At 53.3% G+C, this 70,916-nt stretch overlaps 2 long non-coding RNA genes across 2 annotated transcripts; one reads left to right on the top strand and one right to left on the bottom strand.

The window, feature by feature from the left end:
- Positions 1–12,854: 12,854 nt before the first annotated feature.
- LOC125089423 (uncharacterized) lies at positions 12,855–52,955 on the bottom strand. The gene is made up of 3 exons (XR_007123946.1): positions 52,706–52,955; positions 51,328–51,456; positions 12,855–12,950 (listed from the first exon to the last, which is right to left on the bottom strand). It is a non-coding gene; the product is annotated as an uncharacterized LOC125089423 (long non-coding RNA).
- Positions 48,842–62,654, top strand: LOC125089424 (uncharacterized). The gene is made up of 3 exons (XR_007123947.1): positions 48,842–48,967; positions 62,326–62,400; positions 62,503–62,654. It is a non-coding gene; the product is annotated as an uncharacterized LOC125089424 (long non-coding RNA).
- The last annotated feature ends 8,262 nt before the right edge of the window (positions 62,655–70,916 follow it).

Below are 70,916 nucleotides of genomic sequence, written 5' to 3'. Positions count from 1 at the left end.
CTCAAGTGCCTTCCAGGCCCAGCCGGGCGGCCCGAGGGCCCGTTAGACTGCATCTGGATCTAATTAGCAGCAGGGCCTCCGAGAGCCGAGGGCTGCCTTTATCATCCCCGGAGCAGAGTCCAGACGGGAGAGAAACAGCTTCCTGCGGGGCGGGGAGGTGCCCCGGGGTGTTGTTGGTGGAATCCGTGATGGTTCACGGTAGGAGGGAGAGCCGGCCTGGCATCCCCCTGCCAGCTGGCCTCACGTCCTTCCCCGGCCCCACGGGGTGGGCGTGATGATGGGGTGCGCCACGACACCTTGCCGTGCTCCAAAACACATGCTGTGAAAACAGTTACTAGTTGAACCTGAAAAAGGCTGTGTTTTCTTCTTCTTAGAACCTTCTAGATCAGCAGATCTGAGACTCTCGTGCTATCAGAATCTCGGGGGCGTGGGGGGGGATGTGTTAATGGGCAGACGACTGGGCCCCACTCTGAGAGTTTCTGATTCAGAATCTGTACTTTTAGCAGACTCCCAGGTGATGCTGATGTGGCCAGTCCTGGGGACCCACCTGAGAGCCTCTGTGCTCCATCTCCCCAGGCTCCCCCAGTGGGCCACACACAGGGATCACCCGTGGCCTGGATCCCGTACCCTGGCGTCTAGCTGGCAGCGGGTGTGCGCCGGCTGGAGCACTGGGCATGTCCAAGGTCACGAGGTGATTCTAATGCAAGATGGAGCGTGAGGCCGAGGGAGTCATTCCTCGTAGGTGTGTCCTGATCCGTGGAGCTGCACCGGGTCCTCCCGCTCCGGACCGGGGTGATGACGAGGAGAGATAACAGTTACTGTGCATTTCTGCCCTGGGGCCGCTGATGGGACACGGGCCGCTCATTCACCCCCTCCGCGCTCCCACGAAGCACAGGCTATAGCTACCCCCTCCTTAGTGATGGGGACACTCAGGTGGAAAGAGAGGACAGTAGCTTGCCGAGGCCACTCAGTGACTGTGACCCCCGCATGGGCCACCTGCTGAAGCATGGGGTGAGGGGCTCCCCTGGGAGCTGCAGCGGGGCGGGACAGCCTGCTCCGGGCCCCCGTGCACCCTGGGGCCTTAGCACCCGCTGTCAGTTCTGCGGAGCCTGGCGGCCAGTGGTCAGAGGAGGGGCAGGACAGACTCACAGACTGTGCTCATTTCACCACGAAAGCCCTCCTAGTCGCCGCCATCCACCTAGTTTTTGAGGTTCCTTGTTAATGCAGCAGAGCTCGTCAAAGTCAGAAGTCCGTGGACCCTGTCGCAGCCGGCATCCCGCAGAAAGAGAGCTGCACCCGAACAGACAGGACCTTCTCTTCTCGATTCTAACCAAGTGTCAAAAGTAAATCGACTGGGTGGCTCAGTGGGTTGGAGCCTCTGCCTTAGGCTCAGGTCATGATCTCAGGGTCCTGGGATCGAGCCCCGCATCGGGCTCTCTGCTCAGTGGGGAGCCTGCTTCCAACTCTCTCTCTCTGCCTGCCTCTCTGCCTACTTGTGGTCTCTTTCTCTGTCAAATAAATAAAATCTTAAAAAAAAAAAAGTAAATTGAAAAATTTCTGGAGCTGTCACCATGGGTTCAAAACCCAACCTGTGAGGCCTAATGCTGGCTGTCAGCACTGGTCCCACAGCTCTGTGCTTCCAGCTTCCGGAGACACTGACATGGACGGACAGACGGATAGACAGACGGGGCAGCCGGAGAGGCCAGAAGCCCGCGGTGAGGGCCTGGGGGCCAGTTAGCAGTCAGCACTGGGGCCTTTGTTTGCTCAGAAATTCCTATTCAAGGATGAGCACAGGAGAAGGAAAACTATTACCTCAAGGGGACAGCAGGCTGGACCACTTCGTACAGAGGCAAAGCCCCAGAGACTGGGAGGACAGCGGCCGATCTTGAGTGGTTCCGCACCTGCTTCTCCGTCCTGCCTCTAAGCACCTCACTCCTCCTAACACTGGCACCACGGGGTTTTTTTGGTTTTGTTTTCCTGCTGTGTCTTTTCTCCAGAGCGTCTGTGCCTTGCGGGCAGGGATCTCGTCTGTTTTGCTCCCAGTGGGATGAGTGACGAGTGGCCGTGGAAGCCAGCGCACTGACCCACGCTCACAGCCGTGGCATCTGGAGAAATTCAAAGTATGTCCCAAGCCCTCTGAGAAATGTGCAAGTCATTTTGGAAAAAAAAAAATTTCCATAAAAATGGTTGCAACAAAAAAAATTTTTGTTGATTAAAGCGGCACAAAAAATGTGGGGGCCTGATTAATTGGCTGTAGGAGCACGGTGTGGTCACCGCTGGTTCTGTTACCCAGGAAACCGACCACCAGGCTTGGTGGCCAGGTTACACCCTGTTCCTAAGTCAGACGCTGAACCTGGCATGTGTTTTCTGATAGAAAACAACACACGGCATCCCCCTGGTTCAGGCTGAGAGTTGCCCACGGGCTCAGCTCTCGTCTCTGCCTCCTACCCCGCTCCCTCCCTCCCCTTCCTAACGGAACCGGAACCGAAGGTGCGTCTGGTGTGACCGTGACCGTGTCCGCCCCAGCGAGGCTCTCACCACAGCAGCAACGTCAGCCAGGCCCCTCCTCTAATGTTAAATGCAGAGTGTCAAGGTAGCATGGCTTTTTGGCTTAAGGTCACACACCAGATTTTAGCGAGGGGAAAGAACAAAAAACACGACCCATCCAGCGGCATCAAATTGGGAATTTCCTCTGTGTATTTAAAAACATATTCTGAGGTCATGACCCTCTTGGGGGTTCAAATTTTTCTTTGCAAGCCCCATATGTGTCATTAAAGCCCACATTTGCAATGAGGACTGGAGACCCTAGGCCACTTTCTCACACACTCGAACCAGCGTCTTCCTTCTCGGCCCCCTCCTCCCCCTCTCCTTCCTCCTGTTCCCCTCCTCTCTACCGCCTCCTCCTCCACTTAGATCTGGAGAGCTGGGGGCCCCGGCTCAGGTTCAGGGTTTCTTCTGGTGACCGAACGATGGTGACGAAAGCTGGCACTGGTCGAGCCCGTGACGCTGGGCGCACGGAAGGCTCGAAGTTCCTGCAGGAGCTGGCTGCATCCGTCATCCGCGTTTTTCGAAGAAGGGAAAGGAGACTCATCAGGTCAGGAAGTTGTGCAGCTCGGAGGCGACCTTGGACCCCAGAACTGGCGCTTGTGGGGCATCAGGGGGAGGCGAGGCGAGCGCGTTCCCACGCAGTGTCCTTCAGAGCTGGAGATGTTCTTAGACAGCCTCCTGGCCGGCCACCTCCCGTAACAGGTGACAAGGCTGAGGTGTGAGAGGTCTGCCTGGGACCAAGAGGTGGCAGAGGGGGGGCCACGCTGGGTTCCCTGACCCCGTTTGAATCTTAGCTCCTTGGCCGGGCTTCCTCCACCACCTTCCCTGGTCCTTTGTCTCTCTGCGCTCTCCCAGGCCCGGCCATCAGCTTTCTCCTCTTCTCTTGTCCTCAGGGTGAGCTGCTGGAGTGGACAAGCTTGTGCTGAGGCCCCGGGGGAGGCCGCTCACCATCGACACGTCGTCCTGGCACAGCCCACCATGTGTCCCTGGTCTCCAACTCCTCTTCTGCAAGACGAGGCTGGATGGGACAGGCTGGGGACAATTCTCAGGGCCTGACAGGGAGAAGGAGAGGAGGAGCTTCCTGCCAATCGTGGCAGATCTGCCCAGGCCAGGAGCCCGGTGATGTCCCCAGACGGGCAAGCTGAGGATTCGGGGGAGCCTTGCGGGTGCTTCTGTGCCTTGTGGTCTTCTGTGCCTTGCACATTGGCGGGCGTCCCCTTTCCCCTCTTCTCCACTCTGCAGACCACCCACAGTTTCAGGCCCTGTCCAAACTGACCCAAGCTGGTACCATGTTTCCAGAAGTTTCTCTAACCCCCATTCTACCACACTTGTCCTATGTCTGCCTGGACGTCGGCTCCCCTACCTTCTCCCGCCTGGTGTAGGCCCTCGGAAGCTGCTCTCTCCCCTCTCCATCAACAGCAACCCTGCTCCTGTGGACAGAGGCAGGCAAGAAGTCAGCGTGAGGGTAGAGGGTGAGGTGTGGAGTGTCCGCAGGGGCTCCCCAGGCTGCCTGTGGCCCTCCCTGCCCTGTGCCTCGTGGGCCGTCCCTGTGGGCAAGCCGGGAGTTCCTGGACACCAGCTTCCCAGGGTCACTTAGGATTAAATCAGGGGGAACAAGGAAGGGTCTAGAAACTGCCCCGTACATGGTACCTCCTCAAAAACCAGTGTTAGCTGTGAGTGTCGCTGTTGAAGGAACGTGAGTTTGGTCTGTGCTAGGAGTGGAATTCTGGGTCACGGGGTTCCTCCTGGTACCTGCCCAAGAGAAACGCAAACCCACGCCCACACGGACACTTGTACACAGACACTCACGGCATCGCCCACAGCAGCCCGAAGGTGGAGACAACCCACATGTGCATCAGTGCATACATGGAGAAGTGACACGTGGTCTGCGCACACGGTGGAGTATCACTGAGCTGGAGCAGGAACGAGGCTCCGACCCTGCTGGACGTGGGTGAACCTGGGAAACATCAGCCGAGAGACACAGGGCAGCCGTGGACGCCGACGTACCATGTCTTCCACCCACAGGAAAGTCCAAACCAGGTACGTGTGCAGAGACGGGAAGGAGGCTGGCAGTTGCCGGGGGCCGGGAGGGCAGTGATGGGATTTGTTGCTAGTGGGGACAGGTTTCCTTCTGGGGTGATGGGAATGTTCTGGAATCAGATACTGGTGACAGTTACACCAGGCTGTAAATGCACTAAATGCCCCTGAATCTTTCACTTGAAAACAGTTAATTTTTAGTTACATGCATTTTTCCTCAATGACACCATATGGCTTTGGGTCACCGTCAGGCTCACGCCGTCTCCACCGCCGGATTTGGGCCCCCAGAGTCCCCGCTGCTGCCCAAGATGCCAGCCCCCCCCCCCTTTATGTTCAAACGCACCTTCCCAACAAGCTGTGCAAGAGCCTCGTGGTCTTTCTGCCACACGGAGCCCTCGCTCTGCACCTGCACTAGGAGAGCACTGTGCACAGGTCAGCTGGGACCCTGCGTCCTCCTGACCCGGGCTGAGCGCCCGGCAATTCTGCTTGTGATGTGGGGCCCCGGCACTGAGCATCCAGAAAGCCCCCCCCCCCCCCCCCGGGCACTAGAGCACACCCAGGGCGGAGAATCCCGCTCTGGAATCTGCGAGTGTCCGTGAGGACGTCGGGTACCACTAGGCCACTATTTCCACATCTACAAAATCCTGCTCCCATGTTTCTCCAAACAGAAAACCCTTTGAACAGCAACATCTCGGTTAAGATAGTGTCATCTTTCTGTAAGCAGAGACACCGCCCTCTTGGCTAGGACTCCCGGAGCGTGCGTGGGCACCATTCTCCCCGGAGGCACGAGACTCGGGCAGCAGCCCACTGAGCTGGGTCACCAGGGCTGCGGGGCAAGTGCGGCAGGGGCCCGAGGCCACAGGGCCACCAGGACCGCCAGGGCAGGGGTGGGCTGGGACCCAGGTGTGCGGCGACCGACCCCAGCCAGCCCGCGCGGCCCGGTTAGCCTCGCCTGAGCTGTGGGAGAAGCTCCTGCCTGCTTATGCCTGCCCGACCCACGTTAGGGGAGACCTGCAACTGTGGACACAAAGATGTGCTCTCTACGCACCCCCAAAATCTCCGGCCTGCCACGCCCCCGGGAGCAGACCCCCTGCATCCGCGAAGTTCTGGGACAGAGAAGTGCACTTGCTCTGGCATCTGCTTTATGTTTAAATCCCAGCTGTGGGATGTCGGCGAAGACTGTTGCCTCCTGAGCTCCAGAGCATCTGTAAATGGGGACACTGCCCACTGCAGTGACAGGTGGACATGGCGGGGTGGGGATGGGGTGCGGGGGCAGGGCAGTGAAAGGCAGAGACGTGACAGCTCTCAGCACGGGGGTGGGGGCGGGGCTCCCACCAGAGTCCAGTCTCATCCGTCGGCCTGGACCCAAGAACGGTAGGACCTGGCCATCCCGAGCCCCCGTCACAGAGCGGCTTGCAGGGCGGGTTAGGATGCACCAAAGGAGACCTAACAGAATCTGATGGAACCGGAACCTTCTCTCCACCAAATAATCTCCAAGGCAATAGCTTGGGCTGCAGACCCAGGGTTCTCGGTGTTGTTTGATGAGCAGACACCCTCTCGGGCCAGTTCGGGCAGGTCCCCCATGGCCTCCAGGCCCCAACTGGAGTCTGTGTCTGTCACAGGACGGCGCTGGCCATGCCGGCATCCATCGGTGGTCACCCCAGACCGACAGGACGCACCTTAAAGGGGTCTGAGGCTTTACAATTAAAACACAAAATAATTCTTTTCTCCCTGACAAATGCACCATTGAGAAGATGGCGGTGGGGAGGGGGGAGCCCGTAGAGCCACCAACTAGACTGGAAGGAGGTGTTCCCATCCTCCCTGATGGCTCCCATCACATGGCCACCTATAGCAGCTGTCCTGCCCGCGAGTGCTCCTGTGGCCTGCAGGAGCACGGCGTTTGTCAGTATTGCGATCCTATAGGTTTGTAAAAGCTTTTAAAACAAATGCATACATTGGAGGAAGACCTAACAGAGAAGCAGGCAAGGGAACGCACGGGCGGTTCACAGAGGATGCAACCAGACGTTAATACCCTGCTGAAAGGTGTGCGTTCTCCCAGGCAGATAGGAGACAAGTAACGGAGTCACCAGTCACCCCCTCAGGCTCATCTGCTGTGGGACAATGCTGTGGTGAGACTGTCGCTCCCAGCACGCTTGCGACATGCAACTCGGCCAGAGCTAGTAACCCTGCAGACGGGCAGCTTCAGGACACGCTTTCCGCTCCTGGGGAAATGCCAGCAGATGCACGCTCCCTGTGTGTGAGGGTGCGGAGAGAAGGCCCACGGTCACGGTCTGCCTGTTGGTACCACTGGCCACCTGTGCCCCGGACAGCTCCTCACCCTGCCCACCTCTGGGAACTCACAACAGCTTATCCACAGGAGACTTTGTGTGTGTATCCACAAACCCCCCCAAACAGACTTTGGCGTAAAACAGAGAAGTCCCAAAAGGAAATGTCAACCGGACGCTATTAACCCCTTTTTGAAAACACAAAATAGAGCTCCATGTTGTTCTTGGATGCCCGTGAAAGGAATGGTGAGGTGCCCAGTGAGAAACAAAAGAGCTTCTGGGAATGACAGTGGGACTTTGTTGTGGGGGGAGCAGAATCCAAAGCTGCTGGGAGCAGACTGTGGGGTTCAGCCCACAGCACGTGGGGACCGGTGCCCGGCGCTCGGGCCCACGAAGAGAGCGCTCCCTCATCTTTCCCCCATGGGCAGGGCTGCAGCGCGTGTCCTCGGGCTGGATGGAAGCTGTTCCAGGGCCCTGGCCGGGCTTTTGTGCCCAAACCAGTGCCGGTGTGGCCCCTCCTCGCTCAGACTTCGCCAAGCCCTGGTGGTCAAGGTGGGTGCGGGTGGCCCGGCGGGCGGCCACCAACCTGGAAAAGGGCCGTGTTCTCCCAGAAATGGTCTCCAATGGAGCGTAAATAGCCAAATATTAGCCTGCCACATAACAGGGGATGAGAAAATGTCGGTCTGTTTCTTGTATTTGATGCAGAAAAACTATTTAAATCTATGAAACTTGAAAAAAAAAGCCTGTGTGTGTTAGCGGGGAGGGAGGGCGCATGTGTCTGACGGCCAGACTTCTGTGCGTTGCCTTATTGTGGCTGCTTGAATTCTTTCCAAATGGGCCTTTCTTTCCTTTTTCCCCCATCCCACACCACCCCCCCACGCCCCCACGGAAAAGGGCCCCCTTTTCATATTTTACATGTTGTGATTTCACTGAGCCCTTCCAATTGGTCGTCAACAGTTCATTTGTGCCAGGACCTTCTGTAAACTCTGCACGCGGGTCTCCCGGCCTGACCACCCACCGAAACAGGCTGTCTAAACAGCGTGTGTCTGGGCCTCAGACACAGCAAGTGAGTTAAAGATGGATCCTGTCCAAGCGTTTTTTTTTTTTTCCTCCAAGCAGAGGTGGGGGTTGGGTGGGAGACCCTGGTAGCACCAGGCCCTACTCAGAGGCGGCCTTTTGAAGTTGGAGGGAAATGGCCCCTGTCTTTTGTCATTTTTCTTCGTGGAAGTCCTTGAACTCAGAATGATCTCTCTCACCTTCTTTAATTTGGGGAGTGGGAGCCATCTCTGTGTCAGGAAAAACATAGGGACTGTAGCTCTTTCAACCTCATCCCAAATACCGTAGGATCAGGGTATTCCCTCCACCCAACTCCTGACTTTCCAGGCTATAACCTTCAGAATACACTTCCCTTTGGGTCCTGAGTGGACTTTGCCTTCTGGTTGGCAGCATCAGGAGTCACCAGGGGACACGGAGGCAGCCCTGGCATGTGTCAAGGCCCTGTGGCCGGTGCTTACGCTTGATCACGTTTGACCTTCACAGCAGCCGTAGGAGCGAGGCACTGTCAGCGTCTATTTTATAAAAGAGGAGAAGGGAAGAGCAGAGAAGCAAAGCTGCTCACGTAGGCTGACGTGACTCATACCCAGAGGAGGGATTAGGGTCCGGGTGTGTCTGAGTTGGAGAGGTGCTCTATACTTGTCACTCAGTTCTCCTGACCAACCCTGTTCTCCAGTCTGCTGGAAGAATAGGAAACGTGCTCCATGAACATTTCCGATGTGATTGCTGCGTGTGTGCGTCTGTGGGAACATCTTTATGGAGGTATCATTTACGCACCATACGATTTGTTCATTTCAAGTGCACAACTCAGTGGTTTTTAGTATATTCGCAGAATTCTGGAGTCCTCACCACCACTGGTTTTAGAATATTTGTAGCACCCCAAAAAGAAGCCCTGCGCCCACGCACGGCCACCCTCCCTTCTTGCCCTTGCCCCATCCCTGCATCGCCACGAGTCCGCCTCCGTCTGCCTGGGTTTGCCTGGTTGAGCATTCCCTGCCCACGGAACACTCCGACACGTGGCCTTTGTAACTGGCTCCTTGACTCAGCGAACAGTGTTTTCAGAGGTCGTCTATCCCGTAGCAAGTATCCGTACTTTATCCCTTTTTACAGCTGAGTGGTACTCCCTGGTGTGGACGTGTGGCGTTCCGTCTGTCCGTCCGTCGGCTGGTGGACATTTGGGCTGTTTCCACTCTGGGCTACAGATATGAGCCATGAAAGGCATAAATTATGCTGCTGTGAACATCTGTGGACAGGCTCTCTTGTGAACATGTGTTTTCATTTCTCTCGGGTAGACACACTGGAGGGTAGGATTGCCGAGTCAGACGGGAACGTGGTGTGTCACTGAAGAGCTTCCGGATTGTTCTCCAGAGTGGCCGCCCCATTCTGCACTCTCACCAACAGTGTGCGGGGTTCCGACTTCTCCCCGTCTTCTCTGACACCTGTTACTACCTGTCTTTCTGATGCCTGATACTCTAGTGGGCATCCGGGGTTAGTGACTTCACTGTGATGTGGTTGGCAGTTCCCCTAGCAACTAATGATGTGGAGCATCTTCTCCTGTGCTGATTGGCCATTCCTGTGTCTTCTTTGGGGAGAGATCTATTCAGATCATTTGCCCATTTTTGTGTGTGTGTGTTTTTGGGGGGTGGGTATTTTTAAATTTTACTTAAATTCAATTAGTTAACATAGAGTGTATTGTTAGTTTCAGAGGTATTCAGTGGCTCGTCAGTTGCACAGAACCCCCCAGTGCTCATTCCATCACGTGCCTCCTCAATGCCCATCCCCCGGTCACCCCATCCCCATGCCCACGTCCCCTCCCGTAACCCTTAGTTTGCTTCCTGTAGTTAAGAGTTGGGCTGTCTGTGACTTTCCGTTGCCGTCCTCCCCCCCATGTCATGGTGTACAAAACAGCTGGCTCCTTGAAGAGAGGTTTAGTTTCTGCTTCTCGACAGGATGCTTCTTGATGTCAGATCTGGGCCACAAATTCTGTCCTGAGGTCTGGTCGCAGCCCAGTTTGTAGGCTTTTCTAACCTGTTTCTGGAACCAAAGTTTCCTGACTTTGAAAGTCCCTGACAAGTCTGAACTGATTTCCACAGGAAAGATGGGGAGTGGGAAGAGAGCTCGGAATTATTGGCAGGCTGGTTGCCAGGGGAGGGTGGCTCGGGGTGAAGGTCCCTGGGGTCGGCAGCTCCGGTGTGGGGGAAGACACAGGTCTGCCAGCGCTCTAGGGCAGCCAGCTCAGTGGGCTCATCTCGCCAAGCAACAAGCACGAGGCGGGGTATAGGCAGTGAATGCTGAGCACCTAGGCCTGGGCACTAGGGCTTCCGATCCACCACAAGGAACTGGAAATAGAAAGATCTGGTCCCTCCCCAGAGATAGTCTGGGTACGGCGGGTGGCACGGGCAGGTCACATTGCCGTAAACATGTCTAAGCAGACCAGCGCTGGTGCCCTAGACACTGGCCGTGTAACCTTGGTCTAGAGAAGTCAGGAGGTCAGCCCGAAGTTGGACTGTGTCCTCCATAAAGATGTGTTCCACTCCTAACCCCCGGTGCTGGTGTGTCACTTTGTTTGGACATGGGGTGTGAGCAGATGTAATTCAGTTAAGGTGAGGTCATACTGGATTGGGGCAGGCCTTTAGACCCCATGACTGGCACCCTTATGAGAAGAGGGAAATCAGGTGCAGAAAGAGGCAGACAGGCGTGTGTCCGCAAGCTAGGGCACCGAGAGTGGCCGGCAACACTAGAGGCTGGAAGAGGCAGGAGGGAGCGTGGCTCTGTTCACACCTGGACTGCGGACTTGGGGCCTCCAGACTAGGAGGACACATTTCTGTTCTTTCAAGTGCCTTCTCCCCCCACTCCTCTCCCCCACTTCCCCCGGGTTGGGGTCTTTGCTATGGAAGCCTTGGGAAAACAGCTACTTAGTGACTGGAACTCAGGTCTCATGGACTCCCAGGTCCTCCCTTCTCCTCAGCTGTGAGGCCCCTGGGGGCAGTTAGGACAGATGGCTTGGGGGACGGGTGGGCTTTGCCACATCCTTCGGGTCCCTTTTTGAAGGTTTCACATGGGCCTGGCGCTTAGATCATTCTCCTTTTGCCTTGAGCTCTGTGGGTTCAAAGCCAAAACCATAAGCAGTTTAATCATGGCCTGTCCTGGAATTACCCTCACCAGCCAAGCCAGGATTGTGCTGGTCGTCCAGCCCGCGAACCCTTTGTTCTTCCTGAAAGCCTCTTCTTAAATGCGGTCAGAGGGGGATTTAGCTTTGTCCCAGGAGGCATGACGGTTGCCTTCCCCGCTCCCTGGGCACCGGTCACATGAGGCTGGTGTTCTTGACAGAGTCCTTGTGGCATCCTTTGCAGAATTATGTTTTCCGACGCAGGCCCACCCCACCCTCCAACTGCACACATCTGCAGGGCCTCTGAGAACAGGGGCAGCACGGGGTCGGGCAGCGGGGGACCCGGGTTTTCCACGGCTCTGGGATTAAGCGTGAGAGCTCCCACGCATGCTCTGAGAACACCGAGAGCAGGTGGCGCTTTAAATGAGGCTGAGGTGTGCCTGAGGTCAGAGGTCAGAGCTGATAGACCTTCCAGAGTCATGGCCAAAAGGAAGGACGAGAAGCCTGGTGCTCATGAGGCTGGAGATGAGAACAATAATGCCTGTTGCACGGAATTAGTGAAGAACATCAATGACATCATGCCTACGAGTAGCGTATGCAGGGTCTGGCTCACGTCAATCCCTAGCAGTGGCACACCATCCACCCCCAGCCCTGCTGCATGGCCTGAGCACCTTCCCCCTCTGCCCTCTGCATCCCTTCTCACCTCCCCCAAAAGCTTTCTCCAGCACTCGGGGAGCTCTGTTGGTGTACAAGAAGGGCGGCCCAGAAATGCCACGATGTAGTCTGTCCAGGAGGAACCCTTGATTGGCCAGGAGTGGGATCTGGCGGGTGACTTCCCCAGACTGCCCATCCTTCCACAGGACAACTCTGAAGTGTGCTGCGCCTGGTTCCTTGGAGGATGTACTTCTATTGCCTCTTCCCCTTTCCTGACTTACTTCCCCATCAACTGACTTTCGCTTCCTGGGATCCCTCTCAAACAATGTCAATCCTTGTCTCAGGCTCTGCCTTCCGGGGGACCCGCACAGAGACAGCTGCTATGTGGAAGCAGGGAGTCAACATTGGGCAGAGAAATGACAATCTCAAGAATTCAGAGAGTAATGGACAACACTTTAAAAACAAACTAATGGCAGCAAAGAAAACACAAGTTCATGGGCTTAGAGGTTAGCCCACATTTCAGGAGAGCGAGACCCAGAAGAGGTCGCGCTGCTCCTTGTTTCTGGAGAAGGCAGGAACCCCTCCCCAAACACAGTTAGGCTGAGTTGAGCTTGTAGACATAAATGTCGGAGAAAATCTCTGACACCGATCCTTGGGAGATGGCCTTGAGGGTCCTAGGGCTCATTTCTTTATTTGACAAGATCCTTTGGAAACTGCTCCCTGCCTTGGGATTTATTTTTTTATTTTTTATTTTTTTGCCTGTGCTAACTAAACATCCCTCAGTGGGATAAGATTTCATGTCTTCGAGCCCATTTTACTCCTAGTCATATACGCCTTTATTTGGCTTCCTAATTCGTATTATCCAATTATACTTTAACAAAGTTAGTCTTCTCATGTAAAGGAGACCTTTCCCAAATGTGCTTTGGGTGGGAAAATCGTGAAAGACGGCTTTTATATTGAAGGCAAATACCAGAACCCCCTGATTCAATCCGATATCCCTGTTTTACAGAAGAGGAAAACTGAGACCCAGAGTGGCTAAGCGGTCTGCTTTACGTTACGCATCTGGACAACAGAATGGACACTCACACACATTTCAGAGTGAGTTTTCAAGGAAAGGAGGCTGAACGACGGCATGGAAGAATGAGCATTTATTTCTTGCTCATGCATCTCTGAGGTCGGCTGAGACTGGACTAGGTTGGGTACAGGGTGGGCTCAGCTGTGCCAGGCTTGGCTAGGACATGTTTGACTCATGGGCAAAGGCAGGACTGCAAGAAGGAAAACCCAACTGTGTGAGCATATCATGCCTTTGCTGGTGTAATGTCTGCTTAATCTCTCGGCCGGAGCAAGCTGCATGGCCCAGATTAAAGTCAAGCTCCCAGGGCACCTGGGTGGCTCAGTGGGTTAAAGCCTCTGCCTTCGGCTCAGATCATGATCCCAGGGTCCTGGGATAGAGCCCCACATTGGCCCCGTGTGGGGCTCTCTGCTCAGTGGGGAGCCTGCTTCCCCCTCTCTCTCTGCCTGCCGCTCTGCCTACTTGTGATCTCTGTCTGTCAAATACATAAATAAAATCTTTAAAAAAAAATAAAGTCAAGCTCCTTTGGAGGCTGGGGCTCAGGAGGGAATGAACATGTGATAGGCAATGATCTGATCTACCGCGGGGGGGTGAATCTCATGAGTACAGAGGCAGTACATGAGGCACACTTTGCTGGCATAGATCACTGGAGGGTGGTATGCCTTTCTATCCAAAGCTTGACCATGGCTTCCTAATCTAGATTGGCTTCCTCCTTCGCCAGCTTCCTACAGCCATGACGGCTCCCTCTCCCGATGAGAAGTCTGCGGGGACCCTCACGTGGAGCTCCTCTGAGCTCACTGTGTCTTCTTCCCTCTGGATTTTCAGTTTCATACTTTATATCGCTGGTTTTCAGCAATTTCATCCCGATGTGCCTTGGTGTGGGTTTCTTTGTGTTTATCCGACTTTAGTTTCATTCCTCTTCTTGGATGAGTGGGTTTATAGTTTTCATCAAATTTGGAAAAACTTTGGCCATTATTTCTTCAATAAATTTCTCTCTCTCTTCATTTTCTCCTTCTGGGGCTTCAATTACATGCACGTCATTCTGTTTCATGTTGTTTCAGGGAACTGTTTTGGCTTATATGGTCTGCCCTGTCATATGGTATGCCCACAGGTTCCCTGATCTCTTCTTCTGCAGCAGGTAGTCTCTAGAAGCCCACCCAATGGAAATTTCATCTTACAAATGGTGTTCTCCACTCTAAACTTCCTATTCGGTCCTTTCTCATGCCTTCTGATTCTTTCTCCATTACGTTCACGTTTTTCTTTAAATCCTTTAGCGTATTTATGAAAGCAGCTTAAAGTCCTTCCATGCTAATTCTAACATTGCTGTCACTCTTTGGCTCTGTTTCTTTTGACTGATTTTAATTCCAGTTAGAGGTCACATTTTACTGCTTTTCACATGTCTAGTAATTTTTGATTGGAAGCCAAACATTACAAACGCTTGTTATTGAGTTGTTGGATTTGGTTGTCTTCCTTTAAAGAGGGTTGAAATTTATTTTGGCAGGAGGTTAAGTTACTTGAAAGTCAGCTTGATCCTTTTGAGACTTGTCTTTAATCTTTGTTAGGGAAGGTCTAGAGTAGCTTTGCCTCTAGGGTCCCTTTAGCCCTACTGCTAAGGCATAGCCCTTCTGGAATCTCTGCTGAGTGTTCTGGTTTACCCATGGATCCAGAGGACAGCCCAGAGTTAAGAGAACTGGATTCTGATCCAGCCTGCAGACTTGCTCTCTTGTGTTACCCAAATGACCTCACATCTTTTAGTCTTACTTTTCTCATGGGTCAGGTGTAGAATTTGGTCTCAATTAGTGGTTTTCATGCTGGTTTATTCAGTACTTGAGGTTGCATGGAGGTACATGAGCAAACACTATGCTGGGGAGAGGGGAAATAGAAGTTGTAACCAGAACTCCTCACCGAATTTCTATCAAAATGGCTTCATAGTTATTGGCTTCACATACTGAAGTTGTACACAAGCCTTCACAGGAAGAACTGTTGTTAAATGAAAAATCTGGGAAACCACTACATAAATATGTGGGGGGTTACATGTCAGCTCTATGTGACATTAGCAAAATCAGTGTGTGGGTCTGTATTACTTTGAAGATGCAGAAAGCCCTTTTGAGCTTTTTAATATCAAAGAGGTGTTGAGGGTAAGTTCTTCTATGAGCTAAATTAATCCTTTGTATATGAGAAATGTTATGTCGTCTGGAAAATGTAAAATAATCTCGCCGTGAAAACAAACAGCAGTGTACCACTCTCCTATTTCCCTGGACAAATGAGTTTGAACTAATTTTGCATCCATCCCTCGATCTGTAATATCTTTATTGCTGACATTGGTTGATTCTCTCTCAATTCTCGGTCAGGTTGTCTACTCTCAGAGAAGAAATTGCCTGAAGTCATGAGTACGTTAGGAGATCTGGAGCTACTCCGCGCACATCTGTATGAGTAACGTTCAGCCCAACCCAATATCCATGCAGTCATTCAGTAAAACTAGTCTCTGCAGCCCTCTTTTACACCAAAGTCTTAATTTTTAGAGGGTAAAGTATGTTTTGGCATAGACTTCTAGTGAAATTGGGTATAGCTTGGATATTCCCAGTGGAATTTGGTTACAGCCACTTTAAGGGTAACATTAGCCTCTGGGGTTGGAGTATTTGCAATGTAGCATATGAGAAATCTTTCCAAACAAAATACGTGTCTCTTGTAAGAAACCAGGAAGCTTTCATGGACATTCACTTGAATTGATAATGCATGAACAGAAACCGAAGCGTGGTTTGGAGAGGGGGCTCTACGCCAAACATACCAGGTTTCGTATGTGATAAGCGAGGCAGTGGGGTGAGGGGTAGGAACGTGTAAGTCCACCTAGGTTTGTGTCTGTCTCCATTCCTTTCTGCTTAAGTGACCTTCGGTTCTCTGTGCCCATCCACACCCCTCACCCTCACTATTCACGCCATGCCAGTGTCCCACATGCCTGCACTGTGTTTCCTTGCCCAAGGGCTTTGTGCAGCTCTCAGAGCCAGTTCTACCCGCATGTGCAATCAGCCATGTGGGAGAGTCCCTCGGCCAATGATGATGGGAACTGGTGAGTTGATAGGCAAACCCTCAAGTCCCAGGACCCTCAGAACGGGAAGCCCTGGGATGCATGTTCTACATTGCTCCATGGAACTGCCCAGAAGGATTACTCTGCAGGACAACCCCCCCACCCCAGGGCGTAACTTCTTTGACAAGGGCTATGGCGGCCTCCTTGCCTTCCCTGCCTCACGTCCTCACTCCCCTACTGGTGTTTTTGGGATTGCCTCCCGATCATCTACTTGTGTGTGAGTCCTTGCCTCAGGCTCTGCTTGAGACACCCGACCTGAACCGGGATAGAATGACTCCACAGGAGTAAGTCACTGGCAATGTAGTCTGTCCTCCAAACATGTGACCAACTTCTTCCTTCTGACTCTGAGTAGGTCCAGGAGCCCGGAGTGTGCCTAGCTTGTGGGTGGCAATGACAGTCACCCCAGATGCAGGACAAGAAGAGATGTGAAGACACAGTGGGGAAGTGCCTTGGTTTTATGCATCTGTGTCCCCACCAGCCAGCTCACCCTGGATCCCCTGAAGGAGGTCATGTGTACACAGCTTAGACCACAGAGGTGTGAGCTCTGATGCAGAAAGGCCTGGCAGCGGGAGGGGAGGCCGCAGGAGAGCTCAGAGCTGAATTCCAGCGTGCTGGCTCAGGTGGAAGGTGTGGGAGGGGGAGCGAGCTCTGCAAATGAACCATCGCTGACTCTGTCTCCTTCATCTGTCGCCCGAAACAGTGTTATTTCCTCCCTTGAAAATGTCTTCAAGCAATGCAGATAAAACGTGAGTGTTACTTATTATATTACATTCCTTCCCTGCCATCACGCCAGCTTGAGCTACCGAGACTCCGTATGCACTAATGCAGCCTTTGCACCGGCCTCCCCCTCCTCCTGCGTCCACTCCCGCGGACCAGAGCCCGGGGATGCTGCCAAAGCTCGGGCTGCGCCAGCCCGGAGGGAGCCGTGTTATATTCGCTGGTACACGAGCACTTAAAAATAAACCCACCGCCGGCCAGGGAGGGCCTCCTCGGCCAACAGGAGAAGCGCTTAGGTGGAGTGGGTCCCCGGCTGCCCGGCCCCTGCACCCGGGCCTTCCCTGTCACGCCGGGAGGGTCAGCTGGAGGCCCGAGGGACTCTGGGGGTGTGGAGAATTTTCTTAGAGGAGGCCCGGTCCTCCTTGTGGCCAGCGGATTAGAGGAATACGTAGAATTTCCAAATTTAGCATTCAGGAATTGCTTCTTATAAACAAGGGCTGCTTTCGCTGGGAGATGTGGAGGAGATAATGCCAAAAAAGTCCCCCTTTGCGACTGAATTCCGTGATTCTGCAGCTAACCTCCAAGTTAGCTGTTGGTGCAAATGAAGGGCCGCTTCCTGCCTGTCCCTCTGCATGGGTGGTCGAGCTTAAAATGAAATATCCAGGCTGACAAATGCTTTTACAAAGGCCAGATTATAAACTGTAAACCTACTGTCAGCTGGGCAGAAGAGAAAGCTAAATGCCTCTGTACCATTTAAAGGTTTGGTTTGGCCACGAGAGGAAAGCTGTGCCGCGCCGCCGCGCCTTTGTGCACTGAGCTCGGGCCGCAGGGAGCTCGGTGGAGCGCCTCTGTCTGCTGGACGCAAACGGCCTTCCCCGTGCGTCGGGGGTCTGCGTGTTGTTACAGGGACAAAGCTCTGGAACAAAGGAAAGCCAAACTTTCTCGGGGGGACGGAGTCTAGAAGGTGTCCGTATGTTGGCAGCGCCCAGGTTCCTAGAGACTTTCCAAGGGTGAATGACCTCAGGCGAGAAGCTAGACCCAACGTATGGACCGGGACGTTCGTGCAAAGGGGGTCGGTCTGGGAGGGGACGTAACTTCTTGGTGTCCTTTGCTGCGTGTATTTGTGGGAATCCGAAGCCTTGGCTTCTCACTAAAGAGGCAGCCTCTCTCCCAGAAGTGAGGAAGGCAGGTGGGGGGGGCATGAGCTGATAGATTGTACAGTAACATGAGTTCACCATTCCCAGCTCTCCACTTGACTCAGAAGGCAGCGGCATCCGGGAAAGGCTGGGGAGAGCGGGTTGGTGGGGGTTGGTGGGGACTCTCCAGGCCGAGCCCCTCCCACCTGCCAGCCTACCACGGCTGGGTGAACAGCACAAGCATCTTCGTGATGGGTGGCTTACTCTCTCAGACCAAAGGCTCCATCTGCTTGGGCACAGGAGGGTCAGGGCATCTGGGATCCTGGGAGCTAGAAAGACCCAGGGCAGGCTGCATGGGGCACACTGAAGGGTCAGGCCATCCTTCTCCAGACTCTAGAGCAGGAGTCTTCACAGTTTTTTTTTTTTTTTTTAAGATTTTATTTATTTGACAGAGAGAGAGATCACAAGTAGAGAAAGAGAGAGAGAGAGAGAGGAGGAGGCAGGCTCCCTGCCTAGCAGAGAGCCCGATGTGGGACTTGATCCCAGAACCCTGAGATCAGGACCTGAGCTGAAGGCAGAGGCTTAACCCACTGAGCCACCCAGGCAGCCCTTCACAGTTTTTTTTTTTAATTCAACAAATATTTGTTGAGTATCTGCTACGTGCCAAGCACGATCCTAAAAGCTGGAGGGGCACGAATGTACAGAACGGGCAGGGGTCCCCGTTTTCATGGGGCCAAGCTTCCAGACAGTGAGAGAGAAACATAGTTAATAAGGACACGGCACAGAGGGAACTGTTGGTGCAAAGGCCCTGGGGCAGGAGAGGTGGCAGAGCAGGGAGGAGTCCAGTGTGGCTGGAATGGAGAGAACGAGGGAAAGGTCGGGGGATGAGCTCGAGGTGATTCAGGCTGGGGAGGGGTCGGCAATGATGGAAGTCATGATCTCTGATGTGGCCCCTCACGTTTGTTTACACTAGTTACAACAAAATCGACTCCTCAGCCGTACGAGATGCATTTCAAGTCGCTCAACAGGCATGCACTGAGCATTTAGCATTCAGGAATGGTGGCTGGTGGCTACCATCGTGAATGGCACAGATCTAGAACATTCCATCTACTGGGCAGGGCTACTCTAGGGCCTTGTAAGGACGATTGTCAAGAGAAATGCAGCTTCTACTCTGACAGACACGGGAAACTGTTGGAGGGTTTGACCAGGGGACGGACGTTTTCAAAGGGTCACTCTGGCTGCCACGTAAGAAACAGTTGTAGGGAGAAGAGGGAGAGACTGACGGACGTGGTCCAGAGACAGCCAGCGTCCTGCTCAGGGCCACCCTGCACATGAACGGTGGAGCCAGGAAGTCAGGCCTCCTGCCTCTCGGTCGGGACTCTTCCCAGGAGAAAGGACCTTGCTTCTTTACACATCAGATTATATGTGCACACGTACCTGTACGTGTGCATGCATACGTGCACGTGAACGTGTCTGTGATATGTACACACACGTGCACACATAACACCCACAGGCGTGTGTGCGCACAGATACGTGCCTGCGTGTGTACAATACGCACACGAGCTTATACGTCCGCGTGTACAGATATGTATGTGCATTTTCTATTGACGTAATTTTTCCAATGACATAACCTTTTTAAACAGACTTATTGAAGTCTCATTTGCATACCACAAAGCACACCCAGTTTATCATTCATCGGCCTTTAGCAAATCGGTCGGGTCATGCAGCCATCAACGCAGTGCAGTCCCGCGTTTGGAGAAGGGATTCGGAGCAAACGGGTCCGTGCCCCCAGCCTGGCTCGGGTCGGTCCAAGCTGCAGCCCCAGCTGCAAACCGTCCTCCCCTCGGGGTCATGGAGGTGCGCACGCTTGTCACGGAGAATCACTCATGTGTGAGACAGGCAAATCCTCAGACAGAGCCCTTCTAGAGGAGATGTGTCACATCTGTCCTGGCCCCGCCCCACCCCTGACGCCCCTCTTCCTTCCTTGGCAGGAGGTTTCTCTCCATCTTTTCCCAGAATCTCAAAGCATCTTGCTTTACTCCTGGGTTTTCCAGCCTTCTGGCCAAAAGTATACACAGAGAAAAATATACAGAGAGGTTAGGCTCCTTTCCCCACTGAGCTAATATTTAGGGGAAAGATGATTAAACAGATAGTCCAGGGTTGGCTTGTATTACCACATTATCCTTTAAAGAGTAAAGAATTTTAGGAAAAAAAAATCCAATGAAGAGGGAAAAAGTTCAAAGCTCTTTAAGAGAATTGATCACGGTTTATGTCCAAGTCACAGACTAGAATTAATTGAACACCTACTATGTGCAGGGCATTGGGGTTACAGAGATGAGTCCAGTCAGGTCTCTGCCTTCTAGGTGTGACCAGTGTCCCAGGTCTGTTCTACAGAGACGAGTGAGGCGTGGTTCCTGCCTTTCATGCCCGCAGTCCACTTGAGGACATGCTGTTTTGATAGAATTTTCATTCATGTTGAGGAGTCTCGAGCTCAGGGCTGTTAACTTGGAGGACGATGGCATCGGGGTTGGAAGGGGAAGGAAGGCTGAGACTTGGTGGCTCCCCCTTGGTCAGGCTCTTCTAGTCTGTGGTTTGGCCACTAGCCATCCTCCTGCAGTTCTCTTACGTGGAACAAGTCCTGCCCCCATACTCAGTGGCCTGAAACAATGACTTTAGCAGGCTCGTGGCCTCTGTGGGTCAGAAATTTGGACACGGCAAAGCGCAGACAACTTGTCTGTGTTCTGCCATAGCTGGGGCTTCAGCTGGGAAGACTCTGGGGCTGGGGAGGGTCTGGGAGCTTAAATCACCTGAAGGCTCCCGCCTGGGCTGGGACCACCCCGAGTCTCACGGGCTCCTCCCATGGCTTGGGCCTCCTCACAGCATGGTGGTCCAGTGCCCCACGCATGAGCATCCCGGAGAAGGTGGAAGGGGCAGTGCCCATCCTGACTGGCCTCCACTGTGTTCCCATGGCTGTCAGTGAGTCACAGGCCCGCCCAGACTCAGAGGGTGGGTTCACGGACCCCAGCCCCGCCACCACAGGTGTGCATGATGGATGGATGGATGGATGGTTACTGCTGGGGTCGTCTCTGGAAAACGTGATGTGAATGACAAATAGGGAAACTGGAGTACAGAAAAGGGAAGTAAACTGCCCACGGCATGCAGATGATCAGTCAATATTTGAGTCTCAGTTACTGTCCTCCCTCTGTCCAGATCACTATGGGCAAGGACGTCAGGAAGGCTTCTTGAAGGAGGTGGCACGCATCTCCCCAGGTTTCGCCCTTGCCTGACCACCTTGCTTTCTCATGGCTGCAGCTGTTTCTCTGACCCACTCACCCTGTGTTCCTCATCCTGTTTCCCTCCCAAGGCTGGCAGCTGCAACAGAGGGGGCAGGTCCAATGGACCCCGAATGTCTGATCATTATTATTAATACTGCCCCCTCCCCCAAGGAATTCCTTTCCCATCTGGTCCCTTAACTTGCCTGGACTTGAAGCCACAGCCAAAGGTGAAAGGGAGCTGCCACATTCGGAAAGCTCGGACCGAGGGGAGAATCGGTGGGGAGGTCCCAGCTGGTGACCCTGACAAGTAGACTGAGAATCTAGGGAAGTGAGAGGTGCCGGGAAAAGACATTATGGCTGCTATTTTCAAGGCTGCTGTGCAAATTCTGAGATTTAAAACAGTTAGTGGACTGGGTCACTCAGCAGAGCATTATATGGCGGGTAAAAACGAACAAGACGCAAACGCACGCAACAGCATGGACCCTGAAAGCATTTTGCTAAGTGAAAAAGGCCAGACACAAAGAACCACTGAGTGTGATGCTCTCGACATGAAATGTCCACAAGAGACGGAGGCCCGATGCGGGAAACAGACTCGCAGGTGCCCAGGGCCGCAGGCAAACGGGTAGGGACGGCAAGCACACGAGCCTTCCTCCCGGGGTAAAGGAAACCTCCCACTACTGCGTGTGGCGATGGCTGCCCGTGTCACTGAGCGGACTGACAATCACCGCGCCGCTCACTTCAGTAGTGTGAGTCGTGCTCTGTGAGTTACATCTCGACACAGCCGGGGAAAGTGTATCTCCCTGCTTTTCATGCTGCCTTTCCTTGCTCCCTGTTCACTCCGGAGAAATGAAAAGAAGAAAACAGAAAACACCACCTACGGTTTAAAAATAAGCCACATGGGCAGCCTGGCCCTTATTATCTCAACGCGCCAGCTTTAGGGTTTTACTTCTGTCGCTTTGTTTTCTCATTTGTTTTTGTTGCTGGTGTGGCTGGTTTGTAACATGTGGAATCACTGTGTGGAGAGTGTTGTGTGTCCTAAAAAGTCTTTGGAATATATCTCTTCTGGACAGAGCAGCTCGAACGAGGCTGTGGAGACCCCATAAACACCGCGGTTACAGTGTGTAGCCGTGAGACCACTGCAGGGACGGAGCTGCCTGGGGATCTGGGAAGTCTCCGCCGGACGGCCGCTGCATTTGGGTTTCGTAAACAGTAGAGTCGCTTCGATGGTTTCCAGATCTGAGCATCTGTCCCAGCAGTGGGGATCCTGGCCGGGCTGCCCATGAGCTCTGCCCGGGGGACCTGCCAGCAATAGCTCAGGTCACCCCAGGGGAGAGGGGGCCGCCCAAGCAGAAGGTTTTGCCCTTGAGGATTTAAAAAACCCACGACCACTCTTCATCCATCTGCCTGGCTTTTTAAGTTTGACAAGGTGATCTGTGCACAAGGTTACAAAGATCAGCACGTACAAAGAGGAGCAGATATAAGAAATTCTTCCCTCTTCCAAAGTCTGCATCTCCACCAGGGCCCGCCAGCATTGCCACGGCCTCCTGTGAAGTTACAACGGGTCACGCCGGTGCAAACCCTCATCGTCTACGCCTGCCTCTCCCCTGACACCCGACCACGTACACAGAAATACACTATTTACTCTCCTCTCCGCCTGGCTTTTTAATTTATATATCTGTAATATATATATATCACATATACATGTACATGTAATACATACATGTGTGTATGTATATAAGTATATGTCATGTATGCATATATGTGTATATTAAATGTGTGTATTAAATGTATTACAATATATAAATGTAGCATATTAAAATATAAAATATGTATTAAATATATTAACATATAATAGTATGTAAATATATATCATACATATTTATGTATTAAATATATAACATATAAATGTTATATATGTATATTAAATATCTGTAGTAATATACAAATATATATTAAATAAATATATATTAAAATTAAAATAAAAATGCATGCAGATCTCTTGAAGATGGCTCTATGTCAGTACGTACAGATGTGCTTCGCTCTTCTTGATGGCTGCATAGTATCTCACTCTACTGATGTGGCACAATTTATTTATTAAAAAATTAAAAAGATATTTATTTATTTGTGTGAGAGAGAGAAAGCGCACCAGCAGGGGGAGGAGCAGAGGGAGAGTACACCGAGCATTCATGCTCACTGGCTCGCCAGCGGCCCCGGACAGTGGGCGGGGGTTCCCGAAGGTACCGGGCATGCCATTTCTTAGTGATCGCCAGGCAGGTTGGAATTCAGAGGCCAAGATGCCTGGTTCCAGCTGCTCCAGGAACCAAACCACCAGCCAACAGCTGGAGCAAACACTCATAAAAAGTCCCCCGACTTCTGCCCTCCATCTGCTTCTTGGAACGCGTTCATAGCCTCCACCCACACCAGCAATGCAGATCTGAGCTTTCCCATCAAGCTCCTCCGTGGCAGAGCCTTGGAGATCCCAAGACTTACTAAATCTTTGGCTGTTGGCTTTGAGAGTTTCTGGAACAAAAGGAAGCCGGATGGCGATTAAAGCCACTGAGTTTTCTCTCTGTGCTCTTGGTTCCGGGAAGGCTCCTTCAGATGGGAGAACTCCTTTAAGCACACGGGTGGGATATCAAGTCCAGCGAAGCTGGAGTTAGAAGGGCTCAAAACACGGACAAAGAAGCACATTCGCACTTAGTTAATGGACATTTGCTTGGAGCTTTTCCTGAGGAGCTCCATGCAAGTGGCTGATGGTCCCGAGTGAAGGTGGCCTCACTGTCATGGAGGTGACCGTCACCTGACGCAGACACGGGATAATCATAAACGGCAACTGTGACAGGAAGGGTGTCCGGAGGGTTGAATAATCTCCCCTCCCCGATTCATGTCCATCCAGAACCTCCAAATGGGGATGGGGCTCCTTTGGAAATACAGTCTTCGCACATGTGTTTAAGGTGCGGATGGAGAGGAGATCATGCCGGATGGGGGGGGCGTGGCCTAATTCCATGCAAGCATCTTGTAAGAGACACACAAGGGCACACAGACACGGAGGACAAGGCCTTGGGATGGGGTGGCAGAGACAGGAATGGTGTGTGCACCGGCCAAGGACTGTCACAAGTCTCAGAAGGTAAGAGAAAGGGCCAGAGCCAATGACACCCTCGAGCCTTCAGGGAGAGCACGGCTCTGCGGATGCTGATTTCAGACTTCCCGCCTCTCCCAACCGGCAGGGAAAAGCTTATTTTGTTTTAAGCCACTCAGTGTGTGGCAATTTGTTAAGGCGACAGCAGGAAATGACCACGGGTGCATGAAGACCAGTGGGTATAGAGTGGGAGGCGTGTCTTCTCCTTCCTGCAGGATCAGGGCGTGCTTCAAGGAGGAGGTGACAGCTGAGGTGAGCCCTGAGGAGATGAAGAAGCAGCTGGGCAGACACGGAGGAGATGGGCTCCCGGCTGAAGGAAGAGCCCATGAAAGCACGGAGACGCCGACGAGCACAGCTTGTCTGGGACAGCGACGGAGAGTGGGTGCTGAACACGGCCGAGAGGAGCCTTTGTGTCTTGCTAAAGAAAGTGGCCCTTCTCCTGGAGGCGGCGGGAGCGCCTGATGCCGGCAGAGCGGGGAAGGCGTGTTCTCATTTTCAACTGAAGGTTTACAGGCATATAAGGAAGTGACCGGTTCCGAAGGGCAGAGCTCCGTGGATTCTGAAAGAGGCGTACACGCGGGGCAAGGCACGGAACATTTCTAGCACCCAGAGACCGCTCCCTGGGCCCCCCTCCAGCCAAGGCTCAACTCCCCAGGGGCAAGCCCTGCTCCGACTTTCATCAAAGCCTCAGACTCGTTCTGGCTGCTCTCGAACCACACGCACTGGATCACACGGGACCCGCCGGCGCGTGCGCCTTCTTTCACTCAGCACCCAGCCGTGTTACTGCACGAGCCGGCACTTTCTTCCTCCTCCTCCTCCTCCCGCAGCGGTATTCTGGTACTTGACTGTGGCAGTGTAGCTCTTCACCTGTGGGAGGTCTCTAGTTTGGGCTCTCACGAGCAAAGATGCCACGAACATTGTTGTATCCGTCTTTGGGTGAACGTCTGCTTTCATTTCCCTGGGCATGTACCTAGGAGCGCAAGTGTTGGGCCCTCGGACAGCCGTATAGCCAGCTTTGGTGGGTACCTGGAGACATTTTTAAGTCACATTATCAGGGCTGGGAATCCCCGAGAAGCTCATACTGACGGTGTCTGTTCTGACTGCTCGCTGTCTCATCCTGATGGGACAGTTCCTGGGATCGTGGTGGCAAACACACCCCTGCTCCTGATCATGGCTGAAGATGGGCTCAAGACGCGGGGGGAGAAGGAGACGGGTTAGGAGAGCATCGCTGAGTGATGGGGACCTGGGAGATGCAATGACTCGGGCAGGCGTTCGGGTGGCGTTCTCGGTGACCAGTTGGCTGCAGGCACTGAGGGAAAGAGGGGACGTAGCCCCAAGCGTCCTGCCTCACTGGTGGGTTAAGTGGTGATAACAATCTCAGGACACAGGGAAAGAGCACAGAGGGGGGAATAGGTTTGGGAGAAAGAAAAAGTTTGGGGGAAGAAAAAGGTTCAGTCGAACACCCTTTCATCCCCAGCTGAAGCTGTGGGGGACAGACACCTCTTAGGGTGGCCGATGGTTTACAACCCCCTTTCCGAAGAAAAGCCCCTGGGACTCAGGTCTGGGCCCCAGCAGACCTGATGGACGGGCAAGCCCGTCACTGGTGTTCCAGAGGAGCCCAGCTGACTCTGGCTGAGCCAATAAAAATCTTTTTCCTGGGAATTTGAAACTTTGAGCTGACAGAAACAGAATCTGAAAGTACTGAGCAGAGCCACATGATGGAACATTCCAGAGAGGGACTCCATGAACTCCCATGGCGCTCCTTCTGCCTTTCCTGGTGTTTGGTTGCCTCCACAACTGGATCCCTTCAAATCAATGCTCCTGACTGCCTGTATCAGTCAGAGCCAATCAAGTGTAATGACTCACAACCCCAGCGTCGCAGGGCCTGCACCCAATGTCATCTGTTTCTTCCTCACTACCTCTGCAGGGGGCTTTCCTCCATGCCAGTGTTCGGGGATTGGGCTAAAGGCATCTGTGGCTGTGTGCCCTTCTGGGTCCCTGAACAGAGGGTGGCACATGGAGGTGTTGATAAGCCCAGTGCCGAGGGGGACGTGTTCTTTCTCCTCCTACGCTGTCAACCACATCTAACTGCAAGGGAGTCTAGAAAATGCCGCCCAGTCTTGTGCCCGGGAGGAAGGGGAGAGCTGTTGTCTAACACTAACCCACACACCCCTGCTACACTGTCCAGACCAGGTCCGATACTTCTGCCTAAAATATTCTCAGCAGGCACAGAACTCAGCTGCCCGAGGCCCAGGCTCTGAGCTAAGGGGCATTCGCTGTTTCTGTTCGTGTTAAGATCATTTGCTTTTGTATATATCCAAGCCCTAGGTGTCAGGCCTGTTAACCAGATTCCTGGAAATTCCTCAAACAATAAAAGAAAGTGGGTTTGGGTAGAAGCCCACTCTCCCTGCCTCAGGCGACTCCTGCTCTCTCTTCATCTTCACCCTTTTTTTTCTTGACGATGAGGGGCCCTTCAGCTAAGCACAGTCCTCTGTTCTTCTGTCTCTTTTTCTGTCATTCCTGCACCTTCCCCGTCACCGGGTCTCTGCTAGAGGAAGGAACAGGAGGGGATGTACGTGCGCTGCCTTGCAGCTGTGCTCAAAACAAGCATGTCCTCAGGGCCGGCGTCAGAATCTTGCCTTCTTGAATCAACATTCAGCCAGACGGCTGCCTGCCTAATACGCCCACGCCCACCGCAGTCCAGGCTGGTCGGGACAGGAGGGCTTCTCTTCATGAAGCTTTGTAAGGGTTGCCAAGTAAGTTACAAAAGCCTAAAGGAGAACCTGAGGAGATCTCCTCCTCAGCCCTGGGGCAACTGCTTCTCCTCCCAGGGAAAGTCCAGATAACACCCAGCTGCAACCTCACAGTCAAAGAGAGAGAACCGGCAGGAGGGCTGAGAGCTGTGGTAGAGGGGACGGGCAGCTGGGGAACAGAGTCTAGTATTCTCAGATGCTTGGACATTGCTCAGGGCCTCCTCCTATTTTAGGGCTGAGCCAACTGACTTGCAAAGCAAAGCAACTTGCCCAAGTGCGTAACAGGGCGTAAGCATATACCCTATTTACTATAAAGTCACCGTAATCCCAGTTAAACATGGCCGCCGTCAATGCCGCCCAGTGGCCTTGGTGGTATTAGTGTCTACTTACTCCTGCTCAGGGAATTGGGGGAGACCTCAGCCAGGATGACTGTGTTCTTGCCTACAGGTCTCTTCTTCTGCTGGTTCTGCAGATAGTTTTCTGGAGGATCCACACTCCCTGCATTTACACTTGCATAAATTTCTAACCATTGAAGCCATAGTTTCTTCATTTGTCAAATGGTAATTTCCTCTTCTCAGAATGTTTGTGAAAAGTGAATGCAGAGAATACTCGTGTCTAGACCATGATAGGCTCTCAGTAATCATGACTACTGGATGAGAGCGGAAAGGGTGATGATGATGATGGTGCTGCTGCTGCTGATGTTGATGGGGATGATGATGGTGATGATGGTGATGACGTTGATGATGATGATGGTGATGACAGTAGTGATGATGGTGTGATGGTGATGGTGTTGATGGTACTGATGGTGGTGATGGTGATGATGATGGTGATGATGGTGATGGTGATGATGATGATGATGGTGATGATGATGATGATGATGATGGTGATGATGATGATGATGATGGTGATGATGATGATGGTGGTGATGATGATGGTGATGATGATGGTGGTGACGATGGTGACAATGATGATGATGGTGTTGATGGTGATGACGATGATGATGATGGTGATGATGGTGACGACGATGATGAAGGTGTTGATGGTGACGATGATGATGGTGATGATGGTGATGATGTTGATGATGATGATGGTGGTGATGGTGATGATGATGATGATGGTGACGTTGATGATGGTGGTGATGATGATGGTGATGATGGTGATGATGTTGATGATGATGATGGTGGTGATGGTGATGATGATGATGATGGTGACGTTGATGATGGTGGTGATGATGATGGTGATGATGGTGATGATGATGATGATGGTGGTGATGGTGATGATGATGATGATGGTGACGTTGATGATGGTGGTGATGATGATGATGGTGGTGGTGTGATGGTGATAGTGATGATGGCAATGGTGATGTTGTTGATGATGATGATGGTGCTGCTGCTGATGGTGTTGATGGTGGTGATGGTGATGATGTTGATGATGATGGTGATGACGGTGGTGATGATGGTGGTGATGGTGATGATGATGATGATGGTGATGACGGTGGTGATGATGGTGTGATGGTGATGATGGTGGTGATGATGATGATGATGATGATGGTGATGATGGTGGTGATGATGATGATGATGATGGTGATGATGATGACAGTGGTGATGATGGTGATGATGGTGGTGACACTGATGATGATGGTGATGATGGGGTAGTGAGATGATGATGACGATGGTGATGATGATGGTGGTGGTGGTGTGATGGTGATAGTGATGATGGTGGTGATGGTGATGTTGGTGATGATGGTGATGATGATGGTGATAGTGAGATAGTGGTGATGATGATGTTGATGATGACATAGTTTTGGTTTTCTTTCCTGAAATCATCATTAGAAATAGGCCAAATGAGGCTTTCTTTGTTTCCATCCAAAGGATTCTGTCTTTACTAACCTGAGCCATATCGGAGCCTGTGACAATGACAAAAACTAAGAATATTGATCTTCTATTTAAAATATTCATATTTTTTACTATTGGATTGTTTGCATTACTTTTTAACTTTTTGAAATCTGGTATTAAAATAGTTCTTCTTTGAGTACTGAGTTCTTCATGGCCCCTTAAATGGTGCGGGTGGAGCAAGTACCTCGAGGGTCCCTTCCTGGTTCTGGCCCCGGGCTCTGACAGCTATGCTGACCTTTCTTGCCATGCGTGCTGCCACGGCTCCATGTTGCCGTTCCCCCGCAGGCCGCATGACCCTCTTCTGGGGCCTCTGGTCTTATTCCCGCAGGGTTGTGTTTGGCATCTTGGTGTCTCTGACCTTGCACAGCAAAGGGAAGTTCTTTTTACATACTCCAGGGCCAGAACAGGGACTTCCTGATTGGGTCTGACTTCTGACACAAGCTCTCCACTGAGTCTGGAAAATGGACCCCCTGTATTTCCTGGGCAACACAAATTTCCCTCCATGTCTCAGCTGTGTGGTCCCACGGGCAGTTCCGATGACACGGTGCCTTGTCCACTGTCGTGTGGACTAAAGCCTGGCTGACCCCTTCCCCTGGGTCTCTGAGAGGAACGGATGCTGGGCGGCCCCACGGCCTGCGAGAGCACTCAGGGATGTCGTCGGCTGGCCAAGCTGGCTCCCAGTCTACAACCAGACACGATACGGAGCGGAAGCTGGTCTTTATCCAGCGGATGATGTGGGGATATTTATGATCCGATAATGTTTCACATGTTGCTGTTCTCACATGATTTTAGAAGTTTAGATCCTGAAATGATCTTGGAAATTGTCTTATCTCCAGCAGTTTTCAAAATGTGCTCAGCAGAACACTGAGGTTCCAGGGCCAGGAAGGGCCTTGGGCGCTGCAGGGGTGACCCGGGCTGGTTCTAGGGTCAGAAGGTGGAGGGAGCTTTGGGCCCCTCTCCGGCTTCACCCAGAACAACTGCGTGTGATCTGTTCTACACACAGGGCCTCTAGTGTGTTTGTTTAAAGAAAAGAATCTCTGATTAAAAATAGTTTCAACACCATGAACCCAGTTCAGAGGCTCTCAATCCTGGTGGCACACTGGGAATCATTTCAGGAATTTTTTTAAAATTCCAAGACCCAGGCCCTCTACCCGAAAATTCAGATCTAATGGGTCTACGGTGGTGTGTAGGCATCAGCATTCAAAACTGTCTTCCCAGATGACTCTGATGTACCACCAAGGTTGAGGACGACTAATCTGGGCCAGCATTCTTCTTTGTCACATGGAAAACTGGGGTCCCGGGGAGGTCAGTGGCTTGTGGAAAGCAACGCATTAGTTCGTCCACAGGCTGGATTAGAATCCTGATCTCCTGGCGATTAGTCACTGTTTCTTGGACTCCACACACACAGAAGAAGATAATCTAGTTATCCTATATGCATGAGACCTTCAACAGTTTCATTTTCACATTTGGACAAATATTTTTAGTCCAACATTTGAGTATCTGGGGGGAGAAAAACCTCAAGCAGGAAAGGACATTGATATTTATACTTTTGCTGGGAAAGAGAGGCATCGAGGTCACAAACGAGTGGCCCCCAGACCACACAGATCCAGTCGGACATGAGGAGGCCCAGAGCGCCAGCTCCTGGGCCCACAGTCTGGCTTAACCACTTCATGCACCGAGCTCCGCACTCCCTCGGGAACACCAGCCCAGCTGCCAGCTGGTTGACCAAGACGAATTGGCAATCCTGGGCAAGCATTTTGTGTTTTCAAGGTCAAGCTTAGTTTCTCCCCACCAAGAGGAGAAAACGGAGAGAAAAAGGCATATGGACCTGGCCTGTCAGGGTACACAGTGCACACCGCTAACCGTTAGGGCGGCACGCCAGTGATGGTGGTGGGAGAGCGGTAAGAGGCACCGCTGAAGGCACAGCTGGGAAAGCCTTGGGACAGCTCTGTCCCTGCTCACAGTGGGGGTGGCCGGTCCAGGTAACCCTAGCCTGAGGCCTCACAGGGTGTCTACCAAGCAGGAATAGAGGCCACAGGACGTGGGAGTTCAGTGGAAACAGTGCACTGACGTCTGGAGTTACAAATTCTTGGGGGTCCGATGGCGAAATGTGTGCACAGAATGGGGGACACGTGCCCTGTGTCTTAAGACATCTGTCTGAAGCCGCTGCTTTCACCCTCGGAATGCTTTCCCCGGGGAGCCTGCGGCCATGCCGTAAGAAGTCCAGGCCACCGCCCAGGGGAAAACCAGGCCCTGGGGGGGTTTCTCCTCTTCCATCTCCGGCAGCCCCACCGCCCTATTCTTTGCGCCCAGCCCGCCCTCCTCACCGCAGTGGGGGACGGCGCACGCCTCATCCCCCAGACCGCTCCACGGTGGCCCCTCCGCACTGCCCACCCTCCACCTCCACTGGCACATTCCTTCCACGTTTTCAAGTTCAAATTCTCTGGACCCTGAGTGAATCAAATGACCTTTGTGAACATTTTTGAGGTTAGAGATTTCTGGCCAGCTTATGAATTATTTTTCCTATGGGTTAAGTGCTAAGCCCTGAGTAAGTCAGCTGTGACCAGGGTAAGGAAGCCGGCGCATGGAGGGTGTGGGATCCCAAGGGCAGCGTGTCTTCCTAGGAAGCAGGAAGTTTACAGATGTACATATACACGTAGACCTGTACATCTCTGGTATGTCTCTCTCTGTACCTATGCCTACACCTGTACCTACGCATATGCCTACACCTGTATCCGTATCTAGACCTAGGCCTATGTACGCCTTCCTTTTTCCCTCCATTCCTTGGATCTCGTGGGGAGAGGGTTGAGTTATGGGACCATGCAAGACCCTGTCTTATTTGTTTGCTTTTTTCCTTCTGTCTTCCATCCCCTTCCCGTTTTCTGCTCCCCATCCTTCTGACGGATTCAATGCAAACGTTTTGTTGCAGTGTAGAGTCGAGAAGGGGAATTCTCGGCTTTGAGTCCCAGATCTGATATCAACTAGCTGCGGGGCTTGGAGCGCCCCTGCCTTCGAGGGTTGCGTGAGAGCCGAGTGGAAGGATGTGTGCACGGGCATGCAGAAGTCCGTAGGTACTGGTGGATCCAGGACACTACCCTGCCCGTGCACTGGAGAGGGTTAGTGATCTGGTGTGTTCTTGCGAGAGTTACACCTCATTCTTCCGACGGTGTGAGTGGCGTCCAGTTACGTGTCTCATTCTTTCACTTGTTTTACGCATCATGTTTCATTCGTGCATATGAATCATCACTAAGTTTTCTCGGCATTAGCTGTTTTTCACAAAGATGTTTCTTAATAGCTGCGCGCGCTTTTTTTTTTTTTTTTTTTTTGGCCAATTTATCAATTCTGTATCACTGAACATCTAGGTTGTTCCCGGTGCTTTGCTATAAAAACAAAGCTTCATTTTGCATCCACGGACATACAGTTCTGTGTGATCTCCATGTTTTCCGTAGGTGGCATTAGTGGAGGGGGCCCAGCGGGCATTAGTGGAGGGGCCCAGCGGGCACACTTGTGATGGACGACCCGGGCATAGGCTGCCAACCGTCCCTCCAGGCCGGCCGCACAAATTCATACTCCTTTAAGCCAAACAGAAGATGTTTGTTTCCTCTGTGCCCTTCATTGTGCCCAACAAGGTGCATTTTCATGGAGAAATATAAAATCTCTGGCCCTGAGACCTTGACCTGTAGTCACACTAGAAGTGGAGCGAGTCTTGTCCAGAAAGGTGAGCATCAGAGAAGAGGACAAGGCCCAGAGGAAGACAGCTTCTCTCACGGTCGGAAGCAGGAGAACACCACAGAGGCGGCAGAGAGACCTTAGGTCTCTGATGTCATGGGGACCTCTGCTGTGCACAGAAGCGAGAGCTGGTGATGGAAGGAGGCTGGCAGGGCCAGCCGGGGGGTGGGGCGGGCTCTGCCGCCTTTCCTGGAAGCGAGCAGCCCCCTGGTTACACATTACGTTCATTGTGATTGTAAGTACGGGTTTGCTTTCCCTAATGGCAGGGTTGGGTAACGATGTGGTGATGGGGCATGCCTTACCCAGGAGGATCCGGGCTGCAGATGCCCGACTCAGACAGAATGCTTGGCTGTTTGATTTTCAACTCCCACCATTTGATTGTATTTATTGAGCTGGGAATGCGGGGAGGCTAATTCTCTCCTTTTTTTTTTTTTTTTGGTTGTTTTTAATTTGGGAATGCAGTTAGGGAACAGACCCGGCCTATTATTCCCACTGGCTAAGGACCCCTTGACAATGCATGGGTTGGAATTTGCAGTGGGGTTCTGTAGGAGAGAAACAAAGGCTATGGGTTGGCTTGCCTGAGATGATCTGGGGGCAAGGTTTGGGTCCTGGGGGCTCTGAATGTGAGACAAGGAGCTGGATCTCACTCCCTTCCCCCACCAACAGCCACCGAAGGGATGGGTGTGTTACAGGCGCTTTGGTGCTTAAACCGTGTATCAGTTAGGAATGTTGTCGGCTGCACGTAACTCACTCAAGACTAATTGCAAGTGAATAGTAAACATGGGAGGTCGTCTCCCCGCCAGTGAGGGGGAGGAAGCAGTCAGCTAAGCAACACCAACGCTCTGAGGTGGCACCTTGGAGATGTTCTTAGTGTCTACCCCAAGATGTTCTTAGCTTCTACCCCAAGCTAATGGGATGTTGGAACATCCCATTTCTTGCCATCCCCAATCTCTTTCTACTAAACACCCTCCTTTCGTTTGTTACAAGATTGCTCCATCCCGGTTCCAGAGAGCTATATGGCAATCTCGAGGAGGGGCACTGGCTTCAAGCTGAGGGTGGCTGCAGCGGATGGCTGTGAACCCAAAGGAGGTCCCTGTGTGCGTCTGCTCATCCCTGCCTCACCCTGGGGCAAGGGAAGCTGCTCAGCAGCCAGCTTGCCTGGTTCTGGTTCCACAATCTGACAGCTTGTCTAGCCCCTGCCACAGGTTATCACCAGACAGGTCGCCAGCAGCAGGACACAGGCTCTGCCTTGGATGTTCAGATCTGGGTTTGATTCTCAGACCCATCACTTTGGCCTGTGTGAACTTGGGGACGTCTGAGCATGTCTCTGAGCCTCAGTTTCCATCTATCTAATGGAGATGAGAATGCATCCTCGAGAATTGTGAGGTATAGAGGCAAAGTATGAAATGTCCCCAGTACTGCTCCCCGGTACAGCGGGCTAAGTAATCAGTCACCTCTTGTCATGATTCTTGCCATTGGAGGGGGCGGCAGAGGGGCCAGTGACTCTCCCCTGAGGACATGGACAAAAAGGAAGAAGGAGACGTGATGGGACTTGTCTTAGTTTTTGCTCCCACTGGCTGTTATGACGACTGTGTATGCTTGTGCGTTTAATACACAATGTGTGTGCTGTGGGTTCTAGAACAGCTTTCCACGTGCAGCCAGGTGCTCCGGATTAAACCCCGCAGCACCCACTATGCAGATGTTCAAGTCTATTACAGGCATGGCAGGAGATGGCACTGGTTGAGATCCTTAATCTGCAAAGAGGGCTCTTCTTATTTGCCATGTGAGTGACAATGAACAGATGTGCTGGAACATAGGCAAATAGGTACGGACTCCTCTGACAGTTACCACCAACCCACCAAAATTCTGCCTTCCCATCATAGAACGAGAGGACTAGGGACTTGGCCTCATGGAGAAACCACCAGACACTGCAGCCTTCCCCTGTCTGTAAACCACTGCCCCCGGCATCTTGGGGTAGTCAAGACGCCCCGCTCCAGCAGTCCTCCGTGGGATCTGCTTTGGAATGAGCTTCTGGAGTAATTGTGGGATCACCAGCAGTGGTGGAAAGTAAATGTGGGAGAGCCAATTTTAAAAACAAAGCCACATCTGAGCATCTAGATTGAATCTGACAAAGAGTTGGCAGTGGATGGGCTGTTACAATCCCCTGAGTTTAAACTCCTCATATGACAGATGAGAAAACTACAGCCTAGAAGGGAAATGACTTGCCTAAGTTCATGCAGCAAGGTGGTGGTAATGCAATTCAATCCATCCGTCCATACACCCACCCATCCATCCATCCGCCATCCATTACTCTTCCTTCCATTCACCCACCCACCCTCCATCCATCCATCCATCCATCCATCCACCCACCTTTATCCACCCCTCCATCCATCCATCATTCAACTAATCAAAGATACATGCTTAAGATTTCTGATGTGCTAGGCACCATACTAGAGCACCAACAAGCAGATCAGATCCACATCCTCAGGGAGCCTACGTGCCAGTAAAGGAGAGGGATTACAGCAAATCATGTACTTAATTTCAGTTGGGATCATTGTTATAAGGAAAAATTCAGGGTTCTGGGACAGAGGATCCTGGGGGATCTGGAAATACTCTCTAAGGAAGTAATCTTTAAACTGAGACCTGAAGAAGTAGTACGAGCCAGACAAAGGAAAGAGTGGAAGTAGAAGGGAGCATTTCAGGCAGAGGGATGTCTCCAACAAGAGGAGCATGGGCAGAAAGGAAGTGAAGGAAGCCTAGAAATGCTGGGAGGCTGGCAGAACGAGAACTCAGGCTTATAGCTTCCTGGTTGAGCAGTCTCTCCACCACACTCCACAAGCCCTGCTTGTACCTTGTAGAACCAGTCTCTTCTCTGAGTCTCACGTTTGGAGAGAATTGGTAATGAAAAGGCTTAGCCGATTCACTCTAGAGAAGATTCATTCTAGACTGGCTTGGGGCTTAAGTGTTGGAGGAGAAGCCAATTTGGCTTATAAATATTAAAATCTAACTGCTAGAGCACACCTAATAAAGAAATAAATTCTCTCTCCAAATAAGAAGTCTGGGGTTCTCCATCCTATGGTGGAATGATTTCCCTAGTGATCCCAGGACTCTGGGTGGCATATCTGACATTCTCCAGACCTTCTAGCATAGTCACAGGTGGCAAATATCTATTTAGGCATCATATCACGGTACAATGGCTTCCAAAGGCAGGTAGATGGAGAAGCAACCTCACAGCTTTTCTCAGGGAGAAAAACTCTTTTCCAGTTTTACAATATACTTCCTTTTAAGGTTCATTGGTCCAACTGGGTCGTCTGTTCACCGCTAGCTCTAAGAGAGGCTGAAAAAGTGGTTCCCTGGGGAGATAAGGAAAAGAGGTTTGCAAACGGCTGCTGGGCGACCAACTGACACTCTCTGTCACATACCTTTAGCTGTTAGGGCAATAAAGCCACCCAAAGGAGTGAGTCCTCTTTCCATTCCCAGTTATGTGGTCCTGGTGATTCTGACCTATTTCTGCAGTTCATGTTTGTTAGTATTTCAGTGTGTGATATGGAGCAGAAAAAGTGTTTGACACAATTCAAGACTCGGCAAGTTGTGTCAGCATCTGAGGAGGGAAGTTCCTCAACCTGGTGAGAAGCAACTGGAAAGTCAAATGGGAAGAAAAAAGGAGCCCCAATCCCTAACGCACAGCATACACAAACATCGATTTAAAATGTACCAAAGAGATAAATGCAAGAGCTAAAACTATGACCTTCTAACCTTCACAAACTTGGGGCAGGCAAAGATTTCCAGGATATGATAGAAAACAAACGAATAAAAAATTGACAAATTGAAATTCAAAATTAAAAATACTGTTGAAAATGAAAAAGGAAGCATCGGGAAGGAAGAACATAGTTACAAGACATACACTTAGTTGGCTTGTATCCAGAATATGTAAGAACTCTTACAACTGACTCAATTTTACAAATGACCAAGACCCTTCACAAAGAAGGAGAATGTCTAATGGACACACAAGATGCTCAATGGTCCTTAGTTGTTAGGAAAAACACCTGCTACACCTGTAGTGTGGCAGCATTACATGCCCATCCAAATGGTTAAAATTAGAAAGACTAACACTACCAAGTGTTGGCGAGGATAAGGAGCCACTGGAACTCTCGGGGACTGTTGGTGGGTGTATACAATGGACAGTCACTTGGAAAGACAGCTTGGCAATTTCTAACAAAGTGAAAGAAATCAAAACACATGCTCACAAAAGGACTAGATGCCAATGATCAGAGCAGTTTTACTGACAGGCTCAAAAGCTGCGTAAAACCCTCAAGTCCACCAACAGGTTAACGGGCAAACTGTGATAAAACCATATGATGGAGCAGTCCTCAGCCATAAAAGGGAGCAAGTTCCTGATACATGCAACAGTACTGACGAAGCCTAAAATATTATTTGGTGTGGAGGAAGTGAGACAGAAGAGTACATACGGCACGATTCCATTTAAATGAGGTTCTAGAACAGGCTGAATCAATCTATGACTGAAGACATCAGAAGACCGGCTGCCTGGAGTATCAGGGCTGATTGGGAGGGGCAATGGGCATTTTTGCGGTGATGTAAATGAACGAAATACACTGCATCTTCTTTGGGGTTATGGTTGCGTTGTGTATACATTCATTGAAATTTGAAATGGATGCATCTTATTGTAAATACATTTTGCCTCAATAAGATTGATTTCAAAAAATCTATCCCAAAGCAGAAAAATGTGTATTCTTGTTAGCCTCAGGCTAATGGAAATGTCTACTGGGCTCTTAAAGTAATGGTTGCATTTTAATCTCTGTGGGGGTGTAGGAGAGTCCAGCTCTTTCCAGTGCGGCTGCAGCATCCTGGCTGGGTGTTGGGCAAGAGCTCTGAGTGTGGTTATTACTGGGAAAATGTGTCTGCATAACGCAATCAGGGGCTGCTCGAGCCTCAGCCTCATTATGAGCTTTGGTAAAGCAAGAGTTGGGTAATCTGGCTGCACGCGTGCACGCGCACACACACACACACACACACATACACACACCCCAATTCCCTCCACCCCAAACACAGAACATAGATTTATCTGTTCTCTGTGGAGAGTCAGGCCCCTGGGGCTGGAAAATGAGACCTGCCGCCATCATCCTCAGTTGTTACTGTCATTAAAGTAAGGGTGGCCACGGATGGAGCACATCCTTCATGAAGGCCCCTCACTGCTCCCCTGCACTGTCTAATCCAAGCCTGTCACCAGGACTGCGAGGTAGAGAACTGTCTTCCAGCTACCAGGGAGCCAGCTGAGTCTCTGGGAGGGTCACAAGCCTAAGGCGGTTGATCCTGGTCCCAGCCGTTCAAGCCTCCCTAGAGCCATGTCCATGGGTGTGACCGGGAAGGGCTCCCCCAATGTAGGCGGGGCCACAGGCTCCACCCCTGGAGCCTCACCTGCAGGACTGGCTTTGGCCCGCAGGGTTTTAGCACAGGGAAGGTACCAGCTCCATACCATTCGGGCTCCCGCTCAGGAATGTGCGCTCCTGTGACTTTGCCAGGCCACGAGGATGTGAGTGGGCCAGCTAGACACGAGAAACAATGCTGACGAGTTGACTTCCCACTTACCCTGGCTGTGGCCAGCCCAGATCAGCCACAGCCCACCAATCCCAGAAATGTTCGCAAACCCAGCCCAGACCAGCAGGGCTGACCCCTAGCTCACCCTAGATACATGAGCAACATACATTTACTGTCCGTAGGACCCTGAGGTTTTGTGGTTGGCTATTATGCAGCACTATGACGTCAAGCGGTAACCATATGCCTTCATCTCTGAGCACACTGAAGACCTGTCTGGGGCGCCTCCCCAGGGCAGAGTTGTAGGCAGGCACAACTTCTCCCAACGGAGCACCTGAAGCCCTAAGAATCTCGCTCCTGTGTCCCCTGCCAAGTAGGTTAGTCACACCCTGGCTCGTGGATCACAGATGAGTGGTTAGTCCACTTACGGAGTAGCAGGCAAATTACAAAAAGATACAAAGCTCCAAAATGGAAGCAGACGGGACCAGTGCTTCCTGACCATCTGGGGCACTGACTGGAGGCTTGTCCTATGGGCGACGTGACAGAGGGTCACTGTGCAGTCCTGGGCACGCCCTTGGTTCGCGCTGATGATGCTGCTAACGCTGGCAGTCCAGGGACCACACTTTGAGAAGCAAAGGACGAGCTGTCCAGCGAGACTAGAATGGACAAAACATCAGGGTCCAAGGCCCACCGCAAGAGCACGTCTACTTTTCTGGACATTTACTTCAAGCGCACGTGTGTGTGTTGGCATGTGCATGCATTCAGTAAAATGGGGTCCAAGAAAGTGAGGAATAGTGAGCTAGAACCAGAAGCAGGACTCATGTCCAGACACAAACACGCTCAGGTGGAGCTCGGCCATGGATCATTCTGACTATATTTTAAACACCGAAACATCCCTGTAGGGGACGTATGCCTTATCTAGTCCCACGGAGCTTCCATTATGAAAATTTGAACCTGTGCCATTTCCTGTGGTGAGGGCTTACACAGAGGGGTGAGAAGGGCACATCTATTTTGGATTCTCATTTCAAAACCTCCCAATATCACCGAAATCAGCTGGCACAAACAGAGCGCTTGGGAGTTTCTTTCATAGGAACGCACCGGGTGCCTATCAATGAGCCGCATACAACCGGGCGGAAGAGCCCGCCAATGGCCGCTCCATCAACTTTGGCAGATGTGTACATTATGCCTTTTGATCTCCAAGGATGCTGTATTTAGATGACATAATGCGCCTTTGGTTATCTTTCTCTAAGGTAGAAGGGACGTAAGCAGATATCCACTTTTGCAAGATAAAATTAGCACCTCTTTGCTGGAAGATAAACATTTTCAGCAGGAAAGCTCTGATTAAAGTACAAAGCAGCCGAGGGGTATGAGGCTGTACCCCTTTGAGTGAAATTCCTATTTATAATAAAAGGAAATAGCATTGGTATGACATAGGGCAGTGAGACGCAGCCATGGTTCCCAGTGCTAGAGCAGTGGCCCCAGTGGCTGCTGTTCCGCAGAGTACAGCACGGTTGGGGTCCAGAAACTGGGGCTCAGGGTAGGAAAGGGGAGTAGGGAGCTCCATGCCGACCCCTGACTCACAGCAAGGGCTCCGCTGGGCCGCATGCTTTCTGTCGCACCTTCCAGGGCTGCGGCGAGCAGCTGTGCGGTCTGCTCCCCGCACCTCTTCCCTTGGCCAAGGGGGGTCAGTGGGGCTACCGTCCCCCCCCCCCACTCACCCTGTGCCGTGCCTGGTCTGCCCCAAGGGTGGTGTCACCCTGATTGTTCTCCCAAAGCCACCGTGCAGACGAGCTACGGCGGCCCTGTTGTTCTCCCAGGTGCTTTTTGCTGATTCCCACTTACGGGCTTTGCTCACAGACCCCCGGCCCCAGACAGTCTTTCCCTCTCCACGCTCCCCGCTTCGTGAAGGTGGCGGGACTGTACATGGAAAGAGTCCGGGGCTGCTCACGTCTGGAAAAGCGACCAAGCTGTGCCCACGGTCCTAGACTTCACCTTCCTCCACGGGATGGCTGTCTTTCAAATCAGGAAATGTTGGCTAGGGAAGGCGTCACCGAGCTGCGTCTGCTCTCGGAGACTCTCAGAGACTCCCGGAGCGCCGGGAGCGACTCCTGTAGGGGGCAACCCCCTTCCTTCACGTCTCTGGCAAGGATCTGTGCTCGTCTGCTGGGGGCCCAGGGCAGGCACCTGTGGGGACCAGCTAGGGCGTGGCCCTGTCCTCACCATTCAGCAGAAATGACCAACCGAAGTGTGGTGAGGGTGACAGGAAGGGGACACCCTGTAGACAGGCCTGAGTGACTCTTGGATTCAGTATTCAGAGGAAGCCAGACGAGAAGGGAAGGCTGGTGAGGAGGAACCTGTGTGTGCAGGGACTCAGAGACATGGTGAACTGAGGGAGGCCTGCTTGGCTGGGCCACAGAGACAGAAAAAGACTGCTTTGGGGCCATGGAGACAGGCAAGACGGCTGTGGACCACGGAGATAGGACAAGACCACTGTGGGGCCACGGAGACAGGGCAAGATGGCTGTGGGACGGCTGTGGGCTACAGAGATAGGACAAGACCACTGTGGCGCCACAGAGATGGCAAGATGGCTGTGGGCCATGGAGACAAGGCAAGACGGTTGTGGGCCACGGAGATAGGACAAGCCCACTTTGGGGCCACGGAGACAGGGCATAATAGCTGTGGGCCACAGAGAGAAGGCAAGACAGCTGTTGGACCAAGACCCAACCACGGGAGTGCTGTGAGTCACATGGACGGTTCCAGCTGATATCCACGGTGACAGGTGGCCACACGCTCCTGTCTGTCCCCAGCAGTGGCTGTTGTCCCACGTACGCTCAGAAGTGCCCAGGTTTGAAACAGTAGAGGACACTCCCCTCTCTGAAGGACATTAGGCAAAAGGATGACAGCTGAGCTTGAGGAGTGAGAGGCCACCCCGGCTGCTGTGGGAGGCTGGCTCAGAGGGGCAGGGCTGCTGGGGAACGAGCAGCTGCTGACCAAGGCGACTGCCTTGGAGAAAAAGCGACCAGGTCTTTTGGCAGATCCCTCAACACTGGCCCAGCACTGACATTAATCTGGGAGTCCCACAACGTCATGGGGCCCGCCAGTCCCAGGAGGTCAGGGGATTAGTGGGGTTTTAGCTCAGATATGCCCACTGGGTCCCCAAACCTGCCTGCAGTGACTTCCCCAGTTCTGGAGGGTGGACGTGGAGTGGACACACTCAGTGGCGGGCAGCACCCTGGGGGAGGGAGTGCAGGGGAGAGGAAGGGGCCTGAGGGGACCCCAGAGCTGAGGACAGTCATTCTGAGTCCTGGGCAGCCCGGAAGTGCATACTGTGTGGAGGAGGGGCGGCCCCCCTTCAGAGTTGCCCCTGGGCTCACCCTCCACAGGACCTGTGGTGACCGTGCTCCCACTTCCGCTGCGATGGCCTCAGGAGACGCGCAGACTCTGCCGACACTCCCTTGGCACCCAGCTAAAAGAGACTGCAAACTTGTAAGCGTGCATGACTTCCTGGTATCTTCTGTGTTCACAATGACATTGACCTAGAGTTCACCTGTGCTCATTTAAGGGCTGTGGATTCAGAGTGGGCCCTAATTTGGCTCGGGGCCCACCCCTCTTGCTTTGGAGGGTCCTCCTCCTCGCCCTCCCCCGGTCAGAGCTCTAGTGTCCCAGAGCTGGGCATCTGTTCTGGCTTTGGGAAGGGGCCTGCAGGAAATCCCCTACACTTTGGTACGAACTTCCATCCCTGAATTTCCACCCCTCCTGGGGGAGGCACTTTGTAAGTCACACCTCATTGCAGAAGAGTGACACTCCTTCCCAGGAGCAACGTTCAGGCAGGAGAGGCAGGGTCAGGAGGGGTTTTGGGGTGTGCCTAGGCCATAATGTTCAGACTGCCTTTCATGCCCTTCTCTGAGCCACGGTGGGCTCCTTGCCCTCTGTTCTCTGGCCTGCCAGGCCGCTGGAGCCACACCTGCTTCTCCAGGGAGAGTTCCTAGAGACCCACCGCCCCGCACCTAACACCACCTTTACTCCAAGCCTCTTTCATGGCAGGCACACGTGTGGAGGGTCAGCACGGCAGGGGTCAGCAGTGCCCGATCCCTTCGCAGCTCTGAAACCGGCTTCCCTGTCATCACCTGCGCTTAGCTCACCTGGAAAAACAGGCCCGTCCCTGGATTCCCTCCTCAAAAAAAAAAAAAAAAAAAAAAAAAAAAATTTTTAATTAAAAAAATTTTTTTAAAAAGGGACTTGAGATTTCCTACATCAAAGAGAAAAAGACGAGCTTTGATGTAATATTGATTTTACAGTTTAGTTTTGATTTTCTTTTTAGCTCTATCCTGGTCAGCCCTGTTTAGGGCTTTGGCCTAATCCGTCCCTGGCCACTTCTTGGGTTCTCCTCCCTTAAAACCTCTGAGAGTCTGTGTCATCAGAAGAAGTATCCCCCCAGGTCCTCAGACATGGCTGATCAGTGTCAACATTTAATCCAGCCCAGGGAGACTGAGATAAGCCCTGAAAAGATTGTGAGGTTGCCCCTACACTTGCATGAGACTCAACACAAAAGCAATACTGAACTACGTAAAAAACAGAAGGAAATGCTGCAAAGCACTGATGGTTATGATTGTATCTTACAGTAAGCGTATTTAATGTGATTTGCTTCATTGGTTCATCTTTTGTTAATTGCTTCTCTGATTTTTTCCAGTGCTGTAGTCATGCATTTCCCCGTTTTCCCTTCTACTGGCTTGTTATTTTCTTGTTAATCTGCAGAGGTTCTTTCTGATTCTGGGCTTCTGTGTTTTTCTGTCATCTCACTTGTTATATAGGTTTATCTTTCTTGGCTTTTAATGTTTTTTCTTCAGGTTTAACTTATATCCAGAAAGTGTACGGAGTGCAGAAATCTTACATTTATAGCTTGCTGAGTTTTATGTACGTGGTCATCTCAGTAGAGATATACAAAACCCCCAGTACCTGGGGTTCCCCCATTAGTACTGCCCCTTCTCAGCCTATACCTTCCCCTGAAGACAGCTTTTGTTCTGACTTCTACCCTCAAAGTGTGTTGGGAAAAACACCAAATTCCTCAATGCTCTTCTTGCTTTGGATACCCTGACTTGCTGGGACCTGTTACCCCTGCCCTTTGAGCAACCCACCGTGGGCTGTACCGTTCCTGAGAACTTCTAGACCCCAACAGTGGGGATCAGTCTTCCTGGTCCTCCTTCCCAGCCCAGACGAAGGAAGCATCTACATCAGTTGCACACTGGCGAACCCAGGAGCTTTGAAAACGTCCTCATGTAGGGTTCCATGCATGAGGGCTCTGGTTTAATCAGTCTGGGGTACAGCCTAGGCACTGGAGTTTTTAAAAAATCTCCCCTGGTGATTCTAAAGTCTAGTCCAAGTTGAGAACTCTTGCTCCAGATCAAGGAGCTTGGGAGGCAACTCCCACCAAGCCAGTAAAATCAATAGTCGCTCAGTGGGTCACGGACCCGCAACTTCGGGCATCCCCACGGTGCTGGTTAAAGCTGGACAATCTCAGCCCTACCCAGACCTGCTGAACCTGAACCTGCCCTTTAGCCAGCCCCCAGGGAATAGCGTGCATGTTGCAGAGAAGGGCCTGGGACGAGGTGAATTCTTAGGTGCTTTGCAGCCCTGACATCCTGTGGTTTGACTCCACCCACCCCCCCTCCATCACGTAGGGTTGTGGGTTTAAGAGACGACACCTTTTAGGGATTGTCTCTTTTTATACTGTCATGGCGAATTAGGTCTCTCATTTTTCTGTTTCTTTTAGATGTGTCCTTAATCAGCAGAAATGGTTTCTCCGTAGTCTCTGTAAATAAGTCTCTTAATATGGATCTCATCTATAAAGTTATTCTCCCCCAAAGAATTTGTGACAATTAAAAAAAAAAAAGTCTTCCTCACCACGCCTGCTTCTCAGTAGAAGGCTGAGTTCATGTAGGTTCTTCCAACCCAAAGGTGAGGCCCATAGGGCCACCAAGCTTTGACCTGTGGGGTGCTACTTGGGCATAGGTGCTTCGTGTCCCCCTGGGGGGCTCCTCAGCTCCATTAAAATGTATCCAAGGTCATCAAAGGCTAGTTGCCTTTGACTCTGCTTTATTACAATTAGAAATTTATCTAACCACCCCCCCTAATAAACTGAAACATGGTAGAAAGTTTTCTGGGTAAAATATTCCTGTTACAGGGCGTCCGGGTGGCTCAGTTGGTTAAGCGGCTGCCTTCGGCTCGGGTCATGATTCCAGGGTCCTGGGATGGAGTCCCGCATCGGATTCCCTGCTCAGCAGAGAGCCAGCTTCTCTCTCTCCCCCTCTCCCTGCCGCTCTGCTTACTTGTGCTCTCTCTCTAGCTCTCTGTCAAATAAACAAATAAAATATTAAAAAAAATATATTCCTGTTACAGAGATAAACACGTAACACAAACATGAAGTCATGCAAATACCCACACAGGGAGGGATGTGGCCCGGTTAGAACACTGTCTGCATGGGGTGAGGTATATGTCGGGTTGCAGGGCTGTGCGGGGGCGGGGCACAGCTGCCCTGTCACCATCACTATGAGCCCATCAGGAGAAATTCATAGAAGGGGTTAGGAAGAGAAGATACAAGATTTTGATCAGAGATATGTCATGGAACACATCAAAATAAAAAGCTTCTGCACAGTGAAGGAACTAAAAGACGACTGACAACCTGGGAGAATGTATTTGCAAATGCCGTATCTGATAGAAGGGCTAATATCCAAAATCTATAAAGAACGGATACAACTCAACACCCCAAAACCAAATAATCCAATTAAAATGGGCAGAAGAGGGGCCCCTGGGTGGCTCTGTCGGTTAAGCGTCTGACTCTTGATTTCAGCTCAGGTCGTGATCTCAGGGTCGTGGGATCGAGTCCCGCGTTGGGATCCACACTCAGCGCTCATTGCAGAATCTGCTTGAGTTTCTCTCTCTCTCCCTCTGCCCTTCTTCCTTTCCCCCGTGGCAGGGGGGATGGGCAGAAGACGTGGCTAGACATTTCTCCAAAAAAGACATAGATGGCTAACGGGCACATGAAAAGATGCTCAATGTCAGGAAAACACAAATCAAAACGGCATCGAGATATCCCCTCACACCTGTCGCATGTACCCGTGTTTATAGCAACATTATCTACGAGCAGCCCAAGCGTCTACTGACAGATGAACAGATAAAGAAGGGGTATTAAACACACAGCGGAATATTATGCAGCCGTAAAAAAGAATGAGAGCTTGCTGTCTGCAATGGCGTGGAAGGAGCCAGAGGGTACAATGCTGAGAGAGACAAGGCGGTCAGAGAAAGACGAACACCGTAGGATCTCACTCATATGTGAAATTTAAAGAAACAAAACAAATGGACAAAGGAAAAAACAAAGAAACCCCAAAGCAGACTTTAACTACAGCAGACACTGCCGGTCCCCAGAGGGGAGGAGGCAGGGCTGGGGGAAGTGGGGGATGGGCCGCGGGTGACGTGTGGAGGGGCCCAGCCGCTGTGCTGTAGCCTGACGCTAAGATCACTGCCTGGTAACTAACTGGGATTAAAATGAAAAACTTAACTTAAAACAAGTGAAGAAAAAGAGAGGGATGTTAGAGAGGAGAATCACCCATGATCCCACCACTTGCAGGTTTTTTATATATTTGCAAACCATCAGCGTCACTTTAGTTCCGGGTGTGGGGCCTCTAAGTGGCCAATGTGGCTGAGAGCACGGGCTCGTGTCAAGGTCACGTGTCAGCTGCGGGAGGTTTTATTGGCAGTTGGAGGAAGAAGATAGGGAGAGAACGTGGGATCGTCAAGTGACACCACGCCACGCGGGACCACCGTTGACCTTCCCGCTCGCCCGTCTGGCAGTGCAGTCCAACTTAACAGTACGATAATGGATACTTAGCGCCCACCAGCTCTTGGCCCATCTCTGCTGCCCTTCTCTGGCCGGAGAAACTGGGATCCAGAGGAGGCAAGGTACTTGCCTTAGCAAACACAGCTCACCGGGGGCAGGGGTGGGACTGGAACCCCGTCTGCCTAATGCCCAAGTCCCTGGCCACAGTGCGGCCCGACCTCTGCGGGCGGGAAGGCCCCCGAAGCCTGGGGCAGACAGGTTCAGGACGCGGCGCTGTTTATTGTTCCTGCGGCTCTCCGCGCAACCGTCAACACGCTGTTTGAAGGGTGAGGGCCGGTGCACTTTGAAGAGAGCGGAGAAGGAGGGCTCCTGCGGGGGGCTGCCGTCCAAACAGATGCGACAGAAACCAGAGGGCGGCCAGGGTGGCCGAAAGGCTGGTGGGTGGGCGGCGAGCCTGCCGGGGCTCCTGGGCCGTCTGTGATGACATGTCATGTGACCGCCAAGGCCAGGCCTGGGGCCTCTGCACGGTCCCTCCCTGTGAGGGCTGGGGCCTGGGCGCTGTGCCCACCCTCCCGGTGGGCACTGAAGCCGTCTGCTGCCAGCCGGGGCTTCCGGGGGCAGACACCGGGGACCACACTCTCTGCCCCCAACAGCTTTGTTATCCCATGTTCGAGACCATGGCTCCGTTCCCAGAGGGGTTTCTGAAGCGAGTTTTGCAGGCCATGACCCACTGTGTGAGCAGAGAGGTGGCCTGGTCGTGGGGCTGGGGTCCCAGACCATGCTCCTAGCGTCTGCCAAGCCCTGTGGACCTGAGAGGCACCTTCCCTGCCCTATTTACACAATCCTGAACAATCTGTGAAGTGGGCCGTTACTACCTCACTTCGCAGGTCAGCATTGGGAGGCTCCAGAGGGTCAAGCGACGTGCCCGGGAGACAGGCTAGGGCTCGACCCCGGGCGGTGTGACCTGGGCTTTACCCCGATATCACAGCCCAGAAGCTACGTTCTGCCTCTGTGGGGAAACGGCAGGCTCCTGACCCTGTGATTTGGCCGCTGTCCCCTCATCGGGTCCTCAGGGCCTGAGGTCTTTCTGCCTCCACAAAGTGAAGGCAGTGAGGCCCTGCTTCCTGGGTCGTCGTGGGGGTCAGAGGAGCCCTTCCTGTGAGCGCCTGCGGTGGGGCGAGGTGCCTGGCATCCAGCATCGCCTCCGTGAGGCCATCACCGGGGACCGAGCAGCCTCCCCTGGGACGGCGGCTGCCTCTCCCGTTCCTGCCGTCGCCCGGCGCTGGAGGTGACGATGGTGCAGCGGGTGTCCCCGAGGAGAGGGGAGACAATCCGGATGAAGCAGCTGCTGCAGACAGCGCGTGCTCCCCGCCACCTGTGCCCAGGCACGTTTGCAGCCGGCCATGGCCGCCGTGCTGGGACGTCCCGCCCAGGCCTGGACGCATGTGGCTCTGTCCCCCCGGCCCGCTGGCGGCCGGCGCACCACTCCACACGCTGATCCGGTCCGTCGGCTGCTGGGCACGCGGGGAGGGCCCGTGGGGTGCTGGGTGGGAGGGAGGCACGAGGGGAAGCTGTCAAGCGTGCATTTTGCTGAGTTTTAGCTGGTGTCCACGGGGTCCAAGTGGGGCCCGGAGAGCCATGGTTTGCGTTAGTCCCCGTGGCCTCTGTGCGGATGACCGTTCCGGCCACTACCCAGCTGGGCTCTCATTAACCCAGTCACACGGGCTGATAAGCCGGAGAGGAAGGAGGGCGGAGCTGAGCCCCCATGAGGGGGTGTGGGGCGGGGGGCGTCTCTGGGCTCTGCTAATTGGGGTTCTCTTCTCCTCTCGATGAGGCTCTGCTCTTTGTCTGAGCAGACAAGATAAGGAGGAAGCTCGGCTTCCCTAACGAGCCGCCTGGCAGGGCTTCGTGGTCACTGCCGAGCCCCTGGCCTCTGCAGGGATCCTGTCGGGTTTGGCTGTGGAATCGCTCTCCTCAGGAAACACGGACGAGCAGTGGCTGTCGCCGTCACTGTCACTGTCGCTGGGGAGCGGGACGCCACCCAGAGCCCCTCTGAGGGAGGCTGCCTCGAGTTGCCACATCTGCCTCCTTCACCCAGAGAGATTTTCCTTCCGAGCGGCTGACCCGTTTGCTCATCAGAATTGCAGAAGTTCTGGGCGCCAGGGACTCCCCAAAGCCATGGCTGCTCTCAGGCCACAGGGGAAGCGCCAGCGCACGGGGCAGAGCGCAAACGTCACATCAGCGACATCAAGCCAGGCTCTCCTTTTGTGTCTTTTCACCAGAAGGACGTGAGAAAACAAATCGTGATTCATCAGCACCTGGTTTTTTTCAAAAACAGAAATAATACCCACCCCTCCCCGAAAAAAAGCTTCGCTCGGCGAATTTGTAAATTAAAGCAGGGAGATGCTTACTTTAAAATTTTAAAGGCCCCACATAGCCGATAGTCCAAACCAAGAATAATATTTGGCGCGGATGCGGATTTTTCCCTCCTGTCTGAGTATACAAAGTATTGTATGTTATATCGACATTTGGGCTAAATCTTTCCCTTATAAGGTGTTTGACATAAATAGCTTTTATTATGTAATTCTTCAATAGAAGGAACACACACATTTCTTAAAGGTCCCAGCTGTTATTGTTATCTTTCGAGACGTGGAATTGGAATCCCAACTTCCAATATCAAATTTTAGCACAAACCCTATAAAATCTATCTTGTCAGAACGTGCCAGAACCTCGAAGCCCTTCCCAGCCGAACAAGCTGCAGCTGGGGCTTCATCCTGACGGCAGAGGCCGACTCCGCGTGTGGGACGGAGGCAGCGAGCCGGCCCCGGTTTTCGCCCGGCTGCCGGCCGGCTGGGGAAGGCGTGGGTTCTGATTAGCCGTGTCCTACGCTGCCTGACGGGGTGACACGGGTCTGTAGGGCCGAGCCCAGGGCCTGGAGATAGGGCCAGCCAGCAGGAATGCAGGGAATGTTTTTCTTCGGACCCTATCGAGGCACACAGACCATGGGGATTCTGTCCGTGGTGACAGCCTTAACATTTGCCAGAGCCCTGGACGCCGCTGCACAAATGGCATTGCCCACCCTGGAAGTGAGAAGGTAACGTTTATTTTTGTATTTTTTTCTCTCTCTCCCATATACAGACTGTAGAAAGACCACCAAGCGTGCGCCATTTTTTTTTCCCACCATGATGTACAATTCACATTTGTTAATCAAAAAAAGTGCCCGAGGTCATCCACCTAGACTTTTTTTTTTCCTTCTTCTTCTTAAACAGGAAACGGGTTTCAGATGTTTATATGTTAAAAAGTAAGGCTACTAATCTGTTTAACCATTTACCAGATCCTGGCGAACCCCCTCGTACATTTTAATGTTCAGACCCCATAGAATGACATTCATTTGATCCCTCTTGTTATTTAGAATGAAAAACAAAATCTTTCGATAGTCACCTGCTTTTCTGGGATGGTTCCAGCAGAGGTAAAGTAAATGAGTAAATGAATCCGGGAGTTCAGCAGAATCGTGCTCACGGGGGTGTTGCTGTTGTGTTGTGTGTCTGAAAATCCAACATTCTCAGGCCATTCTTTACAACGGACCGTGGTCACATGTATTTCTGCGCGTCTGTCCTCCTCGGATTTGGAATGGAGGTTCACAAACGCACACGGTTGGGAAGTCCACAGCAAGGGCAAACGAGTCCTTTCAAATGTCAGAGCTCGCTCTTTGAATCAGCAGGGTATTTTCCATGGTGCTTCTCGAGATTAGGCCGTGAATGGTAACAGAGAAAAACCATTTTCCTCGGGAGTCCGTGATCACTTGAAAGGACTTCGGCCTGATGTTTAGAAATCAAGGTTTTTGTTTTATTGCTGGAATTTTTTTTTTCTTGCCCCGGGGCTGATCATTTCAAACGGTCGCACTGCTGGGGAATGCGTCCCTGTTTAGTGTGGCAAGTCAGTGATATTTTTCTATGGTGGGAGGTTTATGTATTCATAAACCAGGAGAGAGGAGCACAAACAGGGGAGGTTTGAATGTTTTTTAAGTGAATTTGTTAGTATTCAAAGCACTGGTTGAAAAGACAGTTTTAAACATGGGACTCAGAAGGAATCATATCATTTGCTAACCCTGGGTCTCCTGGCCCCTACTCCCTACCCGCCGTGTCTGACCAAATGCTTTACGTCTGCAGTTTGTGAGAGGAGGCAAATGATGGTTTTTGGAGACATTCTGTCAGAGAGAGAGAAATGCTAGATTGGAATGAACTCTTAAAAGAGCTCACTAGTTTCTGGATGGGTAAGAAAGGTATTTTCAAAAATTAAAATGCAAAGACTCATTCTCAATTCCCTTCATTATTAATATTTGACATGAATATCATTAATATTCATTTGATGCAAATATGATTAATATTCACCATATTATAGAATATATATATTGATATAATATTCTACGAGGTCAAAGTATAGTTGTTTTCTTTTTCATCAAACTTACAGAAGTCTGATGTCCAAGGTCCTTTAAGTGGAGTTGGGATGGATATGATTAACACAATTGAAAATACGTGATTTTGGGCAAATGAAAAAACCATTTTGATTTCCTGGGGCACGTTTTAACTCAGCGTTCAGAGGACACAAGGCTGCCCCAGGACGGGTGTTCGGCACCCCCAGCGCAAACACGGTGACAGACGGCGACAGTGTCACCTGCACTGGACATGAGCGACAGTAATGGCAAGTGGTCCTGTTGAGTGAGAAGCTTCTGTCGAACGGGTCCGGCCGAGCATCAGCACCGCCACTGAGGCTGGTCCACACGGAACAAATCCCCACCTACCCCAGGCTCCCTCTCCAGGACGTGTCTGCCGCCCCCGAGCCCGAGGACCCCGGGTCTTGCCCAAGGACAGCCCTGCTTCAGGAGCCCTTTGCAACGCAGCAGGGTGCTGGGGGAGCAGAGAGGAAGCCCGGCATAGCATCTGTGCACTCCTGAAAGGCCAAGGAGCGAGCAGACAGAGGGAATCAGTCTGAGAAGGGGGCAGACTCGGGGCCGGGGAATTTCCCGTGTGGGGCAGGATGTGGGGTGTCGGGCTGGCACTTCCTCCCATGTGAAAATCGTAGGACATGAACCACTCTGGCCCAGCACCTTTTTTTTCTTTCTCTTAACCATCTCTCCGGGTCCTGGACTGTTAGGAACAGAAAAAAATGCCTAAGTCTGCAAATCCCGGGCAATCGCCGTGTCAGCTTGGAGCCGAGATGTTTCCCAAAGAACACCTGGGCGGTGTAAATCAGCACAGCGGTAAACACTTCAGGCCCGGCAGGCCGAGGGCTGACGGGGCGGCACCCTCCCACCCGGCGGGCTCCATAAACCAGGCTCTGGTCAGCCACCATAAACGTCCCTCTGGCCGAGAAAGATCGCTCTCCGGCGGGGAGCAGAGCCCCTGCGACGAGGCCACGCAGATAACGGACAGCCCTCGCCACTGTCCGGCTTACCCTGGGCAGCCATCCGGAGTAGCTGTCAGAGGTCTGTGTCCTTGTGAATGCTTCGTGACACCTAGAGAGGTGACCGGGACCCCTGGCCTCAAGGTGGCTGTTTTTGAAGGTGCCATGCAAAGATAAAACCTAAAAAGGAGAAGAAAAGAAAAGGTTTATTTTTTAGACACTGGTAATAAAATCTTCACAGGAGCAGTGACAATAACCAGAAGATCTGCACGGAGTGTCCCCAAAGTTAGCAGAAACCAAAGTGTCATTCCCTGCTTGAGAACATAGTGAATTAAGACATTAAACGACCCCTCTTCTGCGTGCCGTCCTAGCCTCTTGCACGCCTAACGAGTGAGCGTGTGTTTCGTGTAAGCGATTGTTACAAAAACCCGAATGGGGAAAGGCAGATGGTGAAACGTGCCCGAAAAAGATCACCTCCTTGGGAATTTCTTTAGATTCTGATGCTCTTCTTAAAAAGGGGAAATCTCTCCTTATAATTATCTGATTAGGAGAAGTCTTTTAAATGACATTTTCTGCCTTCAGCCAGACATTTGGGAGGACAAGCAACATAAACTTTATAAACGCGGCCTCCGGTTCAGGCTTTTTATGGCTTTCTACCCACAGCGCGGAGTAGAGAAAAGGAGGGAACCCGAGAGCAGTTTCCCTGCCTCTGGGATCGACCTTGCACCAAAGAAAAATAACCCGGAGAAATTAGTCTGCAGCCAGGAACGAAGCCGGGATCGAATGGTTGCTGATCGGAGCAAATATTTAGACGGGATAAGTCAAATCGAGCATTATTAAATAAAGCTTATTTAATATGTCTCGAACAGAAAATGTCTCTTGAGGAGCATTTTAAACATGGTCTTGGAGATCCGCTGGGGGCACGTCCCGCGCTACAGTGGGGCACACAGGATCTTTCCTACAACAGACTCATCGGCGTTTTCCCTTCACAAAGCGTTTTCCCCCCATGGGATAAAATGAAAGCAGCGAAGTTTTTAGGTAGCTCGTCAACACTGTTAACACAACACAATCAATACGAGAAAACTGGCCCCTATTTTCAAGTTTATTCATCAAGCGGAACGCAGCCTGGTTGCCTGGGTGACAAGGGTGACAGGGGTGACGGGCGGCAAGCCGAGGGCCTGCGTGTGTGTGTGTGTGGGGGGAGTGACGGTTTCCCAGCTCGGTGCAGTGGGGCAGCAGCGGACCCGCGCTCTCACCAAACCTAAAACCACTCTCTAATGGGTTTTACAATATTTACATTTTCTATTTTATTTATAGGATGCCAGATGTCTACATTCAAATGAAAAAAAAATTCACTGGGCATATAAAGTCCCACCCCTTTCCCACATTTGCTCGCTCATGAGACATGTGTGTCCCTGCTGCGGCGTACCTGCGTGTGCTCGCCACCTCGGACCCGGGCCTGGGGTCTCTGCAGGGGGTCGGGAGGGGAGATGGGGCGTCTGCTCCCACCGTCTGTGTGGCCATGGGTGTGTCTTTAATTCTGGACCACATTTTCTCCTGCTGTAAACAGCGAGGGGGCTGGGAACCTGCGGAGGCTCGTCCCGGCTCAGGGATTCTTTGCCCGTTTCAGCAACCACCCTCTGGCCCATGGCCCTCTCCCGGCCCCCCTCCTCCCGAGAACCGGCTCACAGCTGGGCCGAGAAGGGCCGAGCCCACCGCGTGCCGCAGTGTACGTGTGTGCTTGGATGGGTGAGCTCTCACGTCTTTCTTCCTCACCCTGAAAGCGAGCCTTTTACTCACTCTATCGTTTTCATCGCCAACCGACTTGACCCACAGAGTGGACAGGGGACCCGCCACCCGGAGCCCCTGTCTGATTTATCCACCTGAATCGTAGCTACATGTCCTCTGGGGCAATTCGAGACCCTGCAGATTTCCTTTGTAAAACCTAATCTCTCCCGGGGCCCTGGCTCGGGAAATTTTATTCCCTGTCCCAACGCAGACAGATGAGCGGTTTGCCTTCCAGCTCAGACCCAAGGCCCGTGCAGCCACCCTGAGCTGCAGTGTGGGAACAAAAGCCCCACTGAGACGAGGGTGTGGAGTGGCGGCCCTGAGTGCCGTCCTTCGTTCCTGGACAGGTGTTGCTGCCCCCTTCTTGGCACACTGCTGACCCCCGCGCATGCAGGCCCGGGGGAACAGGGGCCCTGGCGATGGCCTCCCAGCAGGACGGCGGGCAGCCCGACAGCAACTCCTGTGCTGAGCTTTCTGGGCCCTCGTCAGGCCATAGGGTTCGGGACAGCTGGAAACACTGGCGGGGAGGTGCTCAGAGTATGGTCTGAACCCCGGGTGGACAGGCAGTGGCCCAGGGGACTGAGGCCAGAGTTGGAGCAATGCTGCTCTAGAAAATCCTCATGTGCCACTCCGGTTGGTCAATGAGAGTGACTAGGAAGCCAGGCTTTCCGTCCCAGCCTGGGTCCGCAGCCCTGCCCCTCTCCAGCATCAGTGTGGGAAGCCCGGAGGCCTGGAGAGGCAGGAACTAGAAGACTGGGTGTGTGTCCTTCCTGGGACACAGGGAAGAGAACCGAGGGAAGGGGTGACAAGTGGGTAGGGCGGGAGCGAGAACACTGTAGGGTTAGGGATGAGTGGGGAGGAGAAAGGGAGGCTCTGCTAGCAGCTGGGCTGGAGCCCCGAGGAGAGGCTAGGGGAGGGGCTGGCGAGGAAGGGGCAGGATGGACCCCGCATCACCCTCCCCTTCATGGCCTCTCAGTCAGCTTGTCTCCTGCTGTTCCCGCCCGAAGCCTCCCAGCCCCCTGCCTGGTGACTGTCCCTTGGGGTCCCTAGAAAGCATGGACAGTGCAGATGTCTGGTGCCACGGCAGAGACTGGGGAGACGCGAGTGCTTCTTACCAGCCCCCGGGCAGTTCCGTGGACAGCCGGGGACCGAGACCCCCTGCCTGGACCCTAAACTTCTGAGGCAGGCTTCTTGTGTGAGCTGCCCTGCCTAACTGCAGACTGCGGAGGCTTTGCTGTTCAGAACCGCACCCCGGAGACGCCCCGTGGTGGGGACCAGCCTGGGCCCAGGGGCTGCAGCAGCTGGGAGGATCTCCAGAGCACCCCGGGCTGTGCGTTTGAGGGAAGCAGAGACACACGCAACAGGGAGATCCCTTCCCAGACGCCTGCTTCTGCTCTGCTTGTGGCGCGGGGCTGCGGGCAAGTGAGGGTCCCCTCGCTAACGCACACGCCCTGCTTCCAGCCCAGGGCCTCGCCGTCCACGCTGGGGAAACAAAGATGCTCTGAGCCCAGGATGGGACTTCCACAGAGCTCCCTCCTGTCCCCATGCGGCTTTTTTTCCTCCTCGGTAAATGTAGCATAAGACAAAACAAAAAGCACAAAATTTTAAAATGTTCTAAGAAGAAACTGCAAATCTTGATGGACTGGAGCCTCCACGCCTGTTATGTGTCCTCGGTGATTCTGGTGCCCCGCCGGCCCCCTCGCTTTCTGGTGAAGCGCGAGCCTCCGTAAGGAGCGCTGACCCGCAGAGAGCATCCAGCAATCCGGGCACTGTCTGGGGAGCTTCACAGGGCCTCACACGTGCCCTCTGGCAACCACCCTGTGGGGCCGACATTCCTTCTGTGCCCATTCTGCAGATGGGGTAAGTGAGGTGTGGGTGGCCTCCCTGCAGCACATGGATAGCACGTGCCAGAGCTGGGGTGGGAACCCGGGGGACTCGGCTCCCCTGTCAGCAGTCCCGGGAGGAGAGGCTGGCACTGGGGAGCTGGAAGATGTCATGTTTTCTCGGACAACCTCTTGGTGTCAAAACAGCGGCCCGGCCAGCTCTGCTGCTCTTCGTGGGGCGCTCCTGCTTCTGAGGGCTTCCGTTCGCTGCCCCACAAAGGGGGGCTCAGCTGGGGTGGTCCCGCAGGTGTGCCGCCGGCCCGGAGCCCCCACCTTCCAGAGACAGGCACGGCCGGCCACTTTCCTCCTCCATCTCGTCTCCCGTGGGGATGGTGACGAGCTGGGGTCTGTTTTTTCTCAGGGAAGAGAAGAACCCTTTCTGGAAATACCAAACCTCTCTTCACCGAGACAAAGCTCGGGGCTTGAGACAGGAAGAAAGTGGGGCAGGCCTGGGAAGCACGCAGGAGTGCTGGCTGACCAGCAGACCCTCCGCGGCCCCGACCCGGCTCCAGCCTCTCTATGAGCAGGAGCCACGCACCGCCCCCAGCTCCGCCGAGATGTGAGCATCTCGAAATCGCAGCAGTGCTCGGAGGGCAGGGGGCCGCAGTGCTGTTCTGGGGGGGCTGTGGTTTCTGCAGAACCAGGCCCCTCCCCTGCCAAACCCCCACAGCCTCGGAGCCCGGGAGCCATGCCCCCTCTGCCTGGGCCCAAGAGCCTCCCCCTGGTCCTCTGAGCCCCGCCAGCCCCGCCGCCGCCTAGGCTGTGAATGGGTCTAGGCCTGCCTCTGAAGTAGGGCTGTGAGGATTATGTCAGGTGATGACCCATGCTCCTGAAAGGCCAGCTCAGAGCCTTCTAGAACCTTCCACAGAGTAGTAACAGTAAGAAACAAAGGGCACAAGTTGGGTACCGACCAAAGAAGGTAGGGACCACCTCGGACGCATTTTTCGGATGTGAATCCTAAAGCACAGAATGGAGCTGACATTTGAGCCCAGGGTCTGGTGGAAGGACAGCCAGCCTCCCCCCGCAGCCTCCCCACACCTGACAGATGGTAGCCGTTATTGTTATTATTTTGGCGGGGTGGGGAGGGTGGATAATTTGTTTCTCAAGAAACATTTTATTTGGAGATGACTGTAGATGCCATGCACTGGTAAGGGATGACCTGGGACGATCCCTGGACCTTCCCCCCAGTTTCCTCCGCTGGGGACATCTGGCATAGCTGCGGCGTGACGTCATGGCCAGGATATGACATCAGCACGCCCACGGCGTCAGGCAGGCCAAACAGCAGCCCGCTTCCCAGGAGGGCTAGGTGTGCGCTCACCCTGTCCCCGCGGGACCCCCGCCCTCCCTTCCTTTTACTGAATGTGACCAGACGCTTGTGTATTTGATGTTCACACACACCCCCGCCCCCTGTGGTGTTCACCCCCCACCGCCCCCCGGGAGATGCAGGTTCCGTGAGGTCGCAGATTTGTCGATGGTTTTGCTACTGTTTCCCCCACTTCCCCCGAGAATAGCGCTTGTCACTTGAGGCTTTAGTACATATCTTTTAATGGATGGATGAATGCACGACGTTTTTTCACAGAGCCAGACAACCTTTCTGAGCTCTCTTAATAAAAAATCTGTAAAATGGGCTGAACACTCCCGACTGGTGGGGTGTGATGAGGACCCGGCCACATAAGGTGTGTCGTGTATCTGGCCCTCAGTGTCAGCAGGGTCTTGGCCCGGGAAGTCGAGCCATGTGTCCTCCCACACCCAGGAAACTCCCCCTGCGCCCCTGGCCTGTGTCGCTGTCCTCTGGGGCCTCTGGGGTTTGTCAGGCCCTGGAAAGGGCCTGCGATCTTTCAGCAGTCAGAGCATCGCTAATCAGAGGTTGCGGCACTTGAAGGAGGCAGGCCTTCTGGAGGGTGGCATGTGCGTCTCAAGTACCTGCGAGAAGTCTGCTAATTCTGCTCACTCAGAACAATAAACAGCTCAACACCCGCCCTCATTCTGGGCCCGGGGGCCCCGGGGCCCCTCCGGGATTCAGAGGACAACAGGCATTTCCTCCACTCCATGGAGACGAGCCCCTGCTTAGCACCAGCTCTGTAACCCAGTCCGCACCTACCAACCCCCAGGGCTCTCCGCAACCCACACCGCCCTCCCACCCCGCCGTGTCAAGCTCCACAGGGATCCCGTAGCCGCAACAATGTAACATGCCTAATCCAAGACGCCGTCCCCGTCCCCAATCTGCCAGTCCCCGTCCGCCTGTATGGTTCCAAACTGGCAGGGATTTGAAAACCAGTATGTTTCTTCCTATTGCAAAATAAGTATCTTATGTGCATTATAAAAGGAAACATTCCTTACAGAAAGCTTACTAATGATGAAATGGACACATGGAAGGACTAATTTATTGCTATCCAGAACCCGGCCGTGTAGAGATTAGCTGCTTTACGCGTTTTGTTATATTTTCTCGCTGTCTCTCCTTCTCTATGTATATATATAAAACATAGTTAGAATTATTATATAATTTTAGATCTTGTTTTTCTCATTAGCATTTTTTAAAAAGACTTTATTTATTTGAGAGTGAGCGAGGAAGCATGAGCGGCGGGAGAGCAGAGGGAGAAGCAGGCTCCCCGCTGAGCAGAGAGCCCGCCTGACACGATGCGGGGCTCCATCCCGGGACTCCAAGATTATGACCTAAGCTGAAGGCAGACGCTTAGCTGACTGAGCCCCTCAGGAGCCCCTCTTATCACCACTTTCTCATGAAATGTTTCCATTTCTTTAAATATTATTTGGGAATATGTATATTTTAAGTTAAGAGAATTGAATCCTGTAGCAGATGTAGAAGATGCTTCTGCCGGCGTGGACAGAAAAGCCAGGACAGGACACCGTGGGGACGTCTGGAGCCCCAGCCCGTCCCCTCCTGGCTGGTACGAGGGCCGCTCCTGGAGATGCTACTTCCTGCACGAGGATGTGGGGGGGAATCCTCGGACGATCGTGTGGGCCTGCCTGCGTGTTCCCTTCGGTAAGCTCCGGGTGGAGGAGTGACGGCTCTGCGGGTGTGGACGCTTCTAAGCTGCCGTGTATATACTGACAGATCGCCGGGAGGAGAGGCTGCGAATTCTTTTACCCGCCCATCAGCTGTGCACACAAACGCCTGTTACCCTTTGTCAACACTGGGCGTTAAGATCTTTGCCTTCTTTTTGTTTTGTTTTATTTTGTTTTGCTGATCCAAGGAAAAGTCAGCCCCGTGGCTCTGACACAGCCGACTTCATTCCTAACACCTTCATCCCAACCCGGGCTCTGAAGGGAGCTCCAAACCCAGTAGCCAGAGCACAGGGAGAGCTCCGGCTGGGTGTTAGGGAAATGGGGAAGCTCCCAGTCCGTGTCAGCATCCCGCTCCCTCTGCGGAGCTCAGAGTGGGGACGGGGCCGCCTCTCTGGACAGCTACCAATCTTGGCTGCCTGCAGGAAATTCGCTCTCAGAGAGGCCTACCCAGGAACTGGGAGCTGGAGGAAGGGGCACAGAGCCTTCTCATGAGACTGTCGCTAGGGAAAACGGTTTGCAAACTCTCCCGCTGTGGCTGAACTAAGTTTGAGATAAGGAGCCTGCCCCTATTAAAGAGCAAATGCTCCCCGTTGAGAACCTTCTGGAGCCTGTGGTGGGGGTTGGGGGCGGGACTCCTGGCTTCAGCGGGCTGGCGTCGCATGAGGCCAGTGGGGGCTCCTGGGGCCGGCGCCCCAGTGCCTGACCGAGCTGCCTGTCACTGTGGATTCCTCTGCCGCAATGACACGGGGCATCGGGGCATCGAGAAGAAGGGACAAGGGGCTCATGCCGTGTGCAAAACCCGAGAACAACAGAAGTGTCTGGTGGGCGGTGCTGAGCCCTCCTGCCGCGTTCCCAGGGCCTGCCTGTCTTCTCTTCTGCTGGCACCGGCTTGACTTTCCTTACATGGAGGAGAAAGCAGCACGCGTAAAGTGAGCCACGGAAAGGGTACAAACCCGTGGCACTGAGCACACTCACTACGCCGTGAACATCTTTATCCTCCCCAGAGAAACCCGACCCAGCCGTCGGCACTCCCCGCTCCCCTTAGTCGGCCCAGGGACCACTCTTCTGCACTCTGGCTCATTTATAACCTGCCCATTCCAGACACCGCATGTCAGCGGAATCCTACCCGACGCGCGCCTATGAGCTCGCTGCCTTCCCTCCGCCTGGCCCGGCCCAAGGGCTGCCAGCCATGCGCCTGTCCATGCCCCCTTGCACGGCTCAGCAACATCCCGCCGTGAGCATGGGCCCTGCTCTGTCTCCCAGTCACCTGATGATGGACACTTGGGCCGTTTGCGGCTCTGGCTGTTGTGAACAGTGTGGCTAGGGACATTCTTGTACATGGTTCTGCTCAGGGGCCTGTTTTCAAACTTTGGGGTACGAGACCAGAAGTGGGATTGCTGCATCTCCTGGGGACTCTAGGTTTAACCTTCGGAGGAGGTGCAGGCTGGTTCCCTGGCAGGTGCCCCATGGTGGTGGCCACCAGTAGCGCAGGTGGGTCCCGACCCCTCCAGCTCAGGCTGACCCTCACCGCGTCTTCCCAGAGGCCTGTCTTGTCCTCCCCATCCATGACACAACAATTCCAGCATCGGCGGGGCCTCCCCCTGCGTGGTCGCCCGGCCCGTGGTCTATCTGAGACCCCCGACGGACTGCGGTCCCCTTTCATGTTCCAATGCCACGGTTCCCTGACCACCTCTCCACCTCTCCAGCCTCAACTTCTTCCTTGAGAAAACGGGGCAGGTGGAGCTGGTGGAGGGGCTGCTTGGAGCCCAGCTGGGCACGCGGTGGTGTCACAAGAACACAGGCTGGGAGGCCCCACGGGAAGGCGCGCAGGGTGCTGTCAGAGGCTACTGGGGGGACCACAAGCCTGTGTCGACTTCACAGCTCACTCTGTTGCTATACGTAATGCAAAATGGACGATTAGAGTCACCGCTAAGGAAGACAGGCAAGCGCTTCTGATCCGTGAAGAAATTCCCAGGGCGGGTGGATGGGAACCAGGCGGGTTCTGGTGTCGCTGTGGTAGAGGGGGTGGTGTGTCCGGGGGCAACCCCCACTCCAAACCAGTGACTATTAGGAGAGACCGGACGCACCAGCTCTGCGACACGGCGGGCCTTGTGTGCAGCCCTTCATGGACCTAATCGATGCAGTGATTTACAGAGAAAAGGCCTTTCGGGGGCCACCTCTGGCACCGAGGTCTGGGGACTTAGGGGACAAAGCAGGCATCCATCTTCAGCTGTGACATGTTCCTGTCAACAGTCACTCTAATGGAAACAGGACCCAGCAGGACAGTGTGGCAGCCTCCCCTCTACTCCACAGAACCCTGTTCTTCTTGGGTAGTAAAGGGTAGGGGAGAGCTGCAAGGCTGCAGGGCAGGGGCAGGGCAGGCAGATGGCAGGGTTTCAGGGCAGGGGGTGGGCAGGGCTTCAGGGCAGGGGGAGGGCAAGTTTGCAGGGCAGAGGGGTTGGGGGAGGCAGGGGGATGGCAGGGTTGCAGGGCAGGGCAAGGGGAGGCAGGGGGATGGCAGGGTTGTAGGGCAGGGGGTGGGCAGGGCTTCAGGGCAGGGGGAGGGCAAGTTTGCAGGGCAAGGGGAGGCAGGGGGAAGGCAGGGCTAGAGGCAGAAAAGGCCCTGCTTTATTTCCGCAGTTGTCTGGGCCCCCTTGGGCTACCAGGAGCGGAACCAGCATCCCCTGGAAGTCTAGCCTCCCACAGGGAGCGAGGCTGAGCACCGTGCTGAGCCTCACAGGCCCAGATCTGGAAGGCGGGAGCCCCAGACCGGGAGGCCAGGCATTGGGGGCTTCCGAGGAGGACAGGGACTCGCCCTGACCTTGGACAGAAGTTGGGTTTGGAAGATGCTCTTTCCAGCAGGCTGTGATCTCAGGCAAGTCTCCCATCTCTTCCAGGGCTACATTCGTATCTGTAGAACGAAGATGCCACCTGACGGGGCACGTGAGGCAGACAATGCCTCGCTGACACGTCAACAGTTTTGCAAGTGTAGAAAAGGGGGATGTTTTGGCCCGTGTCACCCAACACAAGTGTAACTCAAAGTGCACACGTGATTTAAGACTTTCGAGTGACCATGTTTAGGAAAGACGCAAAAAAGAAACAGGTGGGGTTGAGTTCAAAATATTTTAACCCATTATGTCCAAAATATTACCCCATGATTAACATAAACATGGAGCTATCTGAAATTCCTTCCTGCCTTTCAAAATACGGCAGCATGTCTCCGTTTGGACCAGTTCCACGCCCGTGCCCAGCAGCCACGTGCAGCCGGGGGCCTGCGTACCAGGCAGCTCGGGTCTACACCACCACGGCCCCGACACCGTGTTGTATCTGCTGGACGGCCCGTCGATCCTGACTGGCCTGTGGCTTCTAGTGGTCCCCACGCAAGAGCTCCCTGGGGTTGAGGATGGAGCAAAGGCGGGATCCGGTAGGTTTTTGCAATTTCCACAGCTTTCGGGTCCTATACATTTGGGGACGGGATTAGTTGAAAAATCTGTTTGTATACAAATAAATATGTGATGTGGTTCGGAAAGAAGGACGCTCATGGCAGGGTCATGACAAGAGTGTGGCTGCGACATTAGCCATGGGCCGCAGAATTCGGTCACGTGGAGGTAACCGGTGACCTTGACGAGGGTGGGTCAGTGACGTGGTGAGGGGAAGCCAGACTGGAGTGGATTAGAAGGCCAGGCGGTGCCATTTCTGTGTTTTAAGTAAGAAAATCTGGATGGACGCTCACCAGACTGTTACCTGGTTGTCTCTGGCTGGTGGCGCATGGTGGTTCGTCTCCTTTTCATTTGTATGCTCTAATTTTCCCACAGCAAATGTGTGTAAGTTCAGGGATTACGAGGTTTCGAAAATGGACGTGATATACTGGGATGGTAATAACGTCCGCTTTTGGGGCGGATACACGGAAAGGGGGTGGAGGCGTCACTGACTGTAGTTGGGGTGCGAAGGGGCTGTGATTTCCCTGAGATTCCGTAACACCGAAGCTCTCAAACCCCTGTCTGACCCCCAGTTAGCCTCACCTCAGCTTGTGAGGTCCTCCCTGACGTCCTGCCCCCATTAGACTATAAGCAGTTTCGGGGAAGGGGAAAATTTTGCTGTGCGTCTACTAAATGCCTAGCACTCTGCTCGTCTTCATCTTATAAAGATTTTTTTTTAAATTTATTTATTTGACAGAGAGAGATCACAAGTAGGCAGAGAGTCAGGCAGAGAGAGAGAGGGGGAAGCAGGCTCCCCGCGGAGCAGAGAGCCCGATGCAGGGCTCAATCCCAGGACCCTGGGATCATGACCTGAGCTGAAGGCAGAGGCTTTAACCCACTGAGCTACCCAGATGCCCCTCGTCTTCACGTTATAGATGAAAACAGTGAAGCTCAGAGGGGGCGAGATGGCCGGGAGCCGGGGGTGTTCAGCCTCTGGGTTGCAGGGGCAGGTGAGTGACGGGGACAGTAAACCCACGTGGGGCTTGCTTTGTGCTGGGCTCTTTGACAAGCATGGAACTAACTCCTGTGCATTCGTCCTCCCCTCCCAACAGCCATCAAGAGGGAGGCACTCTTCTTGTCCCCCAGTTACAGGTGAGAACTAAGCACAGCAAGAGGTAAGTAGTCGCCTGGGTTCACAAGCTCCTGGTGAACAACGGTGTCTGGGTTTCGAAGCCAGACAGTCCTTCTCTGGACCACGTATCCCTTCCTCACTACACAGACCACGGCTCCTTCCTCTATCCCACGGGGATGACAGACTCCTTCCACCCCACACAGACCACGGCTCCTTCCTCTGTATCCCACCGCCTGCTCCCTCCAGGGTGAACTCCACCCATATCTCTGAAGCTTCTGGGCCTCCCTGTGGGCCCCAGCATGGTGGGCACCAGAGTTGGACTGCCCCCCCCGCTGACCCCCGCAGGAAGACCCAGGGTGCGCCTTCAGTGCTGCGCTCTAGGCTCTGAACAAAATCAGGGGAGTCTTAGGATCGGGACTGGAGGAACTGTAAAAGGAGAAGTGTGAGCAGCAAAGAAAACAAATGTGTGTGTGTGTGCACGCACATGTGCAAGCTGTGGGAGTGTGCTTTTGTTGGGGGGAGGCAGAGGGGTCCTGTTTAATTTAGGCAAAGGCTGAAGCTGGTTCTTGCTGTCAGCAGGAAACCCAAATGAGGAGATAGGAAAGGTTCCCAGGGATGCCACATATCTCGAGCCCTGCTTCCTTCATGTCATTCTCACCCCCCAGGCCCCGTGCGCCCACCAGCTCGGGTAGGACGCTCGTGCTGCGGGTCTGGTGCTGGCCCAGGTGTCTGCTTAGGGGCCCCCGGCAGCGAGCAGGAGCCGGCCGTGTCGGAACTGCACCACTGCTACCCACATCTGCCTCCCCATCAGCTCCCAGCCCGGGCTCTCCCCATTTCTCCGATGGGTACCCAGGTGTGGGGATGGAGCTCCCCCTCAAGCATGCGGAGTGGCCCACGAGTGCGGTGTCTCCACACCAGCTCCGGGGATGGTGAGCTGGGGAGAAGCGGGCCCTCATGGGAGGGGAGGGGTTCCCTTTAAGGAAGAGGCCGGGGGTCACCATCTCTCTGCCTTCATGGCCTGGGGGGACCCGGGCATCGTCTCAGTTTGGTTTTTGTTTTTCCGTCGCCTCTGGTGACTGTCACGGGGCCCGCCTTGCAAAGCTCTGCCCGAACCCGCCACCCTTCAGAGTGAGTTCCCATCGGAAGGGCCCCACTGGGTTTAATGCCCAGCTGTCACCATCCTGAAATTCTGAGTGAGGGGCCGCTCCCCGCGCCGGAGGGCTTCCTCCCACAGACCCAGGCTGCTGGCTCGGTACCTGAGGCCGGCATGGGCTTCCGGGCTGTTGTAAAATACAGACGCTGCTTGGAACCACCCAGGTTACAGAACGAGGTCGTCAGTCACACGAGCAAACACAGGGCAGAGAATCAGAACCAGTCACGGCACGAAGCCAGCCGGGAGTGAGGTGAGGCAGGCGGTCACCTGGGGTCTGACCCTAGCCACCAGGGTCCCTCTTTCAGAGGCTGAAGGCTGCGCACCTCGCTGACCGCCCCCCCCCCCCCCCCCGCTGCTGCTGCTCCCGGCCCGGGCTGTCCCTCTCCCCCCTCTGGTCCACCAGGCTCCCCATGCCCTGTCACCATCTGTGGAGGCCCCCAGAGTGTGTCCACACCCCAATTCCGACAAGCTGCGGATGGGACCTTCTGTGGAGAAAGGGTCATTGCAGATGGAATTCAGCTAAGAATCTCCAGGGGAGGTCACCCTGAATCCAACGGCCGGCACCCTAAACCAGAGAGGAGGAGGCGGAGGGTCACGAGCCGAGGGGTGCCCGGGTCCCCAGGAGCTGGAAGAGGCAGGAAGGATCCTCCCCTTCAGCCTCCCTTTGGAGGCTGTGACACCTGGATTTTGGGCTTCTGGCCTCCAGAACCGGGAGAGAATTCACGTCTGTTTTTCTAATCATCTGCTTCATAGCAACTGAGGGCAACCCCAGGAAACCCGCGCACCATCCGACTTCCTCCCTGCTTTGTTTCGTGCAATCTTCCCTCTGGGCTCTCCCCCACCCACTGTACGTAGGCAGGGCGAGGTTGTGTGTGTGTGTGTGTGTGTGTGTGTGTGTGTGTGTGCGCGCGCGCGCGCACTGCTCACAGCTGTGGTCCTGGCGCTGGCAACAGGGACAGCCCAAGCCTCCCAGAACCAGGGAGAGAGAAGCATTGCTTTGGTCCCCAGAGCCGTAGATCCGTGGAGCGGCAGGCTCCGCAGCCCCGGATCCCAGCGGGCAGCCAGCCCCTGGGGTGTGGGGAAACTGCATCTACCCCAGCCTCCGCCCTGGGAATTCCACAAGCCCGCCCTATGGTTTAGGGAGCTCTGGAAGACGCAGAGAGGGTTCCCGGTTCCTTGCCCTGTGCTCCCCGTCATTGCAGTGAGTCCTTTGTCTCCCTGGCCCCCAGGTCACGCAGCCTCAGCTGTACGGAGCCAGGTACTGTCAGGGAGGGGCCACTCCTCTGAGTCATGCCTGGAGACCCTTGCCCCAGCAGCAAGATAACCCAAACCCCTGCCATCCCAGCTCTCCAGCGTGCCCCCCCTTATTGGTGGCCCAGGACGTGATGGGCAAGTCAATGCAGACGTTCGCCTCTTTGTCTTAAGTTAAATCATCCTGATGGGCCATTTCTCAGCCGATCATCTTCCCCGTGCCCCTCCAGATCCACTCCTGCCTTCTCCGCCCTCTCCGGCCCTGCTGGCTGACCTGCACGGACTCCACCATCCCACCCTGGCCTCTGCTTCTGGTTGGAGCTGGCAGTGGGGGCTCCGTGGATCCTAAGACAGTGAGGGGAGGGAGGCCAGGCATTCTCGCCCCCTCCCTGCTGGGACACCTAGTCGACCGCGTCCACTACCTATGGTCACAGCTCCTGTTGGGGTCCTCTCCATGTGGACAATCTACCTAGGTGTCCCCTCTCCGTTCCCTCATCCCTGCAGTCCCCTGCTGCCGTCTGCCCTCCCTCCTCCAGCCCCGTAGACCTTGTGCGCACCTTGCAAATGATGTCTTTATTAAAACCCTTTCAATTGAAAGCCCCGCTCGAGTGGTGGTGTCTTTCCGACCCGGCAGGACCCTGACTGATCCTGTGTCCCTAACCAGGCTATTACTGACGACGCCGCTAACCGTAACAGGAGGCTCCACACCTGCCTTACTGCTCCGAGGAGAAGCTCCCCACCGGAGAGCGTGCCCCGGGAGCCCAGGGGCTCTGTCTTGCTCTCACTAGAATCCGTACTGAGATCATCACAGAGCCCCGGGGAGCTGTAGGAAGAGGTCCAGGGACGTCCCACTGGGGTGACGTTTTGCAAAACTGTAGCACAATGGTACACGCAGGGTATTCACGCTGACACAACCCTCACCCGCCCCTGGTGGATGTGTCCATGGCCGCGCGTGTGCACACGGCTTTATCATGCGTGTAGAGTCACGTGTCACGACCACAAGCGTGCTATGGAGCATTTCCAGCACTACGAGGATGCTGTCCGTCTGACGTCTCTGGAGGTTTTGATTTTACCCTGATTTTCTCAAAAGTCTTTAAAAAAATCTTATTTTCTCACTACTCTGTTTCCAGTGCCCAGAACCATGCCTGGCATGTGGCAGAAACTCAGAACATCTTTACTGGCGGAATGCGGGGTGCGTGTCCTCCTCCCGACAACCCCTGTGTGCAGACCAGGAAGCAGGGCTTAGCGACGGCACCGTGCACCCAGGCTGGGCACCGAATTGGAGACTCCCCGGCGCTGGGGGGCCGCAGTCAGGCTCCCTGGGCAATCCCTGCTGCCCCTGGAGGAGCAGTGCTGCCCACACCCTGATGCAGGAGGTCCCCCACCCGTTCAGTCTCAGCATCTCCCCCTCCATCTGTAGCCGCCGAGCATGCTTCTAGACGCGCTGCACTGTGGGTCCTCCCTGCAGCTGGGCCGGCAGCCGTCCTCTGAGTTCGTCCAAGGCTGATAAAAGCACTGGGCAGGACGCAGCGGAGCCTGGAGCCTGGCCGGCCTGATAACTGGCTTCTCTTTGATGTTTTTCAAGTTCAGAATGGACCCAGGCCTCTTGGCTAGCGTTGCACGCTTGTTTATTTTCGTCGCCGTGCAGGCTTTTGTGATTTCCCCTTCCCAAGTGGGACAGCTATCATTATTCCTGTCATTACCCTATTGGAAATGTTGCTAAACGCACTCTCCTGCTCCGTCCGACCCCTCCTTCCAAATGCCCGAGGAAGACCACCCACATGGCAGACCATCCCTCCATTTAATTTCAGTCTCAGGATGTAAGTTTGCAATTTCATCACAATTAAAAAAAAAAAAAAAAGCCCCAAACCAAAAATGAGCCTGGCTTTCCTATCCCAGACCTGCGGACCATCCCTCCCCAGGAGCCGCGAGCTCTCAGGGCGGGGTTGGGGGGGACCAGGAAACAGTTTCACAAGAAAACACACAGTGCTGTCCTGCTAAGTTACGTTCCAAGTGCGTTAGGTCAGAGCAAGACGGCCAAGCTGTGTTCCTCTCATAAATACCAGTGAATTACTCAGAGGGCACGGGAATGCGGGGCACTGGAGAACCACACCACTTCCTCTCTGGGAGCTCCCTGGATCGGAATGTTCTAGATGTTAAGGACCCACCTGGAAAGATCTTCAGTCCCTGGCAGAGTCCGGTGCCATGTTTCCCTGCCTGCTCTCTCCCTGAACATGAAGTTTGTGTTTAATTTTCTTGCTTTCTTTCCTTTCTTACTTATTCTTTGTCTTTTTAAGTCCATGTCTGAAACACACGCGTAGACGCGCACACGCTCAAGCATGTGCTCCTGCCGGCTTCTCTCCCTCCACTCCCGGCAGATTTCCTTTTTCAGCCTTTTGGAAAATGTTGCAACGGGGTTTGACTGGAACGAGATTCAAGTGGGTGATGTGGCCCAGGGCTCCCGCCAGCTCTCACAGCCCATGTTTCTTTCTTCTTCATGTTCCTGGTCTCCTCTCTCGTTCTTTTTTAAAGTGGGCGCCACAGCACAGAACCCGTGGTGGGGCTTGAACTCACGACCCTGAGATCAAGCCCTGAGCTAGGATCAAGAGTTGGACGCTTCACCGGCAGAGCCGCCTCCGCACCACCCACCCCCTCAACCCAACCGTCTCCTTGTAGAGTTTGTTCCTTCCTTCTGAGCAGTAACAGAAATGTTTTCTCAGTGAACACTATCTTCCAGTCTACCTTGCATGAGAACACCAGGAGAGAGGAGTAAGCCTGTGTGTCAACCAGCACCTGAAGTCTCCAATTTGGAGGGAAAACATTTTAGTCAAAGGAAAGGCAGTAGAAAGGAGTTTCAATTTGTAAAATGACGCTCTACTCTTTATTGAAGGAAAAACAAATTGCAACCACAATTAGTCTGTTCTCCCAATATCTCAGGGCTGGTAGGTATGACCACACATGCCGTCCACGGCACAACCCTGGGGGGCGCCGTGCGCAAGGGTGCAGCGCTGTGCCGTGGACGGGATGGGGAGCGTGTGTGCTGGAGTGGGGGCGAGGCTCTCACATGCAGCTGGCGGCAGTGGAATTCAAGCCCTTTGGAAAGACACACGATGGTCACTAACAAAATTATGCAGGCAATTTTTCCGGGGCCTGGCGATTGTACTTTTTATGTTGGTTTGTTTGTTTTTTAAGATTTTTTTATTTATTTGACAGAGAGAGACACAGTGAGAGAGGGAATGCAAGCAAGTGGAGAGAGAGAGGGAGAAGCAGGCTTCTTGCTGAGCAGGGAGCCTGATGTGGAACTCGATCCCAGGACCCTGGGATCATGACCTGAGCCGAAGGCAGAGGCTTCACTGACTGAGCCACCCAGGCGCCCCCCGCCCCCCGCAACTGCACTTTTAAAAAAGTTATTTAGAGAGACCACATGTGCATGCAGGAGGTAGGGAGCAGAGGGAGAGGGGGAGAAGGGATCTTCAGCAGGCTCCAACCCAGCATGGAGCCCAACGCGGGACTCGATCTCACTACCTTGAGATCATGACCTGAGCTGAAATCAAGTCAGACGCGTCCCTGACGGAGCCCCCAGGCGCCCCTGCACTTCCACTCTCGAGCGTCTGTCCTGCCGCGGGAGGGCACACGCTTCTTCAGAAGCCTGGGCGGTTTCTCCACCATTACCCCTGCCCCTGCCCCGCGGAGCCCGGACACAGCCTGGATGCTGGTTCATGGGGCCCAGCCAATAAGCTAGGATCGATCCTGAAACGGAAAGTGGCATAGCCTCCAGAACGAAGAGGCCGATTCGCCAAGGCAGCAGTCCCCGGGACATGTCGCTCCGGCGGGGGGTGAGGAGGCTGCCAGGGCGGGAGAGTCTGCGCGCCGTCTGCTCCCCGATGAGCCGATGATGTCCGGCAGGTTGTCCAGCCTCCTTTGCCTCACTTTGTCCGTCTGCACAGTGGGGATGTAGGGGAGATTCCATGAGTCGGTGTGTGTCAGACACCTAGGATGGTGCTGGCATGGAGCAGGGGCGGTGCGACCAAGAGTCATTACTACTGGGTCATCGCTGTCGTCAGAAAGAGGCCACCTATGTGCTGAATGCCCTAAAAGGGTACCCAGAATCACAGGTGCCACAGACTGCGGCTGCCTCAGAAACCACGAGACTGAGGGCAGGGCGAGGTAGAGGAACACCCACTGATAAAATTCTGTCTTCTGAATTTCTAGCAAACGTCTCTGTTCACTTCTTTTTCAACCTTTTTAATGAAAATTTGTAAGTGTGCAGAAAGGTTGAAGAACTCTACATTGAACACCAACGTGTCTGCTACCTCAGCTCTGCAGTTAGCACTTTGCTGTACTTGGTTTACCTTTCATCCACCCACCCACCCAGCTTTCCACGCATCCGTCCACCCACCCACCCACCCATCCATCCATCCATCCTTCTGTCTTCCATCAAAACTTATTTTTTTGATGCAGTTCAAAGTAAACTGTAGATATTAGTATACTTTTTCCCAGATTCTTTTGCACTAGTAACAATTCGCTAGAGTTCAGTATCTGTCTATAGGTTTTGTTTTTTTTTTTTAATGCCAAACGTACAGAGTCGAATGCACGGGTCTGAAGTGTCCTGTTTGATAGTTTTGACAATGCATTATTTATTTTAAAAATAAATTATCTACAAATAAAATGTGGCTGACTGGGAGAGAGAGACCGAGATAGAGAGAAATTGAGACAAAGCAAAATAGCACTTTGAACCCACAGAGAGGGAAAAAAAAACCATCACGAAGTCAACGTGACGGCTTATCTAGGGGAGGGGGATTTACAAGCGGTAACGCTTGTTACAGATGCGTCTCTGTCGTGGACTGTTTCTATTCCCTGAGAGCCTGCGTCCTTCGGGATCTCATAGCTAGATCCCTGGGCAGGAAGCATGATTGTCAGGGCCTCCAATCTCAGTCCCTCTGCAGGCTGTCCCTGTCGTCTTGCAGGAGGCACTCTGCTTCCCACTTCCTGGGTCGCCGGGGAGGGCTCTGGGAGCCGACACACAGCGTGTTTGAAAGGGCCTCGGGCGTCCAGTAGGTGCTCCGTGGCTGTTGTCTCCTACGATAAATCACACATCTCTCTATCTTCCCTTTTCATTTTTTTCCAAAATTGAATTGGAAAGAACCAAACAATGCAAGTTTTAAGTTTTTCATCCTTAGGGGGAAAAACGTCATCTCTCCCTACAGCTTGGCCACCCTCCCCACCCTCTGCCCAAATCCGGGGAAATGAAGCAGCCCGCGGGCTTTTGCTCCTCTAATTCTTTGATTACTACATGATTGCAGCATCCACTCAGGCCGGGGCTAAAAATCGAAAGAAAACAAGAATTCTTGAGTTATTTCCAGATCCTGAATCTGACACCACGATTCCTCTCTCAGTTTTGGCAAAACCTACAAAATGAGTGACCAAGAAGGGTAAACAAGTTTAGGTAAACACTCTATATACTGATTCACGATTTAAGTACATCAGTTAACGTTTAGCTTAATTTACCACAGTGTTTTAATGTCATTAAGAACGTAACTTCTTAGGAAAACTAAGAAAGTCTGTTTTTAGCCCAGACATGCAATTAGGGGAATTAGTAACGTGATACGTCGCCCTCAGGAACTGCGATAGAGCAAGAAAGCCCGGACGGCCCTTTATAAAGACGTTCCTGCGGCCCGCGCCAGAGTTCACCGAGCCTCGATCTGAGGACAGCCGGGAGGGAAGACACAAAACGAAAGAAGGGAGTCGCTGCCCCCGCGCCGAGCAGCAGTACGGAGAGATTCGCGATCGTGTGCAGATGGGAACTAGTCAGAAAATCGGGGTCTGTGCTGGGGAATTAGTCGCTTTCCTGTCTGGGTCAGAGTCACCCGCAAGCACTAGCTGCAGCTTTGGAAGTGTCCACGTGCGAGCCTGGCGGTGGGTTTGCTGGGGCCTGCAGGGGGACAGGAGGAAGGATTTTTTTTTTCCTTTTTGAGATCCTGAAAGAAAAT

The sequence above is a fragment of the Lutra lutra genome, chromosome 17 (genome assembly GCF_902655055.1).
Source record: "Lutra lutra chromosome 17, mLutLut1.2, whole genome shotgun sequence".
NCBI lineage: Eukaryota > Metazoa > Chordata > Mammalia > Carnivora > Mustelidae > Lutra > Lutra lutra.
The sequence above is the reverse complement of the archived record's forward strand: the minus strand, read 5'-3'. Positions and strand labels throughout refer to the sequence as shown.